General features: G+C 36.6%; 1 protein-coding gene across 2 annotated transcripts; it reads left to right on the top strand.

Annotated features, from left to right (window-relative positions):
• Positions 1 to 22,257: 22,257 nt before the first annotated feature.
• LOC150105185 (uncharacterized) lies at positions 22,258 to 55,784 on the top strand. Of its 2 annotated transcripts, XM_090396188.1 has the most exons (4): positions 22,316 to 22,411; positions 38,995 to 39,083; positions 53,118 to 53,185; positions 54,730 to 55,784. In XM_090396188.1, coding segments are annotated over exons 2-4 (624 nt in total). In that variant the 5' UTR covers positions 22,316 to 22,411; positions 38,995 to 39,081; the 3' UTR covers positions 55,284 to 55,784. The 2 variants fall into 2 exon arrangements, with proteins under 2 accessions (XP_090252315.1, XP_090252314.1); XM_090396189.1 differs by lacking the exon at positions 38,995 to 39,083 and having other exon boundaries at positions 22,258 to 22,411.
• Positions 55,785 to 72,089: the final 16,305 nt, after the last annotated feature.

Here is a 72,089-nt window from a genome sequence, read left to right as displayed (position 1 = left end):
GATGTGATATTTTAACACGTTGATTAGAAAAATAGTGAATTTTTGGATCTTGCTAACCGGTGGGGGCATTTGTAGTCGTACGATCTCCTCCAGTGTCAGCGTCAGGATTCCCAACGCTGTGCTGAGTCTTTGCCAGATGAGTTGGGCGGGTGGGCAAAAAAAAAAAAAAAAAAATGCTCTATCGTTTTTACGCCCCGGCAGACGTCGCAGAAGGGGTCGCACGGACTGGGTACATACCGGGATTTAACTAGTTTAACCGGGAGTCGCCCATAGGTTATTCGCCAGGCTAGATCCCGATGAAATGACTGTCCCCAGCTATTTTTGATGTTCCGGAAAAGAATTTCTATATTTGTCCCTAGGTTGGGCGTATCACGCCTTGAGAGTTGGAAAAATTCCCACTATACTGCTTTCAGTTTTTGTATTAGGATTTCTATCCCGTCATCTCTGAATTTTTTTAGCAGTTTTACTAGTGCGTGGTACCACTCGGGCACAACCTCTGCGCGGGGTCAAGCATAATCCGTGTTCCCGAAGAGGGGGAGGAAATATCGTAGAAAATATCTAATTTGGGGGCTGGAAAAGTGGATAGAGTTTAAGGTCTTCCGTACAGTTTTGAGTGTATTGGCATAGAACAGGCTTTTAAAGTCGGGCAGAGCATACCCCCCACCCCCCTTTTTTTCATTTTTGAGCTTTATGTAGGTCTTTTTTAACTTCGTGTTTTCTATCTTTCCAAAAGAAATCTATTAATGTTTTAGACAGTCGGTTCTCCTGTTTTAGCGTAATGCTAAAACAGGAGAACCGACTTCTACGGCAGAGCCACAGTCGTGGCTCTGCCGTAGAAGGAGAATAATTTGGTTTGAAGGGTTTTATTTTTTCCGTGCTTGTTTCCAGCAGTTTTTGGACCGGTAGTGCTGGGGTCTCGGAAAAAGGGACGCCAGGTACTATTATGGGTTGCGTATGCAGTGTTAAACCGTAGGGAAGTCCCGGTTATGAAAATCTCCGAAGCCTTTTGATTTTAGTTTTTTGTGCGTTAACGCGAAGACCACTGATTTTTTGCAGTATGCCTAAATAGATGTAGATGGACTCAGAGTCTTTGAGCGTAGCCACTACTTCATCAGCATACGCCACAATTATGCACTGTCTGGAGACTTGGGATAATGGAATACCGTTAACTGCGGGGGTACTGTCAATTTTTCTGAGCAGGGATTCTAGCGCTAAAGAGAAGAGGAGGGGGCTTAGCGGGCAGCCTTGCGTAGCCCCTCTCTTTATACGGATTGGTTTTGCAAGAAATCCATTGATAGATATTTGGGTAGAGGCTTCCGCGTACATGTTTTTAATTGCACGCCGATGCCTCGATCCCACGCCTATTTTTTGGAGGATGTCCTGCAAGTACGTGTGTCTGACGTTGTCGAAAGCTTTTTCCAGCCGGTAGAAGTGAAAGGGGGTAATTTTTGTTTTTGGCCAGACGGATTAGATCTCTTACCAAGAAGAGATTTAATTCCATCAATCTACCTCGGATTCCGTAAACCTGGGAGCTTGTTATAATTTTTTCTATCCCACATTTCATGTGGGTGCAGACAAGTTTAGCAAATAGTTTGTAGTCTGAATTAGTTAGGGAGATCGGACGCCAACTGTTTGACAAAGTCCGATCTCGGTCTTTCTTTCTTTAGGTTAAGAATTGTGTAACTTTTTACTAATTCCTCGGGAATATTTCCCGAAGTGAGGAATTCGTTAAAGGTGTTTACTAAAGCTGGTAGTGCAAAATCCCAGATAGATGGATAAAATTCTATCCCCAGTCCATCTAGCCCTGAGGTTTTCCTAGCATTTATAGTTTTGCATGCTGCTTTTATTTCTGCAGCAGTTATCGGCCTGTCATGCAGAGCACTGAGATGATCGGGAAGACGTGTGATGTTCCACTCACTGAAGTCATCTGTGCCCTACTGATCAGAAAAGGTGCCGGGGTACTGCTGATAGAAATGGCGAAGTATTTCGGGGGTTGAATTTAGCACATGGCCATTTTCTTGGATCTGGTAAATCGTTCGCTCGTCATTTACCACCACCCGTTGTTGATTGTAGAATGCGGTGGAAGGTGTTTCTAAATCTTTGAGATAGAGTCTCACTCGAAAATCGAGGTCCTCAACTCTACTCTGCCGCTCTTGCTGCAGTTCTATTTCAACCTATCTGATAAGATCTCCGCAGGGAACCCCCGTTCCGTTTATTTGTCCGGTACCAGCCACGCTCCCTGTAGAGATCCCTCAGACGGTAGGCCCTTTCGCGCCCACACTTTTGAGACAGTTCCTTAGCCTGAAGCTTGAAACGCAGACATTTTATACAGTCCCAGCTGGTGTTTGTCCACCTATCACAAAAGTTCCGTAGCTGATTGCTGAAAAGACTGGGAAAGGTGGGAGGGAGCCTCCAAGGACCTCTGACCGTTTCCATAACTTATGGGAGTTTTATTTTTAACAGGACCATTTTGTGGTCCGTTAACATGCCGCGTACTGTGATTTGACGTACCCTTGAAAGACGCCGTAGGACTAGACGTCCTACGGCATCTTTCTGGACGATGAAGAATCCCCCCACACGATGGGGGGAATTATTATCCCCACAACTCGCGAGTGAGCGTCCCCGAAGTACCAGTAACTAGTGACCGCGTAGCTTCTCGAAAAGTTCTCCACGTCCCAGTGCTTGAAAAAATGAGTTTCTTCTATCAAATAATTTGTGAGTTCAACAGATCTTCATCATCGGCCTGTAGAGTAAGATAGACTGAGAGTCAGCAGATAGTAGGAGAGGAAAGAAAAGATAGAGTGCAAAGTAGTAGAGTAGGTAAACCTCTTCTGACCTGTTTTAGCTGTGTTAGAAAAAAAGGAAAAATCCCAGAAAGGAAACATGTAACAAAAAACATGAAGTACAGAGAAAACAAAACTATAGATAGGTCTGGAAAACGGATAGAAAGGTGAACTTAGAGATGACGGAAGGGTCTGATCCGAGTGATGCAGCTCGCAAGGAGCTGCACCACCTCGCTGTAAGCCTTCGCCGCTCGGGTTCTCAGGTCCTCCCCCACCTGTGGGAACTAAAGACCAATGAAGCCATGCACAGAAACCCACGAGATGGTTAGTATGCCTTTCGTTTGTTATGAGCCGTCAGGATTCGTTTAGCCACCTCACTTCCCTTGGCCAAGTCCGGCTTACAGAGAGCTATGTAGACACCGATGCCACCACATCTTCCATGTCCAGAACTCCGTGTACCTGCTCAGGGGTGACTTCACTGATGTCTTCAATGAAGATGTCACCCCATTTAACGCTGACGATGTTAGGACCATATTTCCCTGTGAGGAGGAGTTCAGGTTCTCCTATTCTCCCCATCGCTTCTTTAAATTTTTCCGACACATCGGGGGCATCTTTAAGGAGATGCCTTAGAGTCACCCCTGCTTTTGCGTGAGGAGTAGCCTCTGATTCTTCTGTTTCTGCTGGTTTTGGTTTTTTCGTCTCCAGTTCTTCTGGACTGATTGGTCTTTTGAAAGGGGTGTTGTTTGTCTCCATGCTTTCTGTTTCATCTTCTTTCTCTTCTTCTTCTGCAGTGGTTTCATTTGTGGCAGTTTGTTTTTTGGCTGTTTCTTTTTCGTGTGTGCCTAGCTTCTTCTCTTTCTTATGTTTGGATGCTGGGATTTCTGTGGAGGCTGCCGTTGTTTCGCCGTATGCCTCTTTTAGAGTTGGAAAGTCTGGGTTTCATAACACTTATTCTGGCGTAACTGTTGTCGGCTTTATTATACCTCTCATCCTTTCGACGTGGGTTCTGGATAGGCAGGTGTCCATTTTGTGGTCTAAGGCACCACATTTGAGGCACGCTGCTTTGTATTTATCTAGTGTATGGCCTGTTTTAAGACAATTTTTACATTTCACTCAAGGGCAGTCTGCCCCAAGATGATTGAAGGCACCGCACCTGAAACATTGTTTTTTCACGCCAGGGTAGTTCACCATTACCCTGGAAGATCCTATCAGAATGAAGTTGGGAACTTCAGTTTTCATTTCAATGGAGATGTTTGCTTCCCCTGATTTATACTCTGAGTTGTCAGCATCGTTAAGAATTTGAATTTCCTTCACCTCTCCCGATTTTGAGAACACCCTTCGAATGATGTCTTCGTTTTCCGTATATCGGGTATCTTGTATATATATATTTTTTGTGAGTTCAACAAACTTCATCATCGGCCTGTAGAGTAAGATAGGCTGAGATTCAGCATATAGTAGGAGAGGAAATAAAGATAGAATGCACAGTAGCAGAGTAGGTGAAAGCGGCCTCAGTTGACCTGTTTTCCCCCCAGGGGCGTTTCTAAAAAGCTCGTTGATTTTTCACTTTAAAAAAAAAAGGAAAAATCCTAAAAAGGAAACATGTAACATAAAAACAACAACAAACCAAAACAAATCTGGAGAGGTAAACTTAGAGGTGGAGGAAGGATCTGGCCCGAGTGATGCAGCTCACAAGGAACTGCACCGCTTCGCTGTAAGCCTTCACCGCTCGGGTTCTCAGGTCCTTCCCCACCTGTGGGAGCTAAAAACCAGTGAAGCTAAGTACAGAAATCCACAAGGAGGTTACTGTTCCTTTCTTTTGTTGTGGGCTGTTATGATTCTTTTGGCCACCTCACTTTCCTTGGCCATGTCTAGTTTGCAGAGAGCAATGTAGAACGCCGAAGCTGCCTCCTCGTCTATATCCAGGGCTACCTCTACTTGCTCAGGGGTGATTTTGCTGTCATCAACAAAGAGGTCACCCCATTTTGCACTGACGATGTCGGGTCCATATTTCCCTGTGAGGAGGAGTTCAGGTTCTCCTACTTTATCTATTGCCCCTTTAAACTTTTCTGCCACCCCTGGCATACCTCTAAGGAGATGTCTTAGAGGTATGCCAGAGTCTCCCCTGCTTTTGCATAAGGGACTTCTGGGTGTTCGTTTTCAGATACCTTTGTTGTTTTGAGATTTGTCAGCTCTTCTTCCTGCGGACTTAATGGCCGTTTGGAAGTGTTGGTGTTCGTCTCCATCTGTACTTCAGCTTCTTCTACGATATCTGAGTTGGCGATGTCTGTATTATCAGAGGTAGATCCGCTTTCGTCCGTGGGAGTTACCATGATGTTTCTGCATTGTCAGTCTCTTCTGTTAGGATCGTATTGCTGGTTTCTGCAATTCTGGTAGGTTTCCCTCCCTTAAGGGACCTTTTCGTTGTCTTGGACATGGCAGCATGATCAGAAGTGGCCTCAAGAGGCGGAAATTTTTCCTGTGTTGTGACCTTTTCATTACTTGGTTTTGTTGCTTATGTTATCATTGATAAGTCAATTCATATCATCATAGTCATTACTGATCCTTATCCTTATAAGGACTGGCTTAAAGGGGCGAAGCAAGAATGCTTTTCATCTTCCCCGTTATCTGTAGAGGACAGTGTAGGGATAAGGTGTTATTGAGCTATTAAAGCTCTGATCATGGCAAGAGGGTAACAGCAATAGCCGAGCCTCAGTTAGAACTTCATTAGCTACAGCATTGCCATCCATTACCCTCCAAGGGTAATGGATTGAATGAAACAATCCAGATATCGCCCCAATTCATCACTGATCCTTATAAGGACTGGCTTAAAGGGGGGGAAGCAAGAATGCTTTTCATATTCCCCGTTATCTGTAGAGGAGAGTTTAGGGATAAGGTGTTATTGAGCTATTAATTAAAGCTCTGATCATGGCAGAAGGGTAACAGCATAGCCGAGCCTCAGTTAGAACTTCATTTGCTACCGCATTGTTATCCATTACCCTCCAAGGGTATTGGATTGAAAATCAATCACCGCATCTCACGGTCGATTGATTCCGGAAACCTCATCACTGATGTTTTGTATGCTAACTTTTCATTTTTCTCTTTTTAAGATACTTTAAGGGTGTATTTTAATATATAGTTTAAATTATTGTTAGTTTTGTAAAAATCTTTAGTATTAATTAAATTTAACTTATATAATTAGTAATAAATATTGTTTTTATAAAAATGCTTTAATTAAACTTATTAATAAAAGATAAATTGAATAAAATATTAAAAAGTTACTCGTTTATCGTAATTTTTGCAATTTCTCTTTGTTCTACGTTTGAAAACAATATATTGCATACAAAAAATATACAAAATTCATTTTTTTTGTATGCAATATTTAAAATAATAATAACAAAATAATGGAATAATAAAAAGAAGAATATATATTATGTAATGTAAATAAATAAGGCATTTTTCAGATGTGAAATAAAAGTAAGTAATCTCATCTCTACATTAATACTTCTGTACACAAGACTGCCTTGTGTATGTGGTTGGCTGCCTTATCTCATCTTTGAAACACCTTTTGTCACGTGATAAATCTATCCTATTTAGCAAATTTGTTGTCGATTTGCATTTTCGATATCTACCTAGTTTTGAGACAACATCAACTACATCCTTCCTCATCTATTTTCAGAAGATCTAACTTAACGAAGTACCGTAAAATAAAATAACATTACCGTAAGAAGCTGGGGGGGGGGAGAAAAACATATGGAAAAGTGTTATAATTGTCTTGTTATATAGAATGAAGTTTCCTAAGAAAGAAAATTATTCATTTTATAATGGATCACTTGTTAGCGGTCGAGGAAAATGGGATAAGGACATCACTTCGATGATGTAAATTAAAAGGTCAATATTAAGAACTGATGCTTGCATCGCCACCTAGCGGCCAAAATTAGTTGATTTCCTATATGCAATGTTTATTATGCATAATAAAAAAATAAAAATAAATAAGAATTAATAAATTAATAATATACATATTATTATTATTAATTTGACTCTTACCTCCGAATGGCTGTAAAGCTGAGGAGATTTTTGATTTTTGTTATTTTATATATATATATATATATATTTTTTTTTTTTTTTTCAGTCTTACTTTGAGCAAAATAAGATTCTCAGCGCTACGTTTTTGATCTTAAATGTTAAAGGTAGGTTCACGTAAGCACTACAAATCATATTTTTCCTCCTTTAGCTGCCAGTTAACCACAACAAATTTGGGAAAAGTAACCTTCTTGAATCCCACTGGCATCATCGAATTCGCTTCATTGTTGTGATTACAGCTAGCGTCCTCTATGACAAGCACAGATCGAAAAAAAAAAGGTTATTTTAACGAAAATAAATCAAATTGTAATGTTTCCACACCTAAGACTGCGTCAATATTTCTCTCCTAGTAGCAATCGATGGGCTCACAGTTTATTTTCTTTGTTATCCCAGTTTTTTGACCTCCCCCCCCCAACCCTTGAGACGGAGACAGATAATCAATACTAGTGATAGATTTTGTTTTCTTAAACGAACGAAAGAACTTGTGGAGAATTGGTGGTTTGGGGATCGTTTCTATGGCAGTGAAGAGAGTGCGGCCATTAAGGGCCTCAAATAAAGAGAGACACTAAAGAAACGGAAAGAGAAAACTGCGGTGATTAGTGGACCACTAGATAAAAAAGAACATGCGGTGTACGAAACAAGAGGTTTAATTCAGAAATTGGAAAGAAAAATATGCTATCCCCCCTCGAAATGGGAAGTTGTGAGTAGATCGATGGATCTTAAACATCACGCTTCTCCATCCCCCCCTCAAAAAAAAGTATTTTTTTTAAGTATTCCTTCTAGTATCAGAACGAAAATTTATATTAAATGTGATTTTTTAAAATGATTTAATGAGAATTAAACGGGCTCTAGTTCGCTACCTATCCATCTCCCATTGTATTAAACAGCTTCAAAGGAAAAATCAGCGAAATTAAAAAAAATCTGCTGAGATGGTTAAACGTATCATTTCTAGATGAAAAAAAAGTATATACATAATTAAAAAAGTTGAAGTGTTTTAGTGGTGTCCAATAAGCAAAAACAAATCGCAGGAAGAACCATTATATGACTCGGATATAAAGACTACGCACATACATAAAACGTGGCCCTGCAGCCCTTAGTTTTCGCCCGGGAAACAAGTTTCCGCTATTCTAACCGTCTATTACATTTCTCCTCCAACCTAATTGCCTAATATTCTCTTCACCATTATCTAGTTATCTTTTTCTGAGTCTTCCAACTCTTTTCCTACTTCAGATCTGCCACAGTACATTTTCTTTGTATGTCTGTAGTGCGATGTTCTCTCAAGAAAGTTTTGATTACTGAAGCAAAAAGAAACGAACGAATAGATCCCTAAATGAATGGGTCTCTTTGGATGGGTCCATAAACTCTCTTCAAGTTCTTTCTCTTCCACGTGTTCAGGGATTTCCCATCCACCGATGGTATTATTATTTGTATAAATCTGAACTTTAGGTAACCTTAATACTAGCGATGATCTCGATAAATTCTGAAATGAGTCCTAACATCTATTAGTCTCAGTTAGCTGCGCCTTGATCTTTGCTCTTTGTCCTATTCCTTGCTGTTAAGATAAACCTAAGAGCAGCTAATTCGCCTAACAGAGAAACATACTTAAAATATTCATCAGATTTTTCGACGGGATTCGAATTCTGACGTTTTCTGGATTCAAAATTCTTATCCAGGTCGGAACTCAAACAATCTCTGGGTTGTATTACATCCTGATATGCAGATGTAGAATCTGTTGCTCTCACCACTGTAGATCAACATTATTTTTACACGTGTGCTTTCGTATTAATCCCGATAGTACAATACGTAGGTCTTTGGAACCTGTTTTATATCTTCATGTTTAATTATGGTTGGAAAGACCAGGGTTCAAATCTCTTCTATGACGCGAAGAACCTTCATAAGAATTTTTCGAGTAAGGATGAGTTAACTGGTCTCATGAGGTGGTAGTAGAATTTCGCCTGGAAACGTGGGTTTTTTTCATCTCGCAAGATAAATTGGCATAAGAATATACGCAGTTCAGATACAAGCTACTTCGCGAATAGGAGTAACTGTCCTGTTGTACTATTATTCTGGTTTCTATAAGCCAAGGAAATTTTGCTTGACGATTCTGTGAGTATTTATACATTATTTTTTTTATTGTCATCTGACACCTCCAGGGAGTCCAAGAACTCTGCATCGAGAGAGGGCACGGCATCTGCTCTTCAACTCCGTCTCAATCATTCCATCTGACCACAACTACACCAACGCCATCTACTGCCGACTACCACTGGTATTTACATAGACAATCACAAACATCCATGCCCATGGCGGGATTCGAACCCGCAGCCTTTCGGCTGGAGAGCGGATAAGCTAACCACTCGGCCAACCAGGCTTTTACTAGAGGATATTTCTTAACAGACTCAAGTTTTATGTTATTGAAAGCAATCTTTTTTCTTTTTTTCCCCCCAGAAGATGACGATATTATCATGCACTTAACGTAATCTCTTATTCCATCAGCTATTTCCAAAGAAATTGGAAATTTACACAATGTTCAATTTCTTTAGAAACACACCCAGAAATTCATTTATTTATTTAATATTTACAGAAGGAAAGACCTTAAAAGGATTCACTTGGTATTGAAAATACCATTAAAACAAAGAATATTGACTACTCTAAAAACCATGATGTATATATTACATTATGGTTTTTAGAGTCAAGTGACAGACAATGTTTGTCTTCAAATATTTACGATGTTTTCATTCAAGACTACTTCACTTAAGGTAATAAGATTGGAGGAATCGCATTGCGTTTAAAATTTTTGACATAGAAACGAGATTGTCAACCTTTAGTGAATTGTGGCAAACATATTATTATTATTATTATTATTTTATTTTATTTTTATTTTGTCGGCTGCTTCCCGGAACTTGTCAATCTTCGGAAATCCAATGCATAAGTACGAAGGTGCTCCGCCACCCCCCCCCCCCCCCAAAAAAAGAGAGAAAATCTTCCACTGAATAAATGTAGCCAAGTACTCTAGTATAAAATTATTATTAAATTTCTATATAAGAAAAAAAAGAAATTTTATCTTAGTATTTTTAATAGATTTTTTCTATATTTTTCTATAATAATGATATTGATTCTCCTACACTTTTAAATTTTAATTTTTATTCAGTTATATTAAAGTTTTTAAAGGTGTGTTACGCCAGTTATTGCTATTGCCATCAATAAATGATGTTATTGCTGTTACCCTCCTGCCATGATCAGAGCTTTAATAGTTCAATAACATCTTATCCTTATACGGTCCTCTACAGATAACGGGGAAGATGAAAAGCATTCTTGCTTCGCCCCTTTAAGCCAGTCCTTATAAGGACTATGTTACGCCAGTATAACTACCATTTAGTATATATTGAAGTTATACTCGTATATTATATAAAGTCACTGGATGCAATGTTTGGAAGTTATGCATACGTTAAATTTAAAAAGTTACAGTTATGAGTAATTTATCACATACTTCAGTACGTGATAAGCTACACACTAACTCGTATTTATATTTATATTACTATAGTTCATCCGATGAGTTATACCGATATAAATCGCCAATTACTCTGATGAGTACTAACCGAGTAATTATTATGGGTGACAAATCCGAATATTGATTGGGTAGCAGAGAAAACTCATGATAAAGACGAAGGAGAATTTATTGAGCTGTTTTGTGACAAGTTTCTCAAGCAGCATGTAAAAGAAGGTGTCTCAGTTAAGGATGTCACTGTTTTGCCGCCAGCTGGTGAGAGAACGATCATGGAAAGTAGCCAACTATATGAATGTTCCAATCAGAACCAGTAATATGCTGAACTAAAATCTAAAAATTATGACAGACCCAGGAGAATGCCATCAGTTGTTCAATGGGAAGAATATCAACAGAGCATAGGAAGCTTGGAAAAGATGTTTAAAGGATGCGATATCTCAATGCCTCCCTAGAGTTCAAAAAACAAATAGAATGGGAGGGAAATGGATGTGGGGTCTCATTAAACAAGACGTGAGAATAAGAGTGAGTGGAATTATGAAATACACCCTCTGTCCAAAAAGAAACCGAACTTTTCGAAAATAGAAGAAACTAGTGGTGCCACGTGTTGTATCTTTTTGTTTGTCGAAAGCGGCAACCTTCATTAGTGTTGTGTCAACTGTTTATGACATTTGTTTCATTAGAAGCTGGGTTATAGTGCCAAGAGTGACAGTGTGTTTTGACGAACGGTCGGTCGTCACGATATTCATGCCGTACGCGAATTCTCCCTATCAATCGCTTCAGAACTTCGAGATAAAACTCACCATTGACCGTTTGGCCAGGCGGAACGAATATTTTGTGGATAATGCCCTTGGAATCGTAGAAACAATTGGGAAGCTCAAAACACCACGTTTCGCCACAAGTAACGATCGTTTCAAGAAAGTCTGAGTCCTTTACGAGCGGTTTTAATGAGGTCTTTGCAGTATTCAATTCGATACATTTTTTGGTCGTTGGTCAACTTGTGGGGAACAAATCGCGAATTCAATATAGGAAGGTCAAAATGTTGTGCACAATTGATTTTGGAATCCCCAATTCATGTTCAATCAATCTCACTGACGATTTCGGGTTTTCTTTGATGAAATCACTCACTTTTTGGATGTTAACTTCGCTCAGTCCAGTTTTTGGACGGCCCGGCTTTTCGTCGTCTCAGGCGTCTCACGACCACTTTGAAATCGCTTAAACCACTCGTAAACTTCAGTACGAGATAAGCATTCATCACCGTATGCTTTTCGAAGCATTTGATGCGTTTTGGTTTTACCAAAACGCATCAAATTGTTTACCAATTCATTTCCTGACCGTTCGTCAAAACATACTGTCACTCTTAGCACTATAACTCAGCTTCTAATGAAAAAAATGTCATAAACAGTTTGACACAATACTAATGAAGGTTGCCGATTTTGACATTAGAAAGATACAACAGGTGGCGCCACTAGTTTCTTCTATTTTCGAAAAGTTCGGTTTCTTTTAGAACAGAGGATGTATATAGAGCTCAAGTCAGAAAAGTTACAAGTATTGTACGGAGAGCTAAGTCTGAGTGAAAAGAAATTGGCTGCACGAGCTAAAGAAAACCTGAAAGTATTTTATCGTTATGCTGGAAGAAAAACAAAGGATAGCTGTGGAAGAATAACTTTACTAAATACAGACGGTACCCTAGTATCAGATGAAGGAAAGGGAAAAATTTAGCAGAGTTGTATAACTAGGAGTTCGGCAATTGGGACAGATAGGATATCTGCAGGTCTGCTAAAGGAAAGTTCATCCAAACTGCCTAAGACATGTTTGTATAATTTGAGTCTTAGCTCAGGATAGAGCCCACAGGAATAGAAAGAATGTATGATAATCACATTGCACATGGATGGTGCAAAAAACTGATTTGTCTATCGACCTATCTCTGGAGTATTCGTATAGAGTTTAGAGCAGTTGATAAGAACTCGCATTCAGAAGGGGTGGACAAACAAAATATACTTTGCAAGGAACAGCGTGGGTTTACTAAAGGGAGGGTTACTCAGACATGAACAATGTGCTCATATTTTATAAAAATGTGACGTCCGAGTTGGATAAAGGACATACACCATGATACTGTTAGGTTCTTATGGCATTTGATAGGATGGCACATAAAAGACTATTGCATAAACTATAGAATATGGGATTGGATGAGTGAGCTGCTGACAGACAGGTATCAGAAAGTGATATACAGTGGGTGTGAATCTGCCAGATTTAAGGCGACCGGTGGCGGGCCCCAGGGTTCAGTCCTTGGACCATTGTTGTTCAATCTGTACATTAATAACATTGGAAAGGGCCTGACAAGAGATCTTCAGTTGATTGCAGATGCTGCAAAGATAGGCAGAAAGATCAGAGATGATACTGATTTACAGGGTGATTTGAATAGGCTGGAAGTTTGGGCAAAACGATAATGCCATCCATTCTATGTTAGTAAGTGTAAAGTAATGCACTTTGCCATGATGAGATATCTAACAGCATATTACAGTATATTGGCAAGATTACGTTTTGCGTAATTGACGAGGCCAGACATCTTGGAGTTGAAGAGAAAGTTGAAGTTCAAAGGTCACATAACATAACTCGATTTTGAAGCGAATCAATCTTGATATTAACAATAACGAAGTTATTTTTTTGATTTTTTGATTAGACCTTTTCTGTTTTTCCTTTAATACAAATGTTTTTCTCCTTCGCCTTTAAAATTCAATTTTGATTGAGATATATTAAGTTTGCAATATTTGTTACATTTACGTAATTACCATTACAAAACAAAGTAAATACTGCAACACGTCGGTTGAGTACGAGGGTTGTTTGATTAGTCCGTGCAAAAATGAAGAAAACAATTATTTGGGGACAAACATTTTTTATTTTTCAACATAGTCAACGAGGCTCGAGTTTTTTGATCCCGTCCATATAGTATGATTTGTCCAACTCTTCAAAATAGGCTGTTGTTTCGGTAATCACCTCATCGTTTGATGAAAATCTCTTTCCTGCCAGCCGTAGTTCGAAAGCCAAATCTGAGGAGTTGGGGGGGGGGATTAGAAAGGACTTCGTAGCGTAAATCGAATAATTTGGCTGTCACAATTGCAGAAGAATGAGCTGGTGCGTTGTTGGTGAAAAAGAATCTTCTTTTTCGCCAAGTGTGGTCACTTTTTCTTTATTTCATTATTTAAACGATCCAGCAAAGACACAATACATTCCGGTAATTGTTTTGCCCTTTTCCAATGAAGATTGGGCCACGAGCATCCTAGGAGACGGTGGCCATAACCTTTCCTGCTTAAGGAACAGTTTTCGCTTTCTTTGGTGCATATTCCTCGCTTGCAATCCATTGTTTTGATTGTTCCTTGGTGTCAGGCTCGTAGTGATGAATCTGTGTTTCGCCCACTGTTACAAAACGACTCAAAAATTCCTCTGGATTCCGTCGAAACAGCGTCAAGCTGTCCTAGCAACAGTTCACACGTTGACGCTTTTGACCCAGTGTGAGCAAACGCGGCACCCATCTTGCGGATCGTTTTCTCTCATGTAAATCTTTATGTAAAATATTAAGTACGCGGTCATTTCGGATGCTCACGCACCTTCGCTCTTCCATCATCCATCATCATATACGGATTTTTTCAATAATTTCTGGAGTAGTGACCTCAACAGGGCGTCCAGAACGTTCAGCGTCACTTTCAAAGTTACCAAACCACTAATAAATCGTTCTAATCGAAGGTGTAGACTCACCATAATGTTTATTAAGCTTAGCTTTGGTTTTATGAGCCGTTTTGCCTTTCAAAAAGTAAAGTTTAATCACTACACAAAATTCTTTCTCATCCATTTTTCACAAATCACGGTACTTGATCGATTCAGATGAACGCCAAACACAGAGTAATAGATCTATCTGACTGAAACTTAGTGTGTGATCCCCCCAACAGTTGCCAGCAACTAAAAATAACCTCGATACGTACTGGTGGCGCCATCTCATAGACTTTGCACGGACTTATAGAACAACCCTCGTACACTGTTTTGAAGTCATGCGTACATTACAATTGCAATTCCCAATTACCAAGTACGATGGAAATGCATAACGAGCATGCAGAGGATTCGGCGCTTAGTGTTCATTCCACGTTGGGCTAATCCCACTTACTACACTATGACGTAGAAAGTACTGTAGCATACATTGCAATCTCTAGATCACTGTAATATAATATGCTATATGTGTATTTGAATGGAACACCATACTGTATGCAGGGCGTTTCAAATTAAAGTACCGTATTCTCTCAATCTGTAGAGAGGAAACACTACACGAAATGCACTCAAACTTCAAATTTGGGAAGGTGGTATAAATGAAGGAGTGAGACCGACTTTACTTGAATGTGTCTTGCTTGTGAAGTGTTTCTATAGAATTGAGGAAAGTGCTGTAGTAGCACTTTGTAAGGAGACGCCTTAAAACTTTGCAAAAAGGCCCGATGATATCAAAGACAGTGCTTTGAATAGACGCAGTTTGACGGTAAAACCGTTTCACTTTGACATTTCTGGCACCCATGGAGATCGGCGAGGAATAGGAAGTAACGAAGCGCATGTTCGAGGAACAGTAAACACTCAAACTACCGAAACCCCTTGTATTTCAGTCCTTGGTTCAATCCTTATGCCATTGTTCAATCTATACATTAATGACATCAAGCAGGGTCTACCATCAGATGTGCAATTGTTTGCCGATGATACGAAGATAGGCAGGGCAATCAGGGATGCTGCTGATATTCAGCAATTACAAAATGATTTGAATAGACTGGAAATCTTGGCAAAAGAAAATGGCTATCAGTTTAATGTTAGTAATAAAGTTATACACTTTGGCGTGAGTAGAGTTCCAGCGGCATATTATATTAGCGGGGTTATGCTACGAGAAACTGAGGAGGCAAGGGATCTTGGTGTGTTGGTGGATAAGAATTTAAAGTTCAAAGGTCACATTGCAAAAGTTGCAAATACAACTCAGAGGATAATTGCGATGTTGAAGCGAACCTTGACATGTAAGGATTAAGGCAGTCATTTTGCTTTATAAGGCTTTGATAAGACCACACCTGGATTATTATGCGCAGATATGGTCTCCAGGGTTCCAAGGGGATAAAGAAGCTGTGGAAAGGGTGCAAAGAAGAGTTACAAAGATTATATCCGGATTATGGGATTTAGATTATGAGGACAGATTGCGAGTATGTGGATTACAGATTCTGCTTAACAGGAGAAAGAGGGGTGATATGATAGGGGTCTATAAACTTTTGAATGGGTGTTATAGGATTTGAACTGATGAAATTTTTCGTTATATGGAAGGCGGAGAGAGAACACGGGCGCATCCACGGAAGTTAAGGTTGTTCTCAGTCAAGAAAGGGGTAAGAGTTAGGTTTCTCTCCCAGAGAGCAGTGACTGAGTGGATTAATTTGCCCTTAGGGGTAGTGAATGCATCTAGTGTAAATGAATTTAAGGGAAGGTATGATAGCTGGTTTGGGTGATTTACAGCCTCCCTCGATGAGTCATTGACTCTCTGGAGGTCTCAAATAATAAAAGAAAATTCAACAATTTCTCTTAGATTCGCTAAGGTCATATGTATAGAATTTAAGGACAGGTTCGTCATCGTGGAGCAGTTTTTCTTGGTAACAATCCATCGAACCGGACAAGTGAACTGCACTGTTATAGCTCCCCTTCATTGGGATATGTTGAGCAGTTTCGTCATCCTGCAATTGCAGCAAAGAGGACGCTTGAACACAGCAGTTCAACTCTATCTGACATGTTTTTTGTATAGTATAATGCGTCTACATCCTCTGTCCAAAACGAAACCGAACTTTTCGAAAATAGAAGAAACTAGTGGCGCCACCTGTTGTATCTTTTTGTTGTCGAAGGCGGTAACCTTCATTAGTGTTGTGTCAACTGTTTATGACATGTTTCATTAGAAGCCGAGTTATAGTGCCAAGAGTGACTGCGTTTTGACGAACGGTCGTTTGGCACGATATTCATGCCGTACGTGACGAATTCTCGCTATCAATCGCTTCAAAACTTTGAGATAAAACTCACCATTGACCGTTTTGCCAGGCGGAACGAATTCTTTGTGGACAATGCCCTTGGAATCGTAGAAACAAATCAGCATTGTCTTTACTTTTGACTTCTCCAAGCGACTTTTTTTCGGATGCTCCTCTTCTGATGGTCTCCACTCAGCACTCTTCGCTTTTTTCTGGCTCATACTCAAAACACCACGTTTTGTCACCAACAACGATCGTTTCAAGGAAGTTTGAGTCCTTACGAGCGCTTTTAATGAAGTCCTTGCAGTGTTCAATTCGATACATTTTTTGGTCGTCGGTCAACTTGAGGGGAACGAATCGCGAATCAATTTACGAAGACCCAAAATGTTGTGTACAGTTGACTCTGGAATCCCCAATTCATCTTCAATCAATCTCACGGAGGATTTCGGGTTTTCTTTGATGAAATCACGCACGTTTGGGATGTTCTTCGCCCAGTCCAGTTTTTGGACGGACCGGCTTTTTTGTCGTCCTCAAGCGTCTCACGACCACTTTGAAATCGCTTAAACTACTCGTACACTTGAGTACGGGATAAGTATTCATCACCGTATGCTTTTTGAAGCATTTGATGCGTTTCGGTAAAAAACGTTTACCGAGTTTAACACAAAAGTCAATCGCAGTTCTCTGTTTGAAACTCATTTTCCGACAGTTCGTCAAATCACATTGTCACTCTTGGCACTAGAACTCGGCTTCTAGTGAAACAAATGTCATAAACAGTTGGAACAACACTAATGAAGGTTGTCGCTTTAGACAACAACAAGATACAACAGGTGGCGCCACTAGTTTCTTCTATTTTTGAAAAGTTCGGTTTCTTTTTGGACAGTGGGTGTAGTATGTATCATTATGATTATACAGCAGTAGGCCTATTGGCCTGTTACAATCTCGAGCTATTTTAGTGCAGTTTGTCTCTATTAGAATTTACTAATCACTGATTATCACCTTATAGTACAGCATATTGCAAATCTGCCTTGAGGGAGATACAAGCACCACCTAACTTCCGAAAGAAATTTTAGCTATCTAATAATCTCAGTAGTTTAGCTGTCAGAGCTGTAACTAAGAATTTTCTAAATATTTACAATAAGTAAAGAGGAAAGAAAGCTTTTAATCCCACTTTCCTGAGAGAGTTAATCGCGTCTTATATTTACAGTAAATTATGTAATCTTTCATTGACATTTTAAGAACGAGTCGAGGGCTTGTAGCAGAGTTAACTCTAGCGAAGCTGCAACAGCCCTCACCGATATTTGTACAAGTCTCTCGATATTTGTGAAGTCTGCTGGAGCGACTGAAACGGAGATACGAGCTTAACATAATTAGTTTGTCATCTTACAAAAATATGACTCAATTATTTTGGGATTTGCTACAAGTCGACACGCTTTGTTTTTCCACTGCTGAGAGACAGAACGAACGAACGAACGAGACGTCCGTGTAAGACTTATATAATTAGGATTGCCTTGTTCCTGCTGATTAGGTCAGGCGAGCATTAAATGGTAGTCTGAATACTTGAACTCAACCAAGACGAACATCATCTTTTGTTCTTCTTCTTCCCCCGCAATCATGCGAGTGTGGAAAGGTCAGAGGGCACACGTTGTTGTGTTTGCTTTTCTACTGCTCTTAGCTCCTGTTCTGGATTTGCGAGTTTAATGCCTGCATCGTAAAAATAAGTCTTTGTGTTATGATAAAGGATAAGCAGAGTAAAACAGATGGCTGTAGAAAGAGATAGAAAGTCGGGGCGGGGGGTTAGATGTGAATTTTGTTCGGTTGATGGTTTACATAGTTTTGGGCGGGTTCTATTTGGTACTGCTCAGATATCGCGTTCCAGGGATGGAATAGTTCGCGAGTTAGAGAGAATTTTGTATTATGTTTGAGTTTTAGTTGCAATTGTCCACCAAAATATCTCAAGTATCTGAAGACAATGAATGCTAAGTATGAAGTAGGGTTATATCTGTTAACTGCGTGTGTTTGCCTGTCCGGATTACCAGTTTGGCACGATGACCAACCCAAGTTTCAAAAAAAGAAATCTTCCCCATCTCCGTATGAGGCCAGCCAAATCAGCTTCGGTTGAAAAGCTCTTATGTGGGTCCTCTGGGCTTGAAAAGTAGGGAGAATGTCTGAGAGGAGAACAGTGTATCCCATCCTGTATAACGTCTTCTATTTCGGATCATTTGTAGGCTGAAGAAACAGCAAATCCATTATCTCGCCATGATCCATATTCAAAAACGAGAGTACAAGATCATTTAGATATAAAATAGTAAGTAATTATTAACAAAATAAAATAATAAACTAACCATCTATTCCCTTATAGGGAGTAAGCGAGGCCTTTAAACCTTATCTAGCTTTTGCAGACTAAGTGGGCAGTTCAATCTCTACCTGTAGCCAATCAGAGATAGCTGGCCCATGACTATCACTAATTATAGGCAGCCAGCGATGATGAGACTGGCAAACAAGTGCTGCCATCTCTTGGTACCTAAGGCTAACAGGATATGTTACTGTCTGAAATAATGTGGGTTCTACGGTCGATTTTCTTGAGTTTACGGGACGAAAAACCCGAGTTTCGAGAGAAAAAACCCGCTTGCTTGTGTCAGAGATTAAAGGTTGGTCGATTTGTAGAGCCTCTGCTACTAATGGCTCACGAAAAAAAAAGCAAGTTTGAGCATGGTTAGTAGTTGGAAGAGAAATATCGTTCGATGCTATTGGCACACTCTCCCTCGATGAGTCTTTGGACTCCCTGGAGGTGACATACTGTATAATAATAATAATAACTCGAGAACAGTCGAAGAACGGCTTAGAAAAAAAAATTGCTCCAATCGGCGACTAGACTCGAACTCTGTTCATCTTAGAATGCAAGCCACTTCCACTGAGCCACACAGGCCTTTATTAATTGTTGGGAAATAAAATTATTAATTCGTTCTCTCTTTTGCTTATCTCATACAGTTTGATTGTCTATTTAATTTAATTGCTCGGTGGGCCATTCGATAATTGTTAGAGATAAAATAATGAAAAAAGATATGAAACATAATCTTTATAATCTTCTACTATCGAATTTGAGACATACATACTCTCTAGAGGGGGGGGGGATTGAATAAAGATGAACCTTAATTAATTAGTACTTTATAGTTTTTCTAACTTTATAAATTATATGGTTTACAGTAAATTATCGAACCAAGTTTTAAATTTGTAAATTCTGCAGATTTTTTTTTTAAAGCTGATGACGTATCAGATAAAAGGTTGATGAGCGAATTTTGCTAGTAATTAGATGAGTCATCGAAAATTTTCTCATGGGATAACGTGTTGTTAAAATATCGAGACTGGTTGCTGCAGATATGGCTTGAAAGTTTTATTGTTTGACATTTTGAAGCTTTGTTTCAACTGCTAATGTGAAATAAAGCAATTCTACATTTATGAATACACATATCGGCAAAAACTATAATATAACACGACACTGCAGGTTTTTAGTGTGTGTGTGTGTGTGTGTGTGTGTGTGTGTGTGTAAAAATGAAGTCAACGTGGACAATTTTATGGTATCACATTTTGGGAGTATTTTTGTTGTTTGCTTACTGACATTTTGTCTATTTTTGGGGATAATATCTTTTCTTGTGGAATTTTTTATCTCTACGATGGCGACGATGATGTTTACTTTTGATGATGTTCTTCATGTTGGTAATATCCGAAACTTACCAAACATACACTATGGCGATGAATGACTCATCATTATCATGTCTTTCACCAAAAAGTATCCAGTTTTTCGAACACATTCCCTGTATATAATCATACTCAGACTCTTCCAGGCATGATCTATCAGAATAAGTGATAGCAGAATTATTTGCTAGGTGATTTGGAAGTCTTCTGACGCATTTTAGACCCCTGTACTACGAGCTACTTCATTTGTGGATATGACTCCATAGTTAATTAGGGTGTGTTAAGCATGCCATTGAAGGCTGTCATATTTTCACGTGAGTAGAGAGAAAAATGCTTTTATGGAAAACAGGATTTTTGAGGAAGAATAACTAGCCGTGGTTTCTCTTCTCAATACGCAGAAAACTAAATCACGTGACATTTTTAATGAAAAAAAATTGAAAGAATAATTTGTTAGTTGTTTGTTATTTTATTTTTAGTAACTGAAAGAGGAAATATTTGATTACAAATTTATGTGATTGGTTATTACTGCGAATCCGATCAGCTAGTTACCGACCCATTCATTCATTGTAATATATAACTTAATTATAAAATATTATAAATCCAATTAATTTAATATGTAAACAACTGCAATACAGCACTGCATAATGTTCAATAGCAATTCTATATTTCGAAAGACGATCCACCTGTCCAATTTATTCTGAAATTACAAGGCATTATTTGCCTCCATAATGAAATCGTGTTAGACAAGGGCAATCTTCCAATAAGAATGAAGTATATTTCCTTGGCACTGAACTGCTACAGAAAAGTTCATTCCTAGATATATCCGTGAAACTGCAGCAATGTCATTCTTTCCAAACTCGTGGCAATACATTAAATTAAATGGATGTTCTATGGATATACGAAACACATTATAGACGAGATCACAAAAGCTGTCATTGGAGCAGGTGGCTTCTCTGCATCACCTATATTTACCTTCACGCGATGCAAGCGAACCACTTCTATTCTTTACAGGTTTCGTGAACTAAGCTCAGCTAAATCGAATGGATTAAACCGAGACCGACTTGCATTACTTCATCAAAGACAAGTAGAAAACACAAGCTTTTGTTAGCGAAATATACAAAGTTTGATTATTCAATAAAAAAAGAGGTGTATAAAGATACATTATCTTGGCTACAAGTTTTATCTTTGTTGTTGGCAAGTATTTCGATTTAGCTTTCTGGTCCGAGAGTAGGACTAAAAGTTTTTCTTTATTACTATGGATACGAATTGTTTCCCCATCTTTTGATTCCTCCATCAACGAAAGAATTGTTTTACATTTGTGTGTAGTTTTATTGTGATGCTCTGGCGCGCGTTTCTTTATCAGGTACTGCTATAATAGGGAGGGTCAATGGACTGCAAACTTGCAGACTATTTTTGTGAACAACAACAACAAAACTTGTTTTGTAGTTCAACAGATATTGATCCTGCCGTAGTCACAGTTTAGTCCCCCCCCCCCCACCGCTTGATGGGAAGCAAGCATTTGAGATAAAAGTTGTTTTAAAAACTGTGCCACAGAAGCAACCAGGCGAAAATTATCAACATGGAAAAAAAAAAAAAAAAAAAAAAAAAAAACGCTTCGAAGGATATCGAACTAGAGTGGAAAAAATTGGTGATGTTGCCTCTGTCTGAATGTAGGTGATGCTCGGATGACACACAGGTTATTTACGACGACATGGAGAACCTAGAGGACGTTTATAGAACAAGTTAGTTGTGAAATAGAGGCTGAATGTAATAAGTGCTGACGTGGGTGTAATCTATGCTTTGTGTTTAGTTGTACACTCAGCATAATCTGCTGGTTTATCCGTGCGATACCGCTGTAGACAGCGTGGGTACAGGAGATAACATTGGAATGAGAATATTTATCAGTTCTACTCGCAGTTTCTCTTGTGTGCAATACAATAGTTTGTTTACTTAAAACAGTGGAAACATTTTTAAAACACTCCATATTGTATAAACTGGTTCTTAAATGAGGGGAGGGGGGGAGGAACGAACAATTTGTGGACCCTATTGGCTACTCAGACAGCTTTCCATTGTTGACGAGCTAAGCAAATCAACAGATTGCAGTAATCATAGATATCGTTGGCATGGAAATGGAACAATAGACACAAATTTATCTCTCGCTGATGTCGTAAGAAATTGAGGTGCAATAGGGGTGGAGATACAATGCGATAAATGATTGAAATTTGTTGTATACGCTTACAGTTAAGGAACAAGACACAGGTGGGTGGAGAAGCACTAACTGTTTAAGAGTTAAAAAGAAGTTGGCATTGAAACCCTTGGATCTGAAGCAAACAAAGGTAAGCATTGTTGTTTGAAGTGGAATTGTAGGGAGGGGGAATGGTGATTTTTCTCTGATAAAATGTTACTAGCATACAGTTCAATCCCAGAGTTTAGTTCAAAGAATCATACCGTCAACTGGATTCCAACCTGCACCCCGTTGGTTTCTAGAGCTGATAGCAACTATTCGGCCAACCGGACTGGCCTCCACATCGATAAACAGGGCTTAATAATACAAGTTAAATCCCACTTTGGAATAATGTGTGACAAGAAAATTCTTTGTTAAAAGGAGAGAGAGAGAGAGAGAGAGAGAGAGAAAGGAATAACCGGAAAATGGAAACCTCACACAGTCGGGAAACTCAAAAAAAATAAACAGAATTCGTTTACATCCGCAATTGTTCGAAATAATTCTCCCCATTCCCATAAATCACTGCAATGGTATATGATCACGTGGTATGCAAAAATTCATGACTTTTTTGTTGTAATATTAGCAACGTGATATTTTATAGAGGTCTTCATGTTAGGGAAGGATAAAAGATACCAATGACAAATGTATGACATCAACTATCTCTTTGCACCATGATCTTTGAATATAATAATAATTTTTATTTCTGCATTTTATCATTTACATTTAGATTTCAATTTAGTTTATTTTAATTCACAATTTATATTAGCAGTTTCTTTTTTTTTTTTTTTTGTTAACATGCAGTAGGAAATGGTGAATGCATTTTATTTCACTTTTTCACAATGCGATTTTTACATAGACTGTTATAAAACGTTATTACATTTACTGTTCAATATAAAGTACTGAGAACATTCATTTTTAATAAATGTCCATGATTGTTGCTGATATTGTTGCACTGAATTCTTGGTTTATTTGTGCCGGTGGGTAGCTTTACTGATGTCTTCTTCAAAACCTGTTCTAAGCTTATCTGAGGAAGGTATTAGATTACGGTGGTTTCGTTTCAGTATTAAGGACAAGCCATGTGTCAATTTAACTGTTTATATGTATGTGTATAGATACTATATAAAGATATAAATGCATTTTTGTTTCTGATTGGTATGTAGAAGTTAGCCCATGTGCCCATGGACAACCATTGTGCACATGCTTGCTTTAAACCTTTCTTGGGTGGGGAGGCAGCATGTGTTTCTGTCCTTGTATTGGTGTCTGAGAAAATTTCGTTATTTTTTTATTTTTTGAGTAATTTTCCATCTTGTTAGGATATGTGCTCATATATATATATAGCGCTCGTTTCAGCTCATTGTAGGTCCCCAGGTTTCTCTTGGCAAATGGCAGTTTGTTGATCATGTCAAGTATGTGGAAGCTTCGGGTGGCTTTACCGTAGTGGTTATTATATTGTACGTTACGTAGTTTGTTGACTGTGAACTTGTTATCTGATATGTTGTTCTCGTTACTCCGTAGGTTGGACTGAAATAATGTTTTACCATGACTGTGTAGTGATATAAGTGTTATACCTTAATATTTTGCAATGAATCTGAATTAATCTGGAATAATAATAATAATAATAATAATAATAATAATAATAATAATAATAATAATAATAATAATAATAATATATTTTTTTTTAAAATAATTTTATTTTATTTTTTTTTTACATTGCATACATTTGTTACAGTTATTATATGCATTACATTCATTTGTTTACATATGATATTTACATTACGTACATTGGTTTACATATAATACATACATTGGTTTTCTTGTGATACATACATTACATGCATTTGGATACATCTTGGATGAGAAGTAATTTTTTTTCCCTTTCATCCTCGAAGCTTAAATATAAGCTTATCTGAGGATGACACCAGTTGGTTATTATGTAGTTTTTTTGTTTTTTTTTTCTATGTTAGGATGCTACGGAATCTATGATTGAGAAATTCGCGCGCGCGCGCATTCACACGCACACGCACGCACGCACACACACACGCGCATCCCCCCCCCCACAATAAATTGGAATGTACTGATGCGTCGCTGAACTGGAAGCCTGAGCGAATATATTGTGTTTCATTAAGTTTGTATGGTATTTTAGGTGCGTGTTTCTTGTTCGTAGTATGTCCTTAGAGCTCTTTTCAGGCTATTGTAGTTTGTAAGGTTTCTGTATTCAAAAGGTAATTTGTTTATCATGTCTGGGATGTAGAAGTTTCGCGTGGCCTTTCCGTAGTGATTATTGTATTTATATGTGATATAATTAGTAGTCTGAGGTCTTGTTATACGGTATGTATTTCTAACTGTCCTGTAGTTGGCATCGAAATAATGTTTTAGCAAGGCTGCATAGTGACATAAATGTTTTGCTGTCAGTATTTTGTGTTCTGCCATTGCAATGTTTATAAGGTCGTGATTTTCTCTTTGTTCCCAAAAGATGAGTTTTGTCATTTTGTACTGTAGCGACATTAATCTATTTAATTTGTAGGGTGCACAGAAAGCATACGTTGTTATAGCGTATCTTAGTATATTTTGGCATAGTGCTTTGTATATTAGTGTTTTTAGGAGTATGGGAACTATGTCTTTTAATCTGTAGAGTTTGCCACTTATTGTTCGGAGTTTGTTGTGTAGATGTTTTATATGGCTATTCCAGTTCATATCTGCATCGAGGTAAATTCCAAGATATCGTATTGTTTCAACCTGAGTGATTGTAGTGGTTTTGCTGTTCTGTGTGTTTTTTGTGTTGGAAAGTGGATGTTGGATGGTTATATATTTGTTATCAACTGGTCGAGTCAGTGGATTTCTGAATATCATTAATTTTGTCTTTTCTGAGTTTAGGTGTATGGAGTTTTTCGTGAGCCAGTCTATGATCAGATTTATATCATGTTGCATATTTGTTTGGGCTATGCTTGCGTTATTGTGGATTGATATTATTGCTGTATCGTCTGTGTATTGGAATATCTTACCTTTGAGTGGTAACTGAATAATATCGTTCGTGTAAATGTTGAATAGAGTTGGGGAGAGTACAGCTCCCTGTGGCACTCCACAGGTTACTGGTAGCTCTCTGCTTCGGTTTGATCCGATACGTGTGATATGCTTTCTATTTTGGAGGTAGTTTGTAAACCACCTGTGAAGAGGCCCGTCTATTCCAACATGCCTCAGCTTTTCTAACAAGGTTTGATGTGTGAGTGTATCGAATGCTTTGGTTAGATCTATAAAGACTACCATGGCTATTTTGTTTTTGTCTAAGGCGGTATTAATTACGTCTGTAAAGTCTTCCAAGAGAGATGTTGTTCCCTTATTTTTCTGAAAACCATATTGTGTTTAAGGGATAATATTAAAGATCTCAGTGTATGCTGTGAGTTTCTTCAGTATGATCCGCTGCATAATTTGATTGATAATTGGTAATGTTGCTATGGGTCTGTAATTGCTGATTAAATTTCTTTTTCCTTGTTTGTATATGGGTGTAATTATGGCGGTCTTTAGCATACTTGGTATCTGTCCTGTTTTAAATATTTTATTTATTAGTTTTAGTAGGATAGGACTTAAACTAGTTGCATGTTGCTTTATATCTTTAGGTCTGATACCATCTATTCCTGGGCCTTTGTTTGGTTTGATTTGATGTATTATTTGAATAATAATAATGATTTGAATAATAATATTGATTTGAATAATAATAATAATAATAATAATAATAATAATAATAATAACGGAAAGAAAATGAAATATTTTCGCAGTCAGTAGGTTATAGTAGCATACGGCATAGAAATGGGTGCCATTCTAGAATTCGAAGTAAGCATTTTTATAATAATGATCGCTATTGCTGGTTTAGGTGTACTCAGTAGACTATATATTTATTCTGATGTGAAATTATGTTACAACGTAGTCTGGAGATTATATTTCTCATTTAATTCACACACACACACATGTGTGTGTGTGTGTGTGTGTGTGTGTGTGTGTGTGTGTGTGTGTGTGTGTGTGTGTGTGTGTGTGTGTGTGTGTGTGTGTGTGTGTGCAAATTAAATGAGAAATATATACAGGGCGGTTCAAAATTCCACATACAAACTTTGAGGGGAGGCAGAGAACATCAAAATCAACCATATTCACATAGGAAAGCATGACCGGAAACGCCACCGGAAGGTACTAACAGGGACACAAAGATACAGAAATAACACGAGGCAGTAAGTAGTGTAAAAAAACTTTATTAGGCGTAATTGAACAGTTCAATAGTAGTTGGATACATAATATGGTAAACCAGGTGCATGTCTGCCATCTCAGCGTTCGTAAAACGACGCATGTTCTTTGTACGACGTCAAAAGCTTGAATGAGGAAGGCCCAATTGCTCACCTGGAGCGCTGGTGAACAACTCCACTTATCACTTTCGAGTGGCGTTTCCGGTCATACTTTCCTATGTGAATATGGTTGATTGTGGTGTTCTCTACCTCCCGTCAAAGTTTGTACGTGGAATTTTGAACCATCCACGATTCGAAGTTAGTTAATATTCTTCAACATATTCCCCAACATAAGGAACAATCACAAGTTTGCCATAAAAACATTTATACATAATTTAATTCGAGAAATTAAAACAGTTCTTAAAAGAACTGGGCGATGGACTGAGTCCTTGACTCTTTATCCCGTCATCTGAATGAAGAGAATCTGTGTAGATGGAGTGTTATAAAGCTAAAAGCTCCAATCATGGCTGGGTAACGGGAAATAGCCGAGGCTACAGCATTGTCATTCCTTACCTTGGAAGTCCTAGAAAGGACTTCAAAAGTAAATTAAAACAGTCCTTATAAGGACTGGCTTAAAGGGGCGAAGCAAGAATGCTTTTCATATTCCCCGTTATCTGTAGAGGACAGTGTAGGGATAAGGTGTTATTGAGCAATTAAAGCTCTGATCATGGCAGGAGGGTAACAGCAATAGCCGAGCCTCAGTTAGAACTTCATTGGCTACAGCATTGCCATCCATCACCCTCCAAGAGTATTGGATTGAATGAATCAATCACCACATCTCACGGTCGATTGATTCCTAATCCTCGATCGAATTAAAACAGATAACAGTGAACTTCGCCATTATTTTATATATGTAAAAAACAAAATGGTTTATTATTTAACTTTTATTTTTTTGAAATTTTATATAATTTTAGGAAGAATATTTATTAATTTATTTTATTTAGATATAATTTTTTTCTTTTTATTAATTTAATTTTAAACATTAGTATTTTAAAATTGAAAAATCGATAGTTATAAGATTCAAATAACACTTGATGACGAGATTAAACAGTTGTAAATAGTTAAGAAGATATTTGCATACATACGTGAATATAATTTATTTTCAGTATACATAATAATATATACTAGAAATCAATAAACTGATAAATAAAATATATACACATGGGAAAAGATACAATTCATATAATAAATTCTTACAAGTTTTCTAACATTACTAAATAGTATATCACAGTTTGCTCAACCTTGAACTATATGAAACTGCTACACGATAAAGATAACAACAGCGTATGTACGATAACGAATAAAAAAAACTGATATTAATTATTCTTAAGTGAATTTTTTTTGTTGTTGTTGGTTGCTCAACGTCAGCACGTAAAGAAAACACTCATATAATTTTTTTAAATATAAAATGGGGTATCTTATAGGTGCAGTGTATGTTCACACTTTTAAAACATGGAACCACTGCGTTAATAGCAGAAAAGTAAGTCATCCAAGATGGATGCCGTAGTGATATTTTATAAAGTTCTCCACATCCGGGTAGTAACACTGGTTTCCTAGTAACACTTAATCGACAGGATTTGCATTGAACGTGAATGCGTTTGGATTGATTTTTAGCGAGTTCTGAAGTGCGTATTGAACCATTTTTCTGTCTTCAGCTGTCGCTGTCCTGTTTAACGTCTCCCTGCATGACAGAATAGCAGGGAGAAAAAAAAAAACAGCCGAGGATTTTAATCAATAAATTGGCTTTGGAGTTTCTTGTAGTAGAGAGAATAAAAAAGACATTTTTGGGAAATAAAGTCGATGGTCCACTGATGATGCAGTGGATTTTGTCAAGAAGACAAGCAAGATACTTTCACAAATCTTGACCGTGTGCAGAATTTCCCAAAATTTGCTTTTCGGTGTAGAGAATGTCAGAATAAATTCATTTAATTTATTATGTGATGTTCACAATATAATTGTAAGAAAATATTTAATTTAACAGAATTGATTTTTAAAATTAGTTAATTCTATTTTATATTTAATTTAAGAATATTGTTTAAAAAATATAAGAATATCCAAGAAAATGAACGCTAAATAAATATTATTGACACAAAAAATCTCATTTTTACATTGAAAAGCCAATTCATTCCTCAAGACTATCACGTATACAGACCCATGCGTCTCTATTTTTTAAAATCCAATTTTAAAGTTAATTTAAAAAATCATACAAAAGATTTTAAAAGAGGAGAAATACAGTTCCACTAATCAGTGGAACTGTATTTAATCTAAAATATCTACATCACTACAGAACAACAAACTAAGAAAGTTACACAATCAGTAAACAGAAAAAGGTGACGTTCATGCCATACAAAAAACAAAAAAAAAAAAACCTTGCCATAAAAAAGTACTAGTACCACCAAAGAATGAGTTCTGATTTGTATGGAACGAAAAAGCTGTTGAGTGTTATCCATGAAAAAGAGCGATTCAATGTTAGCAGTGAATTATATCTATTATTTTAAATAGCCGATGAGTTATAAAATCGAGAAATAAGAGAAGGCAAAAAAAAAAAAAAACGCAAACCACTCAATAATATTTCATATAATGTAGGCAGCCCACTAAAATTTAATATAACAATAAATAATTATAGCGTAACCTGTAATAACATAATAATAATATAACAATAGCAGCATCAGCGCCACCACCAGGAACAACGACAATAACAATAATAATAATCCACTAACGACTTTTATTCTCCAAAGAGGATCGACGAAAATCCTTTAGCAGCAGCTAACTTTTTATTGATGACAGGTGGCCCCGCATTTGATCCATCCTTCAGCTTTAACTGATAGTAAGCTCCTGTTATCATTGAATTAAAACTTTCGGAAGAGAGAGAGAGAGAGAGTACTGCATATAATTACAGCCATCTTGTGGCCGTAAATCCTAACACCAGTATTACCGTATATAATAGTATGAGTAAATTAAAAAAAATAAATGAAATGAATAAGTATAAATAAAGAAATAAATTTAATAATTAACATAATTCTAAACAAAATGTTTTTTTAACTGTAAGAAAACACAATTGCAGTATCACTTCACTGAAATCCTTAATTTATTGAGAAATATCTTTAAACAATGGGGGTCTGTAAAGTTTTATAACGTATAATTCTTCGAGCACCTGTAGAAGCTAAATAAATAAAATGTATCACTACTGTTACAAAATAATAAATAATTAAATATGGCATGAAAACAACAATTACCAAACAGGAATTGCATCAAAGAGACACTTGTATTAGTTATGATCGCTGTAGGAGTAGAATAGCCTTCGACCTTTTGTATTTGTAGTGCTCTGTTTCATTGTAGTTGATAGCTTGTACGATCAGCGGGTTTGAATGCGAACTTGACGAAGTATTTTTCTGCCAGATCACAAAGAAGGGATGAGATGTATGGAATGCCGGTTTCTCGATGAATCTGTAAATTTCTGATAAACCATGGGGCATCTAAAATCATCCTTAGACACTTATTTTGGATCTTTCCCGTTTTGAAATGTTTAATCGTGAAGTGTGACTCCATGCTGGTGAGGCGTAAGTGATAACTGGACGTATAACCATCCTGCAAAGTAGTAATTTATTTTGTGAGTTCAGTTTACTCTTGCAGTTGACCATTGGGTAGAGTTGAGCTATTACTTTGGATGTCTTGGAGTCAATGAGATTGATGTGCTTGTTAAAAAGGAGTTTCTTATCCTGTAGTACCCCAAGATATTTGGTCTCTGATTGCCACGGGATCTTTTGACCAGAGAGCAAGATGTCTTCTTTAATGCAGACCTTTTTTCTTGAGAATAACATGGCTGAGCTTTTGAGGGGGTTTACTTGAATCCTCCAGTTGGGGAACCATTTTTCCAGTGCGTTGATACTTCCTTGGAATCTACTGATTGCCAGGCGAGGGCTGAGAGACCTTGCTACAATAGCGGTGTCGTCGACATAAAGGGCCGTAATGGTTGTTCTTGAATTTAGAGGGATGTCTGATACGTAAATTGTGAACAGTAGTGGGGCCAGAAGGGAACCTTGAGGTACACCATCTAGAATTTTGCGCCTTGATGAAACAATTCCGTTTAGCTTTACTTGCATGTAAGGCCTTTGATAAGGTCTGGCACCAAGGCCTTATCTCCAAACTTATTGAAAACAGCATCCCAATTAAGCTAGTAAAACTTATCAACTCATACCTTAGCGATGTTGTTTTCAATAAGTTTGAAGATAAGGCCTTGATGCCAGACCTTATCAAAGGCCTTGGCGACATCCAAGAACACAACAGCAGTGTGGAGGTGCCAGTTGAAACCATGGATGATGTGTTCTGTTAATCGGTGAATTTGTTGCACTGTGCTGTGAGCTTTGCGAAAACCAAATTGCTCATTTGGAATTATTTAATGTTTGTCCTCTGCTAGTTGTAGCCTTGTTAGGATGACTTTTTCTGTTACTTTGTCGAGACAGGAAAGAAGACTGATGGGCCTGTAGCTTTGGGGGAGTTGTGGGTTATTACCAGGCTTTTTCAGAGGGATGATGTCCGCGATTTTCCAATCTGCAGGAAAGTACTGGAGTCTTAATGTGGAATTGGTAATATTAACTAAATGAATTATGGCCTACCTGGGAGTAATTTTATTATTCTATTGATGATGCCGTCGGCACCAGGAGCCTTTTTATTCCTCAATTGGGATATAGTGTTAATTATTTCTGTTGGAATAATGGGGGTGATGAGCTCTGAATCATCCATAGGCTGTCTTAAGGCTTTTTTGACTTAAATGAGATTAATATTTAAGTTTTCGTAAGATGAGCTGCATTGATTTTACAGATTGTCAATTAGGGCTTCTACTTTTTCTTTATCTGAGTGTGCAATTCCATGTTTAATCTTCATAGGGGAAAGGAGTTGTCTTTTGTTACGAAGAGTTTTTAGAAATTTCCACATGGAGTTATCTTCTGGGTTGATTTCCCCGAGTTTGGATTCCCATTCGGAATTCCTGTGTTTCTGGAGAGTCTCGAACCTCTCTGTTCAGGTTGTTTAAGGTTGTTGTATCCTGCGGGGCTCTCTTGTTGTGGTATCTCTTTCTTTTTAGCCAAATGTGGTCCATGATCTCTTCCGGAATCCGACTGGATGAGTGGAAGACAATGGTTTGTGTGATTGATGTAATTACTGCGTTAATTTGTCTTGTTAGTTTGCCTACGGCTAAGTCTATGTCTTCTTTTTTGCGAATAACAGGAGGTGGGTCGATGTGATCTGGGGGAATCTTAGAGCGCTTATCCCATGCTATAAAAGAATGTTGAAAAGAGAGCTGATCCTGAGTACCTAGCTTGAGCTGGATGAGATTATGATCTGAAGTAAGCACTTCTAATGTCTCCGGCTGATATTGATATCTGATGTTACTGAGGATGACGATGTCTAGTGCATCCGAACTTCCTGATGGGTTGTAGTGGGTGGGCTCAGTAGGTCCAGCTACTATTGATGAGTTCAGTAACGTGCAGTTAAATAAATTACGGCCTTTGGAGTTGATTGACGAACTGAACAAAGCTCTCTGTTTGGAGTTGAGGTCTCCTGCTATAATCATGGAATCCGTGGAGCCGAGGATGGAGTCTAAATCCGATGTCAATAGTGGAATGCTGGGAAGATTGTACGCTGCATGCATTTTAAGTCTACCTGCGTCGTTGGTGTGCACCTCCACACCTGTCACTTCACGGTTTAACCACCTCACTGGCCTTTATGGATCAAATACGCATCCTCATATGATTCGTATCCACCATATATTTCAATGTAATATCAATGGTATTATAATTTTAATATGCACTTCGCATCCATGATAACTTTCACGTCTATAGACGTCTTGGCCGGTAGCGTGGTTTTAAACTTTCTGCACTTAAATAATTTTATCAAAAATGGCTGTGCCACCACCACTAGAGTTAAGTATGTCTGTCCTATATAGTATATATCCTCTTAATCTTGGGTTGTTAGATGGTATGAGGTGGGATTCGCTGATCAAGATTATGTCCCGATTGTATCTGTTTGCGAATTCTTGCAGCTCAAGAATTTTATTTATCAGGCCATTAGCATTCCCTGCTATAATCATGAGGGAGTTTGGTTTGAATTTTTTATACATTGTAGAGAGCTGTCAATATGGATTAGGTTTCTAGATAAAATCTCTTTTTGGAAGATGGTGAAGTGCTTGCTTTGCTGAATTCATGCAGCACTGTGGCAAGTGAAGCAGGTAGAACTGATGTTAACTTGGAGCTTGTTTGCTCTTGAGATGAAGGAATCTGAGTTCGTGCTGGCTCTGCGTATGTCGTAGTCATGGATGAAGGTCGCGTGCTTTCCTGTACTGCTGAATGTGAGGTATTTCGATCAGGAGGGCGACCTACTTGGTTGCTTATGGTGTCAATTGCATGGGGGAGCAGGGTTCACTCTTGCTGAGTGAACCCATTTTTCGGGTGGAAAAGGCACCCCTTGTAATTAACGGGATGTGGTCCTCTACAGCTAGCACAACAGGCAGGTGTGGATCTTGGCTTGGTGCTGGTGTTGGTCTGGTGTCCCTCTCCACATTTCAGACATCTGTAGGCAGCTCTGCACAGCTTTTGGGCGTGCCCGAATTTTTGGCATCTGTGGAATTTCCCTGCCGATTCCTTCTTCCTTAGAGGCTGGTTGTAATTGTGAGCCTGAAAATATCTGTCACTTCATCTAGCCTTTTCTGTGCATTGCTGATTTAGACCAACACAGGCGGCATTGGCCTTTTGTCAGATCACAGCATCCTGCTGACTTTGATTGGGATTAGTCCTTGGCTGATGAGGTCGGTGATCTCATCAGTTGTGATGCCCTCAGCAACCCAGCTAAGATTCACTTTAAGATATTTCTAGCTTGCTAATGCGAAGATATGGAAGGTCAATTTGAAGTTGTCCAGCATTTTCGTCATCCTACGATAATCTGAAACAGTAGCAGGATGAATCTTTACACCCTCATCAGTATTTCTTGCCCTGGAGAAGTTGATGTTTTGTTCTCCCAGGGACCTTGAGACCGAGGTCCACTTTTCTTTGTCTCGGAGGATAATTGGAGGGACCTTTTCTTTTCTATCTTGGGTATCATGTGTTGCTACATCCTCTTCCATATCACCTTCAGATGTTCTTCGTCTTTTGTTGGATTGTTCCTCCTAAGAACAATCATATTGTTGGTGGGGTCTTTAGTGGAACAGGTGTGAAGTCCCCTTCAGTGTCCACATGAACTTCTTCCGTGCCACTAACCTGAGTGTAGAGATTCAGACAGCCAGGATATTCCGTACCAAATTTATTTAAGGTAAATTTAAGAATCGAATGTCGGATCATGTTTAAATTTTGAATGCCATGCTTAATGTCATTTTCCATTATTCCATTAACATTTTCCATTATTGTTCACCGCACACTGTCAAAGAATATTCAGGTGTCTATAGATAATCCTGTAGACTTTGGGGGGTCCACTGGCAAATCCGTAGAGAAACACGGGTGTTTACCAGCAAAACAACATATGTTAAAGTTTATAATGTCCTAATAACAGGGGGAAGGAGTGTCGAGAACTCACTTGGCCACAGAGCGAAAACCTCCCTCCCTAAAGTATAGTACCATACATTCACCGCTGGTGTTAGCGCCAGTGCAATGTGAGATTCCCGAAAAACCTTATAAAATTCAATCAGGTACAGTCTAAAATAACATGTCCGATCTCGTCATAAGTCACCGTCCAATTTTCAGTAGAAAATTGGAAGGTGACTTATGACGAAGTAAGGGGTGAAGCAAGAATGCTTTTCATCTTCCCCGTTATCTGTAGAAGACAGTGTAGGGATAAGTGTTATTGAGCTATTAAAGCTCTGATCATGGCAGGAGGGTAACAGCAACAGCCGAGCTTTAGTTAGAACTTCATTGGCCACAGCATTGGCGTCTATTACCCTCCAAGGGTATTAATCTCGCATTAATCCTTATAAGGACTGGCTTAAAGGGGCGAAGCAAGATTGCTTTTCATATTCCACGTTGTCTGTAGAGGACAGTGTAAGGATAAGGTGTTATTGCACTATAAAGCTCTGATCATGGCAAGAGGGTAACAGCAATAGCCGAGCCTCAGTTAGAACTTCATTGGCTACAGCATTGCCGTCCATTACCCTCCCTGGGTACCAATTTTAATCGCCTCGTACGACATGCATTAGCTACATTGGTGCTATTCTTATTCCGGCAACCACACTGGGACGCATTAATCCTTATAGTCCTTATAAGGACTTGCTTAAAGGGGCGAAGCAAGAATGCTTTTCATATTATTGAGCTATTAAAGCTCTGATCATGGCAGGAGGGTAACAGCAATAGCCAAGCCTCAGTTAAAACTTCATTGGCTACAGCATTGCCATCTATTACCCTACAAGGGTATTAATCATCGCATCTCACGGTCAACCATTCCCCACCCCCCACGTTATAGTCCATGTAAAATTATTAATATTTTTAATGGGAAACAATAAAAGGTGTTTGAGATATTTAAGTTTTTTTAGTTAATTTATTAATTAATCAGTAAAATTATTTATGAAGTCCAAAATGCTTTTAAATTATAATTTTTAAATATATTTTGAGAAATTTATTTGCAATTCATAAAGGATGGTTAACCATTTCCGGAAATTTTACTCTTTGATCATAAAGTTGTAATACGACCACTCTTCATATTATAGGTCTGAAGTGGCTTGAAAAAGTTCAATTCTCTATCCAGAACAGGGTTTCTGGATTATAACTCTTCGTCAAATAGCCACAGTACTAATGCTTTCAAAATCAAATCAACTCTGGGGATTTTTTTAGGACGTTGCTGGCATACGCATCTAGTTATTATTATTTTTTTTTCTCTACTGAAAAACTACTACAACGTACATGATTGCATCGAGGAATTATAATGTTTAGTAAATAAAGTGAAAAAGAATGGGAGCTGCATCGGACTACACATAATATAAAAATATTTATTTTTTTTTTTTTTTTCGTGCATTGACTAAGAAATAAATAATATCGAATCCTGAGATACCCAATATCGGATTTTTTTCCCCAAGCCAGTAATGGGATTTGAAGAACCGTTATAATTTTTTTTAAACTAAAGACGAGTTAGTTGGTCTCATCGTATAGATGTGAGAGGATCTTACTACCAGAAACTTAGGTTTTTTTCGTTCCACAAAACAGAACCTTAATAGATATAATAAAATTATCTGGCCTGGTTAACGGAGCCGTTAGCGTACTAACTCTCCAACCAACACATTGCGGGTTCGAATCCCATCGTGGTATGGATGTTCGTGATTTTCTTTAAATGGCAGATGAATGTCACCGACCGGTGTCAGACCACCTTCCCATGAAAAAAAGTTCCATATTTGGTCTCTAGAACAGGGCTTCCGGAGTATGTAAAAAATAAATAAAAAAATGTAAAATGGATAAAAATGGGAAAAAATCGTAACCCACTCTCAGGGTACAAAATACACTTAGATTTGCAAATAACGTTTCGTGCATGAGACCAACATAAAAGCCTCTAGCAAGAATATAGGATGTATGCTTACTGGAGGATGGCCTTTTGGCTAGAGACCAAGGACAGTATTCACTTGTTCTTTGTCAAACTAGCCTGGCTATGCAATGTGCATATCAAATAGTGGTCTTCGTGGAATATCTGATGTGTCTTTTTGTGTTTCCCAAGAAATACGGTTTACGAAGCTTCCCAATTCTTTAATAAAAAGAAAAAAAAAATAGAGAGAGAGGACTTATGCGTCTAGATCGGTTATGTCAACTTTGACTTCAGTGATGAACTGAAAGCTTAGAGAAAAATGAACCGAAAAAAGGACATCAATGGATTCAATGTTTTGAACTCTTCCCCAGGGTTGTAGTCGGGACAGGGTGCGGCAGGGTGACGCCCTGGTACTTTTTTAAAACTATCAAAATTTTTAAATTCATTATAATAAATTATAAGAATTATAATAATGAGACTTATGATGCATTTCCAGCTTTCGGTCAAAAGTACAGCTTGCTGCTCTTGTCATTTTGGTTTCAGAAAACAAGGCAATCTCTCTGCCATATAGCCGTCGCAATAATAATAATAATAATAATAATAATAATAATAATAATAATAATAATAATAATAATAATAATAATAATAATAATGCTACACTTCGTGCTCAGGATTTTTGTTTCCACGGTAGAGTCCTGGCACTATTTTTTTAGGACTGCACCCCTGCTCTTCCCCCTCCAAAAAATATCTTTCTTACCACATACTTTCGGATTTTCTGGAACACACTTCCAGATGGAATAAACAGAGAATGTGGGTGACTTTGTTAGCAGTATATTTGTCTAAACTTTCGTATAATTTCGATGCTCTAACAAATTTCATTTAGGTCTCCATTTTGTCATCGTTCAACCTCGAACTCAGAGAAGCACCCTTTTCTCCTGTTCATTGATTTCTGTTCCTTCTCTTCTTCTTCTTCTTCCACCAGTCTTTCTGTTCACAACGTGCAATTGTTTAGACTGCATATCCATGAATCTTTCGTCAACTCTTTTTTTAACTTATCCACATTACTCAAATACATTTTGTGTTCAATTCTTCCAGGTTGCAAGTTCTATTAAGAAATATTTTAAGTTAAGAAAGAAATTTCTTCTTGAGTAATGATCAATTGCATCATACATACACAACTCGATGTTTTTTCTGGTCATAAAAAATTCTTTATATCTCGTGTTATTCAGTCTACAAATAGAAGTTAACAGTTCTTCCCATTGCATTTCTTTGGAAGGAGTTACAGTATTTATCGGCAATGTGATTAAGCAGGATGCGTTTGATATGGTTGTTCTGTAGAGAGTTCCATTTCCATTGATTTTCAACATTTTCCGTTCGCAATTGTCCCCGTGGTTGATAATGATCGCCTACTCTGTGATACTAATTGTCATCTATGCGCAAAAGATCTCTCTCTTCCTCTCTTTCAATATTTCTTGGAGCCCGTAAGATATTTGCATTATACTGTCGTAACTTCCTTGATGCTACATTAGAACAGAGAGAGAGAGAGAGAGAGAGAGAGAGAGAGAGAGAGAGAGAGAGAGAGAGAGAGAGAGAGAGAGAGAGAGAGAGATTTGATTCCTGTCATTAACTAGAGAACGTTGTTTTAAACAGATTGCTATCAGTTGATCTTTGAAGCCATAGGTCTCCAAAAATAGTGCTAAAGGGATATTATATTTTAGAAAATGAAATTAAGTTATAAATATGTATTATATTATTATTTTACTTTTATTTAATTTCTTTAATAATGAAGTATAATAATTATTTCTTTGTTTTTAATTTTATTCAAAGACACTCTAATGTATTTTAAATCATAAAATTATTTTCAATTAAAGGAGATATCTTGCTCCAGTGTGGTGGTCGGGATAAAAATAGCTACATTGCATGAGCTACTAAAATGGGTTACCAGGGAGGGTAATAGATGGCAATGCTGTAGCCAATGAAGTTCTGAGGCTCGGCTCTTGCTGTTACACTCCTGCCGTGATCAGAGCTTTATATAGCTCAATAACACCCTATCCTTTGCTCTCTGGTCAAAAGATCCCATGGCAATCAGAGACCAAATATCTTGGGGTACTACTGGATAAGAAACTTCTTTTTAACAAGCACGTAAATTTCATTGGCTCCAAGACTTCCAAAGTAATAGCTCAGCTCTACCCAATGATCAACCACAAGAGCAACTTGAACTTACAAAATAAATTACTACTTTACCAGATGGTCATATGTCCAGTTATTATCTACGCCTCACCAGCATGGAGGCACACTTCAAGATCAAACATTTCAAAACTACAAAGAATCCAAAATAAGTGCCTAAGGATGATCCTAGACGCCTCATGGTTTATCAGAAATTCACAGATTCATCGAGAAACCGGCATTCCATCCACCTCCTCCCTTCATCGTGATCTCGCAGAAAAATTCTTCGTCAAGTTCGCATTCAAACCCGCTGATCGTACAAGCTGTCAATTACAACGAAACAGATTACTACAAATACAAAAGACCGAAGGCTATTCTACTCCCAACTGATCATAGCTAACCCAACTGTCCCCAGAGTGCGACCTTAATTGCTCACAAAACTCCCTGTCCCAAATAACTCTCATTGCAGACAAAGGGGAATATGAAAAGCGCTCGTGCTTCACCCATCCTGACAGTAACGTAAAAACGTTAATTTATTTTCAAGTAGCTGAAGTTGATAAAATGCAGTTGAAGTCTCCAATGATGAAATTTAGAATCTTGAGCAGGAACTTTTCTAGTTGTTTCATTTGAACAATTATATTTCAATCAATAAGCCAAAACCGAAAATGGCTATAGATTCAATAGTAATAATTATCTGTTTGACTATACAATAATGTTATTTCGAAACCGATCATTTTTTTTCTATTTTTACTTATTGTTCTCATCTTTGTAGATCTAAAATGGAAGTATTAAACAAACTTTGGATTTGAGGACACGCTTTAGTGATATGTTTTATCATTAGTGCTGTCAATGGTAAATAATGTAAGTTTCGATTTGTAATGTTTGCTTTGGTTATTGTTCCACCACTGATGCTATTTAGTTAACTTACCAAGTTTACTTAAAACCGTCACATTAACAGTTTCCTTTGTGTCTAGACATTGTTCTGATTGTTAATTATCAATTAAATGATGAGTCTTTGAACAAAATATTCTAAAAAAATACTGATTCCGTTGTCTTAAGTCCAACTACTGAATACTTGAATGACAACGTTGGTTATTTTTCCCTCCAAAATTCAGAATTTTAAACTCTGCAGTGTGCATATCCTCATTTTCAAGTTCTTTGATTCTCGAATACAAAATGTTATTTCGTCTTTTTCTGCTTCTGTTTCTAAGAGTGCAACCAATGTGCTTTTAGGAGATCTTCCCACCAGTTAGATAATCGTCCTCCATCTCTTCAACCTTGATCGTAATTTGACATTCACATTTGCTTTAACAGTGATGTCCTCTATAAGTGGGATCCAGTCTCAATTTATTTCTGTTTGTTGATTGTTTTGATTGCAAGTAACACGTGAGATTAAAGATATTATAATTCTATCAATATAGGGTATGAACGAATTTGGGGATGCTAAGCGAGTTGATTCTATTTCTCACTTGCCTTTTATTTGTATATTATTATTATTATTATTTTTTTTTATGTCAGTCCTGTCCATGAGATGTTATAAACTGGTAGCACACTACGTATACCATGTTGGTTCCTGTTTCAGAGAGCTAAAACAGAACTTTTCTAAAATTCTTCAGATCTCCAAAAAGCGGGACAGTAGTTTCACATAGAACGATGCCGTTCATCTTCCACTTAAAAACGTTCCCAAAAGTCAATACCCCAAATCTGTTGATCGGGTGGGAGGATGTATGTTATTCTCTCGAAGTAGGCAAGTGGCCAAAAATTATTCAAGATCCGATTGTCTACTTTCAGGTGTCTATTTAATTGTTTGCCTAATTAGTTGGGTTGCAAGCACTTAAGTGCCCGTGGCTTCCAAGTGTCCTCGGACTTCCCAACTGTAATACGAGAATAAAGCGGTTACCCCTTTGCCTCTAAGTATTCTTGTCTCTAAACTGCATGTGTTCTACTGTTTGAGGGAAGAAAAACCCGAGTTTCCGGGAGGAAAAAATTCTCTACCTGTGTATGAGACCGGCTAACTCACCTTTAGTCGAAAAAGACCAGATAAAGTTCCTCACGTTACTTACAGGAATCGAGCCCACTTCTTTCCGGCCAAAATGCTTCGTCTATACTGACTGAGCTACGGAGGCTCTCCATTTTTTGCATGTACAACAATAATTTCTTTTGCCAACCCTTTTGGACAATTAATTAAATTACAATTCCTTCCATCCATCTAGAAAGAAATTTATTATTATTATTTAATGTCGCAATGACAGCAAAGGTCATACTGAGCCATACATATAGCAGTACACAAGGTGAGACAACCACAAACATCCATGCCTAAAGTGAGATTCGAACCCGCGACCTGCTGGTTGGAGAGCGGATACGCTAATCATCAGCCAACCAGGCCTTTTTCTGTGTGTGTGTGTGTGTGTGTGTGTGTGTGTGTGTGTGTGTGTGTGTGTGTGTGTGTGTGTGTGTGTGTGTGTGTGTGTGTGTGTGTGTGTGTGTGTGTGTGTGTGTGTGTGTGTGTGTGTGTGTGTGTGTGTGTGGTCTCTAGAGATTTTCATTCATCTCATTCATTTTATGGTCTCTAGAGCAGCGTTGCCGATCATGTAACCTTCCGTCCACATATGACACTAATATATACGAAAGTTTGAAAACAATCGTGAATGAGATTCACGTAAAAATATACCCAAATATTCCGTCTGACATCACCGGTGATCCCTTTAAAGTTCTTTAATGAATGTTAAAGTAATACTAAATTATATTAAATATTATAATAATTATAATTATAATATTAAATGACAATAATATTAAATTATATTTTCCACCAATTTTAAATTAATTCTTTGCGACCTTCTTTTATTAACTTAGCCTTTTCTGCTTTCTTTATTTCCTGTTGTCTGCTTCATTGGATGATGAAGCATAACAGATGAGATTCTGTAAATAGAGGTCTTTCAAAGCTGACTGACTTATTCCTTTTATGGGTCTGATGACCTATTTTCTTCCGTTTCCATCTGATTATCTGAGCCAGATGAGGCAGAAGTTTCTATCTCTAAAAACTGAAGATCATTCTTGCTCTCTCTCTCTGATACTGTAAATTATCGCTATTATTTTTACTGCGATCACCCCTTGAATTCACTGAGGCACTTTCTTCGTCTACATGCTTTTGTTGCACAAATAATTTCTCACTAAATCTTTCGCTTTCCTTTTTCGTTCATCATATAGTTCAGAATATTGACATTACCTTTTATTTCTTCTGTACAACCAATATGCTTGTTTTTTGTTCTTCTTTAATGCTTGAGAATTTTGGCGGAGTATTATTTGTTTGTTCATCATCAGTTCTTGTTCTCGTTTTTTTCCTTTCAACGTATAATTTCTCTCTCTCTAAACGCGCATGTTTGAATATATATATATTATTATGCATTGATTAATTTTCTATTATTATGTTATGCATTCAAGCATTAATATTCTTTATTTGTGACAGAATGATATGATATCTGTATTTTCTATTATTATATTATGCATTCTTGTATTAATATTTTCTATTATTATGTTATGCGTTCTTGAATTAATATTCTTTATTTTTGTGACAGAATAATATATTAATTATTTGTGACAGAATGATATGATATCTGTATCAGTTCTTAAAAGAACTGGGCGATGGACTGAGTCCTTGACTCTTTATCCCGTCATCTGAATGAAGAATCTTAAAAGAACTGGGCGATAGACTGAGTCCTTGACTCTTTATCCCGTCATCTGAATGAAGAATATCTGTGTGGATGGGGTGTTATTGAGCTAAAAGCTCTAGTCATGGCTGGGTAACGGCAATAGCCGAGCCTCAGTTAAAACTTCATTGGCTACAGCATTGCCATTTGTTACCCTGGAAGTCCTAAAAAGGACTTAGACCAAATTTCAATGTTACCCTGGAAGTTCTAAAAAGGACTTAGACCAAATTTCATTTCAATCTGATTTCTCTTCTCCATATCTGTATCTATATCAAATTATTATTATAGATTTAATTTATATAATTTATATATATATAAATTTAAGAGGTGTATTGACATTTATTTAATTAATTAATTTATTTTCATGATTATAAAATATTATAAAATATATAATGATTTAAATATATATAAATATTAATTTTTATAGTTTTTTTATAAATAACGAGAAATTTACTATGCTGCAATGCTTGTAAACAGTATGCATTTATCTTCGAACATTTCATTGTAATGAATATAAGCCAAGTCCGAATGGCTCTCTTGAGAGTTGTTTGTAGTTATTATTATTATTATTCGTGACACCTCCAAGGAGTCCGAAGACTCATCGCGGGAGGACACCTACAACTGTCTCAACTACTACACCGAACCTCTACTACGAATCATCTCCATCAACGCCATCTACCGCCCACCTCTACCTCCACCACTACCACAACTAGTATTTTTTTGTCTGTAAATTGCGTGTGTTTTGTGCAGCATCATTTCACTTCGTACTAATTTTGGTATGTTTGCCTCATAGAGAAAGTCTGAGAGAATTAATTGAACTTTCCTCGCATTTCTAAGTTGTCTGATTTGTAAATAGTATATTGCGACTCGATCTATTATGCATTCTTGCATTTAATACTTTTCTAATTATGATTAATCCGAAATCGGTCATCAATGCATCTGTTGTAATTCGAGATTCAAATAATAATCTTCCTCTTTAAATAATTCTTTCTAGTTATTACTTATAAAGAGTGTCCGCTGATATTTTTTAAATGGTGCATTATCCTGTTGGAATATCATTTGTTGAAACAATTGCTTCTACGCATTATCATAAAATTTATTTTTATTTTTATTTTTTGAAGACTTTCTGCGCATGAGCATAAAATTGATTTCTTTCTTTGTTTTTTGAAGACTTTCTGCGCATGAGCATAAAAGAGTCGTTTTTTTTTTTTTTTTTTTCTGGTGCAATTCTATGGGGATTGATTTCCTGTTTTAGTTGCTAGGAATCGATTTCCTGATATTGAATAAGAAGATAAGAGTAAAAGTATTATTAAATATAAGATAGTTGTAAGTAGAATTTGTTTTATATATTTTCCGAATTCAATATTAAGAACTGCACTAAAGTTTTAAATTTTGATATTCTAATAGTACTTTCGAAAGTTTCGAAGCCTTTGACCTTTAAAAAGATAAACTCCTCTCATGCTTTATTATAAAATAATAACGAATATTTATGTTTATTTTTTTTTCATAATAATTTTCGTCAAACTGGAAAGGTTTTTCATAAATCATTCATTTGCATAGGTACAAAAGCATTCATTACCGCTTTTAGTGTAATGAACATACTTCGTTCTTAAGAGTATTTTTGTAACGATACCCAACGTTAGCCTTAAGAATAATTTTGCCCATCTTCACACAGGATATAAGCTTCATTGATTTCTTAAGTGCTTTTTTATTGTTTTCTGAATTAACAGTTCATTAAATTGTTCATTTAAAGTATAAAACTCATTTTCATGTTTATTAATAAAATAGAAATTATGAATATAAGTGTATATTAACAAAGAATTCATGTATTTTCTTTGAGCTTGCTAATTACACCAAGTTTTAACTCATAAGTGAAATTTATATATAATTTTTCCTTTATGCGGTGATTGATTCATTCAATCCAATACCCTTGGAGGGTAATGGATGGCAATGCTGTACCAATGAAGTTTAACTGAGGTTCGGCTGTTGCTGTTACCCCCTTGGGTGATGAGATTCGAGGGTTTTTGCCTTAAGGGAGCAATTTGAGTCTCCGGGGAGAGTTTTCTCCGGCACGGCCCGCTGAGGGGCTTTGTCGGTGAATTAAATTATTTTCCTCGGAATTTGAGCGGTTCTGCTCGGTGGTGGCGTGTGGGTGGAAGGCCATCACTGAGTGGAGCCAACGCTGAGATGGACGGTCTTTCGCCCACGAATGAGTGGGCGAAAGACCGTCCGTTTCGTCTGTGATTTTCCCGTACGAGGCGTTGCACCATTTGCTCGTTTACTTACCATTCTTCTTTGCACTTTCGTGGACAGACGGCGATATCACCTTTTTGAAGAAACCACAACAAGTAATCGATGTTCTCTTATGAAAACTACTGAATGCATTGTCGCATAGATGAACTTTATTGTATGCAGGAAAGCTGCTTAACTCTATTTCCACAGATAACACACGGCAAAGTCGCATTCCGTTTACAGATGCAAACAGTTTTGAATATCCTCAAGGCACAGTCACGTGCTAATAGAAGTTCTTAATAGAAAAAAATCCAACTTCAAATAGGCTCTCAAGTTATCATACTTAGTGTTACAGATAGATAAAGGTTAGATAATCTGGTCCCCTTTTTTCTAGAGAACAAACACGGAACTGTTCCAGACCGCTACAGGTCTCTAGTAAACACACAACACGGTTGGAGTGTTCAAAGATTATTTTTATTTGCGAAACAGTGTCATCAATTTGCAACTTAATATCAAACGATTCATCCACCCACAAACAAAACTTTATGCCTTGTGTTGCTTGTATCTTGAGTGCCATTTGATGCGTTACGTTTTAGCTATTTTGTTACCATCTCGCATGTCGAGTTTGCTTCGAATTTAAATCTCGCAAGATTATGTTTTAGATAAAATACACTGAATTGAAGGAAACCATAATCGACTGAGGTTCATTTCTTCGATCAGCTAAAACTAAAAGTTATAATTCCTAAAACGAAAACTATATTTTAATTAATCTCTGTGGAGTTGTGCTTAAGTCTCATTTTATATCAGATATGTAATAATTAAAGTTGTTAAATGGGTCTGAGTATGCCAGATCAGTTTACATTAGTTGCAATGCAGTTACTTCCGCTTCTATTACCTCTAATGAAACGTTTTTTAGGTTGTAAAATGCCTGAAGACGCACTTAAATAAATTAATTTACTGGCGATGGATTTCTAATTAGCTGGGCCAATGATTAATTGCTAGTAATTACTAATTAGGGCTGTAAATGAAATTAACATGTTTGGATTTCATTCCTCACTCAAAGTTTTTTAAAAAAATGTTGTTTTCAGACATAACGCGGACTTTGGTATGTTTTTTTTTTGAACTCTCATACTCGAAGTGTCTTTAAACTATCTATTGACAGAAGCATCCTTTCAGAAATCAGTTCTTAAAAATATGGTCATAGAATCAAGCGTCTGGGTTACTGTTTACAGAAAAACATTGATTATCCGGGGTTCAGTTATCCGTGTGGTGGGATTAACGTGGTTCTCTGTAGTATGAAATTTGTATGTTTAAACTTGGCCACGTCCATTTAAAACTTACTTGTCATCATTGTTATAGTTTCCCCTTCTGCCGCCAGATGGGGCAGTCAAGTGTATAATGTTACAAAGAAGACAAAAGAAAATCACGAACTTTCTATCTAAATAAGTTTTAAAATATTTAGTTTTGTATTTGCATACTACAAGAATGTTTATCTTATGTTTTTATGTATTTAACCCAATAAAATTTAATTCGTATTAACTGTGTTTTTCAATTATTCGGACTGTAGCGCTCCTCAATTATCACGGACAATTGACGTTTTACTATAATTTTATTGTCTAGAAAGTTTTCTAATTTTAATCAAGTAAAAGAACTTATGACAATTTACAGCACGTAGTGGAAATGGTCAATATCAATTTACAGACCACCAATTTCTTTATAGTCCTTATAAGGACTGGCTTAAAGGGGCGAAGCAAGAATGCTTTTCATATTTCCCGTTATCTGTAGAGGACATTGTAGGGATAAGGTGTTATTGAGCTATTAAAGCTCTGATCATGGCAGGAGGGTAACAGCAATAGCCGAGCCTCAGTTAGAACTTCATTGGCTACAGCATTGCCATCCATTACCCTCCAAGGGTATTGGATTGAATGAATCAATCACCGCATCTCACGGCCCAACTTCATCTCCAAACGAAAACCTTTAGAAGAAAGATAAATTTTACTTTATGGTGTACTAACTTTAATCTTATTTATTGGAGGTATAAAATGTATTGCAATAATTTTTTATTAGTTTTATTTTTTTATTTTAGTTTGTAACTATAATTTTTAGAATTTACAGTTAAGATCTATTTTCTGATATGTTTTAACCTCAGTGCTTGTACCCTGACGATGCCAACGGCCTAAGTTTGGTGAAACTAGTCGGTATTAAAATACTTATCCGTTTACACTGGATCAATGCTCCCAAATAGTTATTATCATTAGTTCTGTGATCAAGAAAATACACGCTCATTATGAATTTTTTTTATTAGTTTCTGGATAAAAATAAAAACTGAAAATATTTTTATTTATTTTGCGTTTATTAATAAAAGCCCATCTGCTGTACTAATATGCTATACGTCTACAGCCTTTAGTGAGTGAAAGTAAAAATAAAAATAAAATCTAATAATGAGCCAAACAAATACAATAATTCAATCAATTATGATTAAGTAAGCTTCCCGGTAAATTGAGAGCCTATAGTAATTTTAAGTGTCTATTCGACTCTGTAAAATCTTTAGTCTTTGCCTCTATAATTTACTGATGATTTATAATATATTAATAACATGATTTCTTTTATATTTCTGTATTAAAATTCTTTTTGCTAATTTATGAGATAATAAGTACATTCCTCCCTTAGAATTGCGAACGAGTGAGTTTTGGAATCGTGAATGAGAATGGGAATTGGAATTGTGGGAGTTTTTCTTTCACCTAGTTTTCACGATGGTTAGGCGACGGATTTGACTGGAAGGATTTTGTCGATTGGATTCGTTCAGCGCAAAGTAAAGTTCTTAAATCACAGTTGATTTAATTTAAATCATTGCTGCTACTTCGAGCATTTTGGCAACGCTCGGTTTTGCTGGCAGTCCTTTGCTGCTGCGGGATTCTCTCCGCGGGTAGACCACTGATTGGGTCTACGGGACTTTTACGCGGACTTAAGCTTAAACAGTGCTTTTACATCTTATTTTCTCAAAATGAGTGAAGTTAACGCTGACGCCCTGATAGAGTCATTTAACAGAGGGGTAGCCATAAACATACTTAAAAAGATTCTTAAAAAATTTGAAATCAATTTTTTACTCTATGTCGGGGGACGACGAAGAGGGTGACGACAATGCTCCACACAGAAGAGAAGCTGAACTTGGTGATCTGAACTACCAAAAGAGGATGGAATGGAAGAAGATGGCCCAGTTTCGGGTCCCTCTTCCATCACTAGAGAAAAGGTATCTCCGATCATACTCCGCGAAAAACAAAGATGGATTTCTCTTAGGACCACCATGCCCAATCTAAAGATCTCTTATGTCATTGGCGGCATCAAGATACAGCCCACCACAGTGATGGACTACCGAAAACTGACAGGAGAAATGAATGCCAGAGTCATTGAGTATCATACCATCTCGCTCGGCTCAGAGAAAAATCTGAAGGTGGTGCTCCGAGGAGTGTCTGAAGACGTATCCACAGAAGAAGTGGCTGCTGATCTACGTCATCAGGACCTGCCACCCATCAAGGTCAGCAGAATGACCAAAACAGACAAGACTCCGATGCCACTAGTATTAGTTGAGATCCATCAATCTTACAAACAGATTTATGACTTGACGTCAATCTGTGGACTTAAAATCAGCCCAGAACCCTTAAGAAAAAGTGCTTCAACAGGTCAGTGCCACAGATGTCAAAAATTTGGCCACGCCCAGAAAATGTGTAAGGCTGAATTTAAATGTCTAAAATGCGGGAACAGCCACCCAACCAATAGCTGTACAAAGCCGTAAACCACCCCGGCTAAATGTGCCAACTGCGGTAGCCCACACTGCCAACTACAGAGGATGCATTCAAAACCCCCAAAAATAGAAGATCGGAGATAGACAAACAATCTTCCTCCCCCCCCAGTAGATCCACTCCAGAGGTCTCAGCTCTACAGCCTCTCAATGACCAGCAAAAATGGTCAGAAGCCCATTTGCCGCAGCCAGAGGCCTTTAAAAGAACAACTCAACGACATATGCGGATGTAGTTCGTTTTACACATATAACTCAGGATGAGCCAGTACCAGACAAACCTGACAGCTATCATCACCTCTTCTCTCGCAAATATGCTACTAGACTTCAGCAGATCCAACCCTACACCATCCTCTACTAAAAGATTCCTAAAGGATACACAAACCATCCTCACAGCGCTCATTCATGAACAGGAATAAACTAAATCCAGATTCTCTGCAGATTATCACCTGGAACGCAAACGGCTTCGGAAATAAGGTCTTGGAGCTCCAAGAGTTCACCCAAAGTCATCAGCCGAATGTAGTTTTGATAAGTGAAACGCATATAAGATCATCGAACAACTCCAAAATCACCGGATATCATCTGTACAGAACTGACAGGGTGACTCACAGAGGCGGCTGCACTGCCATTTTCATCAAGAATTACATTAGTCGTCACTCTGTAAATAACCCACCTACCACTAATTTTGAGGTTACAGGTCATACTACTGAGCTGGTAGACTAAAAATCTATTCAGCGTACAATCCTCCATTAAAATCATTTGGATTTGGACGCCATCGTTGGCATCAGAAAGTCTGTCATCATTGCCGGTGACGTAAACGCCAAGCATCCCGCCTGGAACAGTCGAACTACCAACAGGAATGGTCACATACTTCCTAACTATACAGGATCCAACAATACGGTTGTGGCAGGTCCCACTGAATGTACTCATCATAATACGTATGGCACTGCCGATGTCTTCGTCACTGTCATACTGCAGAATGTGAGACTCCAATACAGTTTAGTGACACTAAATTATCTTTCATCTGATCATAATCCAATACTGCTACAGTTGGGAAACCAAGAAAAACTGTCTCCCCACCAACACTCATTCATATCATGGGAAAGGTTGTCCCAAGTACTTCCGAAATATATTGTCCTGTTCCGCTAATAAAATCCAAAGAAGAAATTTAAACAGCTGTTAAAAACCTGACCCAACAAATTAACACAGCCTTTACAGCAGTCATTACTTCCACAACTGCCCTCAGGCCCAATCACTTGCCAGAAGATATCATGAACCTGATCAAGGAGTGAAAGAAGGCTAGAAAAAGGTTTCATAATACCCGCGCACCACAAGACAAACGAATCTTGAATGGGTTCAATTCTGCAGTGAGAGATGCCCTTAAAACACATAGAAGTCAATTTTGGGAAGAAAGATTGACTTCTATCTCTCCTGACAATCACTCCATTTGGAATCTAATCAGAAAGATCAAAAACAAAAACAAACAAATCTCTTCTCTCTCCAAACAGATCTAGGCCTCATCCACACCGTTACAGATAAAGCCGAAGCAATAGGAGAAAACTTAGACAAGCAAAGTAAATCCTCAATGAACAGCTAGACTTCAATGATATCTACAAGATCCATCGACATGTCAGATGTTCATTAAAATCTTCTGTAACCTGCCCCAATCAAATTACACCGACATCTCCAACAGAAATATATGATATAATCAAGAAATTTAAAAAACAAAAAGGCTCCTGGACTTGATGGCATCACCAACAAGGTGATTAAGGTGTTGCCTCGTATAGCTATTGCGCATCTCACCAACATAATTAATTCCATACTCCATTTTAAACATTTCTCTTGCTGTTGGAAGGTGGCGGATATAATTCCAATCCATAAGACTGGAAAAGATCCACACCTGCCTGAAAATTATCTGCCAATCAACCTCATCTGAAATTTGGGTAAAATCGCAGAAAACGTTATTCTTACCAGTCTCCAAGCCTCCTTACACAAGTTAAGCATTCTTCCTAAAGAGCAGTTTGGATTTCTTCAATTCCATAGTACCACCCAACAGATACATAGACTAGCACTGGGGCTGTTTTCCTTGACATAGCCAGTGCATTTGATAAAATTTGGCATTTCGGATTACTGCATAAACTGATCTCAACTGGAATACCATTGGAAATGGTTCACCTAATTAAATCATACCTTTTTGACAGGTGCAAATCAAGATCAACGGTACAGTATCAGCACAGAAACGTATGGTGGCTGGAGTCCTACAAGGATCCTTACTAGAACAATTCCGTTTTCCATATATGTATAATGTCTCCCGCACAATCCATTGTCATCTATCATGGACCTGTACGTGGATGATACAGCAATATTAACGAAATCTCTACAACAACATCTTGCCATCAAAAAACTGCAAGAAAACTACTACAGATTGAAAAATGGGTCTCCAAATGGAGACTGTAAGTGAATCCCTAGAAGAGCATAACCATGCTATTCACCAGAAAACGGATGCTTCCTAAAGGGGACATCTTCCTGTTTAACAAAAAATCCCATGGCAAACAGAAGTCAAATCCCTTGATGTACTACTGGACAGAAGGCTAACTTTCAGTTGCCATATCAATGCTCTCTGTGTAAAGGCATAAAACGCCATTGCTCAACTCTATCCTCTAATCAACAGGAACAGTAGACTAAACACCAGAATCAAACTACTTATCTACAAACTGATGGTTCGTCCTATACTCACTTGCGCTTCTCCGGCTTGGAGCCATACCGTTGATACTAATATTCCCAAGTTACAAACGAGTGCAAAATAAATGTCTACGAATGATCCTAAACGCTCCATGGTTCATAAGAAATGTGCAACTCCATCGAGACACAGATATCCCCTATATTTACACTTTCCTGCAAACTATAGCAACAAAGTTCTTTTCAAAAGCATCTGTACACCTCAACAAAGTGGTTCAACTAGCTGCAAATTACGAAGCAACGGATTACTTCAAACATAAAAGGCCAAAAGCCATCTTAAACTCCAATTCTGATGTTTAATCTCCAAGCCAGGTCAGGGCGAGCAAAATAAATTTTTCCACTCACTGTTTCCCTATCAGATAGCGGGGAGTAAGAAAAGCATTTTACTTCACCCTTTATGTCAGAAATGTTAATCGTTAATCCTTAGAAATTGCTTATAGATTCGTAAGCTCTGAACCGATGATTCAAAATATCTGATTTATACGATTGCATTGGTAAAAACACAGCATCATCTAAATCAACCGTAATCAACATTATCAGGTCATGGAAATGAGCAAAGAAATGCATATTGAGACAGAAGAAATTGCAATCAGCAAAGCATAGCTACACTGGTGTAGCCTCTTTACTGGTGTAAAGAACATCATGAGCGGTTCCGTCGAGATGGAATATGGTATAGCGAACGATGACTAATCGTAATTTTTCTGATCGGATGGGAGAATGCTGCTGTGATGGATATTTCAATGACGCTTTGTAACCATGTACCTAAGCTGAAGCGTAAAATCCTGTAGTTGTCTACTAGCATGGACTAAGGGAAGACGAATTGACGGTAAATAAATGTAACACTTATACGGAAAATGCATTGCTTCCAACGCTCGTTCATATGTTAAGGTAAAGCCGTCTCTCAAATTCGGACGATCCCTAAGCCACTCAATCGTGGGCAAAAGACCGTCCATCTCAGCGTTGGCTCCACTCAGTGATGGCCTTCCACCTACCACCGAGCAGAACCGCTCATATTTTCCGAAGAAAAGGATTCACCGACAAAGCCCCTCACCGGAGAACACTTTCCCCGGAGACTCAAATTGCTCCCTTAATACTTTCATTGCCAAGCTGAAAATTGGAATTTCGTGTGGTGGCCAATTTTTTTTTATTTAGTTAGCGACGTCCACGCGATAACGCGTGATCGGCCGTTCGGTGATAACTCGTATCGCGCGATATCGCGTGATTGGCAATGAACGTGTTAAGGCAAAAACCTTAAGTGTGCGAACTCAAATTGTCGAATCTCTGCGACCAGAGGGTAACAGCAACAGCTGAGCCTCAATTAAACTTCATTGGTACAGCATTGTCATCCATTACCCTCCAAGGCTATTAATCACCGCACTCGTTCAAGGCAATTCGTCCAAGCAGGCACAACTAACCGAACCAAACGATTAGCACTTGAAGAATCTCAATCTCAACTTTTCTTGTAAGAGACATTTAAAAAAAAATGGTGTGTTAAATTTAAAACCAATTAAGTTTAAAAAGATTGAAAATATTTTAAGATTTAAAAATATTATAAATTTAATAAATTTTAATATGTAATATTATAAAAAATTATTTTGAATAAAGAGTCTGAATGAAAAAAAGTCATTCTCTGTGTTCATACTCGCTGTAATAAAATGACACTTAAAAAAATTAACAAGTGTATCATGGAGGAATAACAATTATGAAATAAAATCATTATTTACACATCAAGGAATAAATCTTGAACTCTTAAGTGTGCAGATGTTTGCATTATTTTATGGTTATAGAAAAATAATAGAGCGATAGTATAGGAAACAGGGGGGGAAGGACAAGAATATGACAGAAAAAAAAATGGGAATTTTGATTTTTCTTGTGTTTTTCTTAAAATCAATTGGACTTTTTTATTTCACATATTGCAGGCGTTGCTTCAGTACTGCACGATGCCAATAATAATAATAATAATAATAGTAATAATAATTTTTATTAAAGTTTTCTTTCCTTTAAGAAGGAATCTTTCATTTGACCACTGTTTCGAATGATCAGATAATCTAGAAGCGCACTCTAACGACCAAAACTGGAACTAACGAAACTCAATGTTCCCAATGGAATTCAAGCCCACAGCATGTTGGACAAAGAGTGGATACGCTGCTATTTCGGCGAACACGGCCGATTAGCTCAATGACTTTCAATCATTTCAATCATAATACTAATTGTTTTGATGCATTTTTACAGAGACATAAAACATAGCGTAATTGTTCCTAAGCCTTTCACTATGCCACTTTACTCAGTCAGAATTAAGTAGAATTATTCTTAGTGAAATATATTCTGAAAACTCATGCAATCTCCTACGTAATTAGGAAGGTTGCTTTTTTTTGGCATCTAGTATGAATAGTTATTCTTTTTTCTTCTTCTTCTTTTTAGGGTAATCATGAATCTGCTGGTCTGGTTTTCCTTTGTAACAATACTAATAGTGAGCTATGCTAATGCAGGTAAGTTTCTCTCAACTGTTGCATTTCTGTGTAGTTTTTGATCTCTTAATTGTTTATTTCACGTAGTAAAAATTATTAATTCCAATGTTTTGGTGCTGAGTTTACTTTGTTCCTACATAGCGAATTATGTTTAAATGAAGTTACACCATTTCGGAACTCTTCATGTCAAATGTATCACCGAGATGTGACCTAATCTCCCGCTTCTCCGCACGCTCCAAATCAAATAAATAAAGAATCAATATAGCTTTCTTTAAAATTTTCAGATATATTATTTCTATTAAAAATCATTTAATAATTTATCAAAGAAACATTTTTTTAAAAAATCGATGCTACCATATATTAAAGCATGAAATAAAAATTATTCGAATATTAAACAGTCACAACTATGATATCACAGTTGTCATAGTCAAATATCAGAAAATAAATTATTTTATTATACACAGACCGAGATATAAATAAATTGCGCGGTTGGATCGCTTTAAGTTCGCGCGGTAAAACATATTGGGAAACGCTAATTGAAACTAACCGCAGGGGCGGCTCGTACATAGGCACTGCGGAACTGTAGCACCCCCGATTTTTCTCGATATATAAATATATTTATTAATTTATTTATATTTGCTTGTAATATTTAATTTTATCAGCAACCATCCTATACGATTCTCTTATTTTGTATAAAAAATAATAAAAATCCATCTTGTAGCACTTAGGAGGGCGCTAGCAGCACTGTGTTTACCACAGTATCATATTGCTACGCGCGCAAGCATATGCACGTCACAGTGAGATGCGAGCTATTAGCGTAATGCGGCATTGTCCGTCGCGCAATTCCACTGTTGTTTATATGCAGTTTGCGCCAGTAGTCGAGTGTTCGTAGTGCTTATCGTGTTTACTCCGTTTCTTTAAATATTTCGACATTACAATTAAAGGCATAACATTTGTTATAATTTTTATTTTAGAACATTATTGGGGTTATGATAATGGATTTTATTTTAAAGTAATTTTGAATTATACCAAACTGTATAATTTTATCGATAATAAACAATACTTTTTCATGTTTAATTTTTGTTTTTACCATAATTTTGATATTTTATCCAAACACGTATACACTGTACTTACAGTGTGTATGTATATTTCGAAAGTTGTAACACGTTCACGATTTCAAGCCACGAGCCGCCCCTCACCAACTGTACGAAGGCACATAATTGCCTGAATTATTATCTTTCTTAAAATCTGACTATTCGTTAAATTAATCAAAACGTCATTTGTTTCACAACCAATCTGGAAATAAAGAAACACGAAATCCATATTTCAGCTAACTACCTCTGATATATGATTCATGACGTCATTGCAAAGAGATTTTTTTTTTTTCCAACCTCATCATCCTGTCTAGTATTTCAGCTAAGAAACTAATTGTATTTTTAAGTTTAGCTCATCCTTGGTTACCATATTTTCCTCTTTTTTTTTAAATTATAGAACCAACCCAGGATGAGCAGCAAATTGTATAAGTTTTCGACAGTGTCTGACTTCTTTCTGTTCTTTCTTTACAGATATCCAAAGTGCCAACAATTACATAGATGACGTTCTACAACAACTTCGAGAAGACGGAAAGCTTCAGAAGAAAGTCGAACCCTTTCATATGAAGCCAACCAAGAACGTGTACATGAGACTCTGGAATGGAACCATCAGTGGATTGTCTGGCCTGACAAGGGCAGAAAACATCACCATGCAAAATACCTCCACAAATAACCTCAGAATGTCCGTGATTTTCGAAATCGAAGGGGTCAAAAGTCGAGCGAACTACAAGACTAAGAAACTGTTTTCTTTTAAGGGAAAAATTTTAGCGATAGTCGACAGGATAATCGTAAATTCCACTCTGTTGGTCACAGACGAAAAGGTAACATTGGAGCGCTTTAGGGCTACTCAGTTTTTGGATTTTAAAATTACAAAAATCATCGGTGTTCCGAAAGATATGCAGTGGACGAAACCCATGATTATCAACTATTACAGTCTTCAATCGAAAAAGGCCATGATTCATACTTTGGAAAAGATTGTAAGAGGAAGACTGGAGAGATTACTCTCTAAATCCAGACTTTCAGTGTGATTAACCGGTGATGTCATTCAAATTGTCTTCCACTTTTGTTTGTTTATTTAGCAAAAAAAAAAAATATTTCTTTGCCAGGGGAATTGGAAAATTGTTTCGTCCAAAAGATGCAGTAATTAGCTAAGTTAAAGTCTGTTAGAAGATGACATCAAATAAGAGACTAATACAAGCTGATAAGATACATTTAAATGCTACTGTGATAAATATAGAAAAATGTAGAACTGCTTTTCTATTCTTTTGGTTTTTTTTTTTTTATAACCTGGTTTTTGTTATTTGTGCTGTTTACGCAGTTGAATAAATATAGTTGGAATCAATTTATTTCAATTTACAAGGAAATGAATGAAGATCTATTTCCTAATTTTCGGAGCCCCTCTTATTTTCAATGGAAATGAATAAGATCAGGTTATTGCTAGTTGTCCACATTGTCAAATAATAGAGCATGATGACTGTTAATGCAAGATCTCTGAATAAAGTGGTATGTCTAATATATTTTCTTTATAAGCCAATAATAATAAAAGAAATATAAAAGTTAATAGAATTTTAATATCTTTAAAAAAATATATTAAAATTCTATTAACTTTTATATTTCTTTTAAAAATTTCATTTATTTTTAATATTTGAAAAGTAAACACCATGTTAAAATATATAAAAACTAAATTCAACTTTTTGTGATTTTAATCGTATTAGTCATACAATCTGCGATAAGAAATTTGTATAAAAATTTGATATCAGAAATTCTGAAGTTTATGTAAATATGAATAATAAAATTGTATTGTTTGAGTGATTCCTCTGCGATTACAGCCTTTTTTTTTTCCCTGAGAAAATTGATATTAATGATGAGTGTCAATAGACATATTTTGTTTAAAATTTCGTTCAGAATTTTAAATTAGTGGAAAAAATAATTATAAAATAAGGGAGACAAAAATATAAAAAATAAAAAAGGTAATCAAAATTTAAAATAAAGTGCATCGTACTTTGTTATAAATTTTGATTTTTAAATATACCCCAGGGGATTCGCGTACTAAATGTTGGGAAACACTGACTGATCTAGACGATATACAAGCAACACATAAAATTTAGTTATTATTGTCCTACGAAATATAATTTTAATTTCTATTTTTTATTATTGAAATAATTGTGATAATAAGTGATCGTGTATGAAATTATATTTTGCCTTTCAAATACATTTAAAGTTTATTATCATTATTATTATTGAGCTACCTCCGTGGAGTCCACAGATTCAAGTCGGGAGGTCCAGGTCACCAGATCTCTGCACAATGTTTCAGACGGGGACCGTATCAAGGCCCTATAAAGAGGAATGGTGATTTTATCTCTGCTGGTTAGTGTATTCTGTAATAACTAGGTAATCTTATGAGATATTTTATTTTAGCCACCTTTTGCAATATGCCCATTAATTTTAATCCAGAGTCCACTAGCACTTCCAAATCACTAGTCTCTGTAATTTTTTGGAGTTCACCTCCATTAGCATAGTAAACAGCTGATAATCTTTTCATCCTAAATTGCATAACCTTATACTTTGCCACATTAACTTGATGTGGTGACTTTATCTCTGCTGGTTAGTGTATTCAGTAATAACTAGGTAATCTTATTGAATATTTTATTTTAGCCACTTTTGCAATATGCCCATTAACTTTAATCCAGAGTCCACTAGCATCGCCAAATCACTAGTCTCTGTAATTGTTTGGAGTTCACCTCCATCAGCGTAGTAAACAGCTGATAATTTTTTCATCACAAATTGCATAACCTTATATATTAATTAACTTGACATAAGTCATCCTGCAAGATCTTCTCATCAATTCTTATTAACTATTGTCCTACCCAGTTTTACATCACTAGAAGAACACATACTATATCCATGTCCATGAAAGATTTTACATCACTAGAAGAAGAACATATACCATATCCATGAAATATATAAATGTATTTTCCTTACTTAGCTTATAGTCCTTATAAGGACTGGCTTAAAGGGGCGAAGCAAGAATGCTTTTGATCTTCCCCGTTATCTGTAGAGGACAGTGTAGGGATAAGGTGTTATTGAGCTATTAAAGCTCTGATCATGGCAGGAGGGTAACAGCAATAGCCAAGCCTCAGTTAGAACTTCATTGGCTACAGCATTGCCATCCATTACCCTCCAAGGGTATTGGATTGAATGAATCAATCACCGACTATGTAAGTAAAGGTGATATCTCAAAAAATCAGACGATCTCTAGGCCACTCCATAGTGGGCGAAAGACCGTCCTTATCTCAGCGTTGGTTCCTCAGTGACGGGCTCCCCGACCACTGAGCAGAACCGCTCATATTCCGAGGAAAATAATTCACCGGCAAGTACCCCTCAGCGGGCCGTGGCGGAAAACACTTTCCCCGGAGACTCAAAATGCTCCCTTAAGGCAAAAACCTTAAGAGAGCGAACTCAAAAACTCATCGCCCAAGGGGGGTAACAGCAACAGCTGAACCTCAGTTAAACTTCATTGGTACAGCATTGCATTGTTGCCATCCGTTACCCCCAAGGGCATTAATGAATCAATCACCGCATCTCACGGTCAATTAATTCATTCTAGATCCATCTCCTTACTTAGCTTATATATATATATATATATATATATATATATATAGCCCTTATAAGGACTGGCTTAAAGGGGCGAAGCAAGAATGCTTTTCATATTCCCCCGTTATCTGTAGCGGACAGTGTAGGGATAAGATTATTGAGCTATTATTATTAAATTAAAGCTCTGATCATGGCAGGAGGGTAACAGCAATAGCCGAGCCTCAGTTAGAGCTTCATTAGCTACAGCATTGCTATCCATTACCCTCCAAGGGTATTGGATTGAATGAATCAATCACCGAATGTGTAAGTAAAGGTGATATCTCAAAAATATCGGACGATCTCTAGGCCACTCATTCGTGGGCGAAAGACCGTCCAAATCTCAGCGTTGGTTCTACTCAGTGAAACTCGATTACCGAGCAGAACCGCTCAAATTCCGAGGAAAATAATTCACCGACAAAGCCCCTCAGCGGGCCGTGCCGGAGAACACCTTCCCCGGAGACTCAAAGTGCTCCCTTAAGGTAAAAACCTTAAGAGAGCGGACTCAAAAACTCCTCGCCCAAAGGGGTAGCAGCAACAGCCGAACCTCAGTTAAACTTCATTGGTACAGCTTTGCGTTGCTATCCATCACCCCCAAGGGCATTAATGAACCAATCGACCATGTAAGTAAAGGTTCAATCTCAAAAATATCGGACGATCTCTAGGCCACTCATTCGTGGGCGAAAGACCGTCCAAATCTCCGCGTTGGTTCTACTCAGTGAAACTCGATTACCGAGCAGAACCGCTCAAATTCCGAGGAAAATAATTCACCGACAAAGCCCCTCAGCGGGCCGTGCCGGAGAACACCTTTTCCGGAGACTCAAAGTGCTCCCTTAAGGCAAAAACCTTAAGAGAGCGAACTCAAAAACTCATCGCCCAAGTGGGTAAGAGCAACAGCCGAACCTCAGTTAAACTTCATTGGTACAGCTTTGCGTTGCTATCCATCACCCCCAAGGGCATTAATGAACCAATCGACCATGTAAGTAAAGGTTCAATCTCAAAAATATCGGACGATCTCTAGGCCACTCATTCGTGGGCGAAAGACCGTCCAAATCTCCGCGTTGGTTCTACTCAGTGAAACTCGATTACCGAGCAGAACCGCTCAAATTCCGAGGAAAATAATTCACCGACAAAGCCCCTCAGCGGGCCGTGCCGGAGAACACCTTTTCCGGAGACTCAAAGTGCTCCCTTAAGGCAAAAACCTTAAGAGAGCGAACTCAAAAACTCATCGCCCAAGTGGGTAAGAGCAACAGCCGAACCTCAGTTAAACTTCATTGGTACAGCTTTGCGTTGCTATCCATCACCCCCAAGGGCATTAATGAACCAATCGACCATGTAAGTAAAGGTTCAATCTCAAAAATATCGGACGATCTCTAGGCCACTCATTCGTGGGCGAAAGACCGTCCAAATCTCCGCGTTGGTTCTACTCAGTGAAACTCGATTACCGAGCAGAACCGCTCAAATTCCGAGGAAAATAATTCACCGACAAAGCCCCTCAGCGGGCCGTGCCGGAGAACACCTTTTCCGGAGACTCAAAGTGCTCCCTTAAGGCAAAAACCTTAAGAGAGCGAACTCAAAAACTCATCGCCCAAGTGGGTAAGAGCAACAGCCGAACCTCAGTTAAACTTCATTGGTACAGCTTTGCGTTGCTATCCATCACCCCCAAGGGCATCAATGAACCAATCGACCGCATCTCACGGTCGATTGATTCACCTAATTACTTAGCTTATATCCTTATAAGGACTGGCTTAAAGGGGCGAAGCAAGAATGCTTTTCATATTCCCCGTTATCTGTAGCGGACAGTGTAGGGATAAGGTTATTGAGCTATTATTAAAGCTCTGATCATGGCAGGAGGATAACAGCAATAGCCGAGCCTCAGTTAGAGCTTCATTAGCTACAGCATTGCTATCCATTACCCTCCAAGGGTATTGGATTGAATGAATCAATCCTTGTTCACCATCCCTAATTACTTAGCTTAGTGATTTACGAAGCATATAATTCCATAGTATACAAAAAATATTATGGTGTCGCTATAAACTATTTATAGTATAATATTTGAATACATAGCAATTACTGGAAGTAAGTGCTATGTATTTTTCTTGTATCTTATCAAAATAAAATCTTTTCTATTTGATTTCCATCTTTATATTTAAATACATATAAACAAAAACATATATCAGTATATATATCTGCCAAATCTGAGATCTGTCAGAATTTTTATATATATCGGACACAAATATTCCAGAGCAAATGATAAGTGTATGCAGTTTTTTCCCGGTGTGAGTTAGTAGTGGGTATGCTTAAGGTAAAAGAAATCTTGAAGGGTGAAAGTGGTCTGAGTATCTCGTGGAAGGCGGAGCTTATTTATAAAACTAAGGGGGATAAATGTTTCATATTCCTGCCCATCAGACAGTACATTTCTGATAGAGAAATGGAGCACACGTGATCAAGTTCTAGACATCGAGAATGTAGAATGACTGCACAGAAATCATAGACTTCTAAAACATAAGGTTTTCGTTTTCACTTACTTTAACATCGACTGGGTTTTGAATAAAATATGTACACTCATTCTTTAAAATGGAGTCGTGCATGGTATGAACACACCGCACATGGACTACGTGCAACTCGAACAACCCACAGAGAAAAAGCTTAATGCAATAACACTGGAAAAAGATACGTGAATATGTTTTATTGTAAATGACTGGTACAGGATTTCCAGAGAAACGCACGTACAGGCTAACGCCAACTTACTGAGGAGCTCCCGCAGCGCGTGGAAGATCGAAGGGAATAAATAAAATATAAACCTCGAGGTGAATGGTGGAAACACAGACCTAAGCTTGATAGGACTGTGCAAAATACAACACGCGGTCATTTTCTTATGTTTATCTCTTCTTAGCAGTTTTTCACATCTTGCTTTTTTTTTTCCTGGGTGTACACTTCAGTGGAAATTAAGCGCGCAACTTTTACTCTCTACACTCAACATTGTAATCGAAATTATATGAAAACGTTTTTGTTATATCAGTCATATAAGAAATATTACAGAGTTGAGATAAACACAGAAATATTAGTTGTACATTTTCCTCAACCAGGAAAAGAAACGATGACTTGCCAACAAAAAAAAAACAGCTGTAGCTAAGTTTTATAGTATAAAACAACAACAAAGTAAACAAGGTCATTAATATTTAAATAAATAAAAATAAGATTTAACAATTAATATAAGATACGATTATATTACCGACTACACAGTTAATTGCAACATTTTGATCAAAATCAATATTACACCTTACCCTATAATTGCAATATTTATCATCATCATGCGTATCGAGGATTTAGGCCTAGCATGGCCTATTCTGGAAGTCATCGTTGAATCGTTTAAGAGGACGTCCTGGTTTTCTTTTTCCCAATGACTTGTACTTTAAGACTTGTTTTGGTAATCTTTCTGTTTTCATTCTTTGAACGTGTTCCATCCATCTATGTTTATATTTTTTAATTTTTTCTATTACTGGTTCTTTTTAATTCTTTCATAATATCTTCGTTTCTTTTGTGATCAAATAGGGTATACTTTGCAGTTTTTCTCATAAACTTCATTTCTGCTGTTGTTAATCTTTGTTTGTCTTTTTGTTTTATTGTCCAGATTTCGCTTCCATACATTAAGACTGGTAGGACTAATGTATTGTATACTTTTAGCCTGGTTTGTTTTTGAACTAAGTTTGGCTTAAATATAGAGTTAATTATTCCTGTTATTTTTAAATATTTTGCAATTTTTACGTTTATATCTTTTTAATTTTCATAAGTGATCATACATCCTAGGTAGTTAAATGAATTCACCTGTTCTAAGATTTTGTTATCTAATACTATTTTAGTTCTTGCTGGATCTTGTCCTTTAAAGGCCATAGTTTTTGATTTTTCCGTTGATATTATCATATCATAATCTTTGGATATCTCATTTAGATTTAAATAGCTTTCTGTAAGTTATCTTCAGAATTTGTAATTATTATTTGGTCGTCTGCAAAGAGGATAGTGGTTAAGTTAACTGTAGGTGAAAGTTTAATTCCTTGATGTAAATTTTTACTCCATTTTATTATTATTTCATTTAAGTAGATATTAAAAAGAGTTGCTGAGAGGGGACCTCCCTGTCGGATCCCTTGGTTTATCTCTCTTTTATATGATAGCTCGTGATTTAATCTTATTTGTATTTGATTATTTTCATATATACTTGTGATAGCTTTTAGGATATTATTTGGTATTTGTCTTTCTTTTAATTTGTTAAATAATATGTTTCTTTTAACTTTGTCAAATGTATTTTTAAAGTCAATAAATGCAATATGTGTTTCTAAATTGTATTCTCTTCTTTTCTCTATTATTAATTTTAGGCAAAAGGCGGGGTTTATACATGATCGTCCTTTACTAAATCCATTCTGTACTTCTAAAATAAAGTTTCAGATTATTTCATTAGTTTGCTATTTAAGATTCTGCTATATATTTTGTAACAGGAATTTAGTATACTGATATACCTCTATAGTTTTTAGTGTCATCTCTATTACCTTTTTTTTTTTAAAGATAGGAATCAGAATTGCTTTTTTCTATTCTATTGGGGGATACCAGTTGAATAAATTTTATTTAAAAATAATAAGAGTCTTTCTTTGAATCTTGTTTCTGCGTATTTATATAGTTCTGAACTTAGCTTATCTTCTCCAAGTGATTTTCCGTTTCTTGTTTCTTTCAGGCTGATTTCTGATTCTCCTTCTTTAGTTATTTCCTTTTCATTTTCGTTAGTTGTTTGCAGTTGTCTTTTTTAAAATATTTGTGTGTCCACAATTCTGTGTAGCAATTTAGAAATTCTTCTAATTTCAATTCAGTGTTTAATTTTATGTTTTCTTTGGTATCTGCATTTAGGTGTTTCAAAATCTTATATACATTGGGTCTTATTTTATATAAATCATGTTCTAAATTAGAAACAAATTTATTCCATGATTCTCTATGTCATTTTCTGACTTCTCTTTTAGCTATGGCTCTTATTCTTTTATATTCTATTTCATCTTCTAATCTTTTACTGCTTAACCATTTGTGATAGGCTTCTTTTTTCTTTTTGATTATTTCTTTGATTGTATCATCCCAGATCTTCAGTTTTTTCCTTTTATTGAATTTTTCGGTTTTTCCTAAGCTTTCATTTGCAGCTGTATTTAGTATCGTTTTTGTATTAAGCCATTCTATTTCTATTTCTTCATTTTGTTTTATTTTATTAGATATTGGTTAATTCTTTCTTCATATAGCCATTGTATATTTTTGTCATTTCATAGTCTAGTTTTATTTTATAAAAAAATGTTTGAAATTTTCTTTCTGTTCTTGTTACTTGTAGCCATTCAGGTGGTAATCTTAATTTTAGTTTAACAAGGAAATGGTTACTGCTTATTTCATATCCTCTGTGAACTCTAACATCTAGTGATAATTTTGATGTCTTTTCATTTAATATAAAGTAATCTAATATTGATTTCCATCCTCTTGCTTCCCAAGTATATTTATGTATGACTTTATGTTTATAGAAGGAATTCATTATTTTTAGATTATTATAAACTACAAACTCAATTAATTTTTTACCATTCCTGTTTAGAGTATATTCTCCATGTATTCCTATATTATTGTTAATTTTCGTGTTTCCGATTGTTGCATTTAAGTCTCCTGTTAAAATTACGTAATCCGTTTTATTTATTTTATTATACAGTATATGTTTCGTAGCTGATTATAAAAATCAATATTATCCTGTTCTCTTCCTTCTTCTGGGGCATATAAACCAATTGTTGTTAAATAACCTCTGTGCATTTTTATTCTAGCTTCTATTATTCTTTCATTCCATAATTTATAATGTTTTATCTGTTTTGAAAGGAGTTATGAATCCAAATCATGACTCCTGCTTGTGCTCTTTGGTCTCTGTCGACTCCACTGCAAATCACATTAAAATGTTCGGTTCTCGCAGTTCCTTTTAATTTCTTTTTTGTTTCAGTGATTTCAGTTTCAAAGATATATATATATATATAAACATAAAGATATATATATATATATATATATATATATATATCTTTGAAACTGAAATCACTGAAACAAAAAAGAAATTAAAAGGAACTACGAAGGAACATTTTAATGTGATATATATATATATATATATATATATATATATATATATATATATATATTACAGTGATGACGACCCTTTTTACCCAGGTGTGTCAAACATCCTTTTTTTTAAATATTGACGTTGTTGATGTGCCACTTGCATACATGCATTATAAATTTTACTACATAATCATAGATGGTGACTTATACATATCATATTAGGCTATTTATTTAATAGGACATTGATATAAAATCTATGAATTCATATTACACAATTAATTTAATAAAGTGAAATTACAAACTTACATTACATTTAATGACTTTTCTGTTGCTGACTACTGGTAGAAAGTTGCTTTATAGTAGGGCTATAGTGTGTACATTTTAATGCTACACAGGCAGCGCTCAAATCATTGTTCAATCTATTTCTCCCTTTCGATTTGATATTATTTAAGGCAGAAAATAGAGTTTCACAAGAGTATGTAGAAGAGAAACTTGTTAGAAGAGCTTTAGCAAAGATTTTAAGAGCATGAAAATATTCGGGAAGGCTTTTCCACACGCTTAGAATTTCACAGTCTGAATTTTTACATGCGGTATCATGCAGACATTCCCGCTCAAGTTCTAATTCATTTTTTTTTTCTTTTCCAGATAGGATTATACTATAAGTTGGATAGTAGCATTTCTAGATCTTTTAAACCCAACCACTCAAAGCCATCTAATTTAAGATCCATGAATTCTGTTTCATCAGGATACTTTATGAATTGGATTGTTTGTTCCAACATTCGAAATTACTCAAATCTAGAAGAAAACTGTTCGGTTACTGACTTTTGAACTTCGATAGATTGGTTGATATGTTGTTCATGATTTTTGGGGCTGGTTTCGTTAAAAAATTTTTTTCACTCTTGGGAAATACTTAAAATTGCTACTTTCTAAATCACGTTGAAATATTTTGAGTTTATTCTCAAAGCTCTTGATTGTGCCAAACCTAACATCGACAGATTTTCCGAAACCTTGCAATTGTATATTAAGTTGATTCAGGTGCAATGAAAAATCTGTGAAAAACATCAGCTCACTGAGCCAAGCAGAATCGTTCAACTGAGAAAATTCGTGCTCCATGCCCTTCGTATTTAAATATAATTTAATTTCATTTAAACATTCAACAAACCGTTCAAGTATTTGGCCACGACTCAACCACCGAATATCATTGTACATTAATACACCATTGTACACTGATTCAACTTCGCTTCAAAGTGAATTAAATTCTCGTTTGTTTAAAGCCCTGGCAGCAATAAAATTAGTTATCTTTGTCACAATTCTCATCACATCATCCAATTCCTTTAAGCCTGATTTCGCACACAGTGTCTCCTGAAGTATAATACAATGGAAACAAACCAGGGGATGACCAACATATTCTGTAAATTGTTTGATAAAACCGACAATACGGCCAACCATGTTAGGCGCGCCATCGGTTGTAATCGAAAATATTTTCGATAAATCTATCTGTTTCTCATTACACTTCCTTATGAAAGTCCTAAAATAAAAATGGTGCACACTTTACGAAAACTTCTTTAATATAATCACCATCACTAAGTCGTTTTCCATGTTCAACAATAGTATATGAAATACTGTAACCTGCGGCTACTAAATTTGAAGGTCCTGAAACAAATTTAATTAAAGTCCCTGATTGTGATTCTGCCAGTTTTAGATGTTGCGATTTGTATTCTTTGCATTCTTCAAGAGTTTTTTCTAGGAGCCATTCTGTGCTTAGATTCAAAATATCTTCTAACATTCTAAGTTCTACTCACAGATAGCTCACCACACAATTTACAGAGAACTTTATCGCCTCTCTCAATAACACCATATTGTTCAGTCCAGGCATCGTGGAAATTTCTTCCACTTCCTTTCTGTGATAATTTTAGTTTTTTATTAGTGTTAGCTGCCATTGTAAAAGAGTTCACAAATTAAAAATGAGCACAATTATATACAGCATAATTAAGCAGCAATAATTAATAAGAACTAACAATTACTGGAAATGAATTATACACCAGCAACTCAAATTACTTAAGTGGCAGACCATGCAACACTACCACTACTTCTTTCAGCAGGGGTGCCAGATTTATTTCCGGTACGTTCGTAGCAACCTTCTTACGTTTTGCTCTCTATCATGCTACTAAATAGCATTGCGACGTCATCGTAAGTTGTTACTATTTGCATTATTTAACGAAATTTACTGAATTTATTGCAACTATAAAAATGTTTTCATTATTTACTCAGATAAATTCAATATTTAATGCTGCGAATTATATTTTCTGTTAAAGTGGTTTTAAATATATTTTGAACTTATATTACTCAGTCGAGAGACTTGGAATGCACGCATGAACGAATTTCACACAGAAGTCAAATGAAAACTTTGAGTTTATAATATATAAAGCACGTATTGATAAGTTTGTATCGTATAATATTGATAATAATTTTGATAAATTTTTATAATATCATATGACTATGCAGAAATTATAATGATTAAGAAAGAAAACGTAAACTTAAAACTCTCGTTGTTAATAGGCTAGTTACAAAATAAAATAGAAACTGGCTAAATATAAAATATAATTCTTTCAAAGAACCGAAACCTACCTCCGCCTTAACTGCGAGCGATCTTACACGATTTATCGCAGTTTTTTTCATCAGAATACCAACATTCTTCAACATCCAAGGTGTGTCACCTGAAACCCTCAAGTGTGTCAGTGCTGACACGCGTGTCATAGGTTCGCCATCACTGCTATATTATATATGCTATATATGCTATATTATATTATATATGTGTATTATATATGCTATATATATATATATATATATATATATATATGCTATTCCTCTTACATTACAGTTTGCTATGTGTATTATATTATATATTATATATATTATTTATATATTATATTATGTATTATTTGTCTTTTCCCTTTTTGTTTATATATATATATATATATATATATATATATATATATATATATGTATATAATATAATATAATATAATATAATATAATATAATATATAAATAATATATATATATAATATAATATATATATTGTATATATATATTATATATGTATATATATATTATATATGTATATATATATATATATATATATATTATTCCTCTTACATTCCAGTTTGCTATGTGTATTATATTATAGAGTCTACAGAGGTTCTGAAATAGGCAGTGACCACTACTTATTAGTATTGGAAACAATCCATAAAATAAAAGTTGAAAAATGTAGAAAAAGTAGCAAGGAAATAAATGTTAAGATAAAGAACTACAAACTAAAGAAAGAAGAAACAGCCATTGAGTATAAAAGTAAAATAGAAGAGAAGATGAAAGAAGTAGAAAAAGAGATATATGAAGACCAAGATGTAGAAAACCTATGGTATATATTTTATATGTGTATTATATAATACAATACACATATAAAATATATAATATTATATATTTTATATGTGTATTATATTATATATATATTATATACTTCTTCTTCGTCTATGATCTCTTATGCTTTTAAGCGTCGAGATTTTGCCAAAGAGATTTCCATGCCGTTCTATCCAAGGTTTGTTGTTTTGCTTCTTTCCAGTTAATTCCCTTCTTTTCCAATTTTTCTTTAATTTCCTTTTGCCAACCTTTCCTGGGTCTGCCTATGTTTCTTTTTCCTATTTTCTGGCTTTCGTATACAGTTTTTGCTACTCTTCCTTCTTCCATTCGATTAAGATGTCCAAACCATCTCATTTGGGCTTGTGTTATGAATTGGTTCAGAGGTGCAACTTGAAGGCCGTCTCTTATGGTTTGATTTCTTATTATGTCTAGTCTTGTTTTTTGTGCCACTTTCCTAAGATATTTCATTTCAATTGTTTGCAGTTTATTTGTGTTTCCTGTTGTTAAACACCAACACTCACAACTGTATGTTAATGTTGATAGAAACACTGAACGGTACACTGCCATTTTGCTATTCTGGGTGACTTCTTTCTTATCTAGGAGTGGGCCTTTCATTGCATAGAACAACTTTGTTCCCCCTCTTATCCTGTTGTTAATTTCTGTGTCTAGTCTACCATCTTCTTGTATATATGATCCCAAGTATTTAAAGGAGTGGACTTGTTCCAGTAGGTGATTCTCTATTTTTATTAGGTGTTTTGGTTGGTTTCTAGATATGATCATTGTTTTAGTTTTATTTATATTCATGGTCATATTCCTTTTCTTTGTTTCTTCATACCAAATGTTGATATTGTACTGCAGATCTTCAGCTGTATTTTCTAGAACCACCACATCATCTGCAAAAGCCATGTGCGAAATCCTAGTTTCTTTCACTTTCCTGTATCCTAAGTGGAACTTTTTTGTTTTTGTTTGGCATGCCTTTAAAATTTCATCCATTACTATGATGAAGAGAAGAGGGCTGAGGATACAGCCTTGCCTCACTCCTACATTTGTTTCAAATTCTTTTGATCTATTATTACAGGTTCTTACATAATTTCTATTACTTTTGTAGAGGCTTTGTATGGCTGCTATTAAGTTATCTTGTATCTTGTTTTTCTTTAATGGTTGCCATATTAAGTGTCTGGGAACTCGGTCAAACCTTTTCAAAATCTATTAAACATGAATGTAGTTCTTTTCCATATTCCAATGTTTTCTCTGATATTTGTCTAAGACTCTGACTGAAGATAAGATCCTGTGTGCTTCTATTTTTTCGAAAGCCATATTGCATTTCATCCAGTGTGTTCTCTATTTGATTCCTAAGCCTCGCTTCTAAAATGCGGGTATATAATTTTCCTGGAACGCTTAAAAGCGAAATTCCTTGGTTTTCAGATTTGCGGTTGTCTCCTTTCTTAAATATAGGGATTATTATAGCTTCTTCCCAGTCTTTGGGAATAATTTTGTTTTTCCATACAACATTGAATAGGTGTAAAAGAAATTTTATGGCTTTCGTTCCTAAATTCTTTACCATTTCTGGTGTTATTTGGTCATGGCCTGCTGATTTGCCCAGTTTTATTTTATTTATTGCTGCTAACAGTTCATTTGCATGAATTTCTTCACTCTGATCTTCTATTTTGCTTGTGTGTCTTGCTCTTAGGGTTTTATTTTTTCCGTGTCCTGCATCTTCCAATAATTCTTGAAAGTACTGTTTCCATCTTTCCATGATGTCTTCGGAATTTGTGAGTAACTTTCCATCCTTATTTTTGATAAACTTTATGGGGAATTCTTTCTCTGACCTCATTCTTCTTAAAACATTATAGAAAAGTTTTTGGTTTCTTTTAAAATTTTTCTAAAGTATGTCCGAAGCATTTTCTTTTCTCTGCATTCACTAAGGTTTTAACTTTATTTCTTTGGTTGTTGTATAGTTCTCTATCAACCTGCAGCTTTGATGTTATATATCTCTTCCATAATTGCTTTTTCTTTTTAATTTCTTCTTTTAGTTCTTCAGTCCACCAGGGTATTTAATGTTTCTTCTGTTTATTATTTGATGATACACCACAAATTTCTTTGCTTGTTTCTAGAAGAAGTGTTTCGAACCTGTACCATAGGTTTTCAACATCTTGGTCTTCATATATCTCTTTTTCTACTTCTTTCATCTTCTCTTCTATTTTACTTTTATACTCAATGGCTGTTTCTTCTTTCTTTAGTTTGTAGTTCTTTATCTTAATATTTATTTCCTTGCTACTTTTTCTACATTTTTCAACTTTTATTTTATGGATTGTTTCCAATACTAATAAGTAGTGGTCACTGCCTATTTCAGGACCTCTGTAGACTCTTGCATTTTTTGTATACTTCCAGTACGATCTGCTTATGATGGCGTAGTCGATTATAGATTTTTCGTTTCTATTGGGCTCTTCCCTGGTAAACTTATGGATTTCTTTATGCTTGAACATAGCATTCGCTATCACTAAATTATTTGTAAGGCAAAGATTTATTATTCTTTCTCCATTAATATTACGGGTTATTTCTCCTTGTGATCCCAACACTTGTTTCGTTTCTTCATCTACTTGATTCCCTACCCGGCCATTAAGGTCTCCTAGTAGTATGATATGCCCTTGAACTTCTTCAATTGTGTTTTGTAAGATTCATCTTTAATTTCTTTATTGGCATTATCGTTTCGGACATATGCAACAATTCCAGTGAATACTTGGTTGTCTGATTTAAAATCTATAGTGATTGTCAACAACCTTTCGTTTATTAGTTGCCATTTAGTAATATATTCTTTGAGATCTGGTTTAATTATGCAAGCTACCCCTTGTTTTCCCCATTCTCTTGGGTTTACCCCTGAATAGAAAAGTATATATCCATATTTCATTTTCTGGCAACCTTGACCTTTCTTTTTTGTTTCTGTAACTGCTAGCAAATCTAATCTTGATTTTTTAAATTCATCTATTAAATAATTTGTGAGTTCAACAAATCTTCATCATCGGCCTGTAGAGTGAGATAGGCTGAGAGTCAGCAGATAGTAGGAGAGGAAATAAAGATAGAGTGCATAGTGGTAGGGTAGGTTAAAGAGGCCTCAGTTGACCTGTTTTAGCTGTTTGCCCCCCCCAGGGGCGTTTCTAAAACGGTCGTTGATTTTTCACTTTACAAAAAGGAAAAATCCTAAAAAGGAAACATGTAACAAAACAAACAAAAAAGTGCACAGAAAAGCAAAAATTGAAAGTTAAACTTAGAGGTGGAGGAAGGATCTGGCCCGAGTGATGCAGCTCACAAGGAACTGCACCGCCTCGCTGTAAGCCTTCGCCGCTCGGGTTCTCAGGTCCTCCCCCACCTGTGATAGCTGAAACCGGTGAAGCTGTGTTCAGAAACCCCACAAGGTGGTTACTGTGTCTTTCTTTTGTTGTGAGCAGTTATTATTCTTTTGGCCACCTCACTTCCCTTGGCCATGTCTAGTTTGCAGAGAGCTATGAAGAACGCCGAAGCTGCCTCCTCGTCTAAATCCTGGGCTACCTCTACCTGCTCAGGGGTGACTTTGCTGATGTCATCAACGAAAATGTCACCCCATTTTGCGCTGACGATGTCAGATCCATGTTCCCCTGTGAGGAGGAGTTCAGGTTCTACTATTTTTTTCATTGGTTCTTTGAATTTTTCCGCCATCCCTAGGATACCTCTGATGAGATGGCTGAGAGTCTCCCCTGCTTTCGCGTGAGGGACTTCTGGGTGGGGGGTCTCAGATACTTTTGCTGTTTTAGGCGTTACCAACTCTTCTTCCTGTGGGCTTAATGGCCGTTTGGAGGTGTTGGTGTTCACCTCCATCTTTCCTTCTTCCCTATCTATATCTGTATTAGTATCTATATTGGTACTGATGGTTTCAGTAACGACTGTTTCTTCTTGTTGGATTTTACTGCTTGTGGAAGTTTTTTTTCCCCTTACGGTTTTTCTTAGACGTGGAGGTATGGATTTCTGTTATATCAGGAGCAGCCTCAAAAGGAGGAGAAGCTTCCTGTGCTGTGTCATTTCCATTGCTTGGTGGAGTTGCTGGCGTGATTGCACCACCCATCCTCTCAGCAAGGGTTCTGGATGGGCATGTGTCCACTTTGTGGTCAATGACCCCACATTTCAGGCAAGCTGACTCACAGTTTTCTTGGTTGTGGCCTGCTTTGAGGCAGTTTTTACATTTCACTCTAGGACAGACCGCCCCAAGGTGAGTGAAGGCACCACATCTAAAACATTGTTTTTTTACACCTGCGTAGTTTATCATTACTCTGGCGAATCCAATAATAATGAAATTGGAAACGGGCGTTTTCATCTCGAGGGAGATATGGACTTCACCCGACTTCCATTTGGGGTTTTCTGCGTCATTTAGGACTTCCACCTTGTGTATAACGCCCCATTTCCCGAATATTTCGTAGATGATCTTTACATCGGTTTCAATATATTCTAAAGGAATCTGGGGATTCTAAGTAGTTTGGTAATGCTCCCTACCAAAAATGGAACTATTGTTTTTCCATTACACTCGAATCCTGCAAGTAGTTTGTCTCTTGTTTGCTCACTCCTTACTACTACTTGGAAGCGGCCACCACCAAATGGAGTAAAACCAAAAATCTGCTCAGCGCCGACGCTTTCGATGAGGGCTTT

The sequence above is a fragment of the Typopeltis vanoorti genome, chromosome 7 (genome assembly GCF_054136105.1).
Source record: "Typopeltis vanoorti isolate ZY-2024b chromosome 7, IOZ_Tvanoo_1.0, whole genome shotgun sequence".
Lineage (NCBI taxonomy): Eukaryota > Metazoa > Arthropoda > Arachnida > Uropygi > Thelyphonidae > Typopeltis > Typopeltis vanoorti.
Note: the sequence above shows the minus strand (reverse complement) of the source record. Positions and strands in the feature narration are given on the sequence as shown.

Excerpts from the sequence above, each read along its gene's own strand:
- LOC150105185 (XM_090396188.1), top strand. Across the intron at positions 53,186-54,729 it reads AGTGAGCTATGCTAATGCAG|ATATCCAAAGTGCCAACAAT; the intron begins GTAAGTTTCTCT and ends CTTTCTTTACAG.